This window comes from Urocampus carinirostris, chromosome 7 (genome assembly GCF_059441175.1).
Source record: "Urocampus carinirostris isolate Australia breed hairy pipefish chromosome 7, RoL_Ucar_1.0, whole genome shotgun sequence".
Classification (NCBI taxonomy): domain Eukaryota; kingdom Metazoa; phylum Chordata; class Actinopteri; order Syngnathiformes; family Syngnathidae; genus Urocampus; species Urocampus carinirostris.
In genome coordinates, this window is record NC_142355.1 from 22,947,383 (window position 1) to 23,019,471 (window position 72,089).

General features: G+C 37.7%; 1 protein-coding gene and 1 long non-coding RNA gene across 2 annotated transcripts; one reads left to right on the forward strand and one right to left on the reverse strand.

Moving 5' to 3' along the window:
* Positions 1–3,613: 3,613 nt before the first annotated feature.
* On the reverse strand, positions 3,614–21,816 carry LOC148362711 (uncharacterized). The gene is made up of 5 exons (XR_015850887.1): positions 21,690–21,816; positions 17,907–17,977; positions 9,654–10,040; positions 5,108–5,216; positions 3,614–5,037 (listed from the first exon to the last, which is right to left on the reverse strand). It is a non-coding gene; the product is annotated as an uncharacterized LOC148362711 (long non-coding RNA).
* Positions 21,817–21,949: 133 nt separating this feature from the next.
* foxb1a (forkhead box B1a) lies at positions 21,950–24,498 on the forward strand. The gene has a single exon (XM_088340207.1). It carries the CDS (start codon positions 22,095–22,097, stop codon positions 23,028–23,030), a length of 936 nt encoding a protein of 311 aa, XP_088196333.1. The 5' UTR covers positions 21,950–22,094; the 3' UTR covers positions 23,031–24,498.
* The last annotated feature ends 47,591 nt before the right edge of the window (positions 24,499–72,089 follow it).

The window sequence follows — 72,089 nt, forward strand, 5'->3', positions numbered from 1 at the left end:
CCGATAGGCAAACTGAAATGGGGTCGAGTGAGGAGGGGATGTCACTCAATTTCTTGCGTCTTAACTCTGAAAAGACCGAAATGTTAGTCATTGGTCCATCTAAATGCCGTGACTTACTCTCAAAAACTGCTGTGAACATTGACAAATGTCACATCACACAGAGTGACTCAGTTAAAAATGTAGGTGTCATATTTGACCCTGATCTATCCTTTGAAATGCATGTAAAGAAAATTACTAGAACCGCTTTCTTCCATCTTCGTAACATTGCTAAAATCCGTTCAATACTGTCTCAGTCTGATGCGGAAATTATAATTCATGCGTTTGTTACCTCCCGTCTCGATTACTGTAATGCACTACTCTCTGGTCTCCCGAAGTCTAGAATCAAGTCTCTTCAGCTGGTACAAAATGCCGCAGCGAGGCTTTTAACTAGGACAAAAAAGTACGATCACATAACACCGATTTTGGCTAACCTGCATTGGCTCCCAGTTACCCATAGATGTGATTTCAAGGTTCTCTTGGTATTGTACAAAATCATACATGGACTTGCTCCCTCTTATCTTTCAGATCTGATTTGCCCCTATGTCCCGGTCCGAAGCCTACGATCTGAGAGTGCCGGTCTTCTGGTGATCCCAAGAGCAAAGAAGTGTTCTGCTGGTTCGAGAGCGTTCTCCATCCGGGCACCGGTGCTGTGGAATGCTCTTCCCCCTGAGATCCGATCTGCAACCTCAGTGGAAATGTTTAAATCTAAGCTTAAAACTCACTTCTACTCCATAGCATATGAATAACCTACTCTTCTCGTCGGCTGAAAAATAGTCTGTGTAATATACTGTAGTGTAATAATCTGTGAAGCCCTTTGAGACTCTTCGTGATTTAGGGCTATACAAATAAAAATGACTTGACATGAACACACATGAGTGCGGCTTCACAATAAAAGGATATAAGATAAAGAAACGTATAAAAGATGAAATTAGACTGATGGTTGAAACGTGACTATGTGTGTGTGTGAGAGATTGTTTTTATAACTAGGAATATAAAAACAGGTTCATTGAGTTCCAAGAAAAGCACATATTTCAAAACAGTCAACTTTACACTTGACTTGACTTGACAAGCAAAAACAGACAGCGATTGTAGTAATCAGCAAATGCATATCGCTCATTTCAGATTGGAGAGATTGGAACTCTGCTTACCGTGTTGCTGGAGGACTTCTCACTGTTTTGTCCGAGTTGATAATCTGCCTTTGTGTAGATCGTGCGTTCCTTTTTTGACCTCGGTTATATTAGTATGTGATGGCAACTTTTCCTCTCGTGCTTTTTGCTGCTTTTTTTGCAATCAATATAATATCGCCAGGATAGCCCCCCGTAAGCGTGGGGGCTCCTGAAAGCTTCCAATTTTGTTTGGTCTAGGTTAGTGCCATTATCAGTCACCTAGCTGGCCAACCTGCTGTGCCGTGGCTCGCTGTTATTCTGGCTGGTTACTGTATGTTTTCGGTGAGCAAACCTCCCAGATCGGTCCCAGTGTCCTTCTATAGCATCCGACTAGCCTGCCGTGTCCCGGCTGGCTTAGCCCATTTAAGTTTGTCTTATTTTTGCCTGTTCACCCCATTTTGGCTGCTCAACCTTTGTTTTACCATTGCTGTACCCACCTGGGACACAACAGCTATTCATTCTCCACAAAAACGGCCAACACTATATACAGTATGTGTGTGTGTATATATGTGTGTGTGTGTATATATTATATATTGTATTGTATTGTATTATATTATATAGTTATGTATATGTACATATATGTATAAATTACATTCATCTTTTATAGATTCTGCATTTGCAGTGTTAATATTAAATGCAGTAGCTACCTGGAGCTATCCGGAGATACCCGGTTTCAGCACTGTTAGGGACAGAGACACAAAAGCCTGCGAGAAGCAGAGAGGAGGTGGACTCGCTATCTACGTGAACACGAGGTGGTGTAACCCTGGGCACAAAGATCATCCACTCCGCTGTTGCACAGCACCACGAGGCCATCCTGTTATTCTGTGAATAAACAACAAAAGGATACTGCTGGAAGTGTGAATTTCCCTACGGGGATAATTAAAGTATCTATCCATCTATCTATCCATCTATCTATCTATCTATCTATCTATCTATCTATCTATCTATCTATCTATCTATCTATCTATCTATCTATCTATCTATCTATCTATCTATCTATCTATCTATCTATCTATCTATCTATCTATCTATCTATCTATCTTTCTTTCTATCTATCTATCTATCTATCTATCTATCTATCTATCTATCTATCTATCTATCTATCTATCTATCTATCTATCTATCTATCTATCTATCTATCTATCTATCTATCTATCTATCTATCTATCTATATATATATATATATATATATATATATATATATATATATATATATATATATATATTTATTTATTTATTTATATATATATATATATATATATATATATATATATATATATATATATATATATATATATATATATATATATATATATATATATATATATCTATCTATCTATCTATCTATCTATCTATCTCTCTCTCTCTCTCTATATATATATATATATATATATATATAATATATATATAATATATATGTATAAAATATACTATAATATAATGTAATGTGCAGCACGGCGGAGCAGTGGTTAGGGCATGTGTGGTACAGTTCTGAGGTCATGAGATCGAACCCTCTGTGTGGAGTTTGCATGTTCTCCCCGAGCTTGCGTGGGTTTCCTCCGGGCGCTCCGGTTTCCTCCCACATTTCAAAAACATGCATGTCAGGTTAATCTGCCGGTCCAAATTGTCCCTAGGTTTGAATGAGCAAGCAAACTGTCTGTCCCTGTGTGCCCTGCGACTGGCTGGCAACCAGTTCAGGGTGTCCCCTGCCCACTGCCCGAAGACAGCTGGGATGGGCTCCAGCACCCCCGTGACCCTACTGAGGATAAGTGGTGCATAAAATGGATGGATGGATGGATAATATAATGTGTGTGTGAGATAGAGACTCTCATTTTATAAAAAGGTACATATAGACAATAATCCCAAACTTTTCATAACAATTTCAAAACTGAAAACTATATGATGTTCAGAATTAACCTTCCCTCTGGGTGCTATGTGTTTTTGTTTACTGGCATCATGAACACCTTTCATATTGTTATTTTGGTTATGTATTGTGATGTTCTGGTCTTTGGCTGGGTGAACCATCCTAGGAGATTTAAAGATTTCCCTGATGGATTACATGAAAGCCAGGAAGAAAATGCCCCTCATTTGGTCCCAGTTGGTTAAGTGTGTTCCGATAACAGCCAAGGTCTGAACACGAGTCTCACAAAAGACCGAGCCTTGCAACAACAAAAACGTGAAACCCCCCCAAAAAAACAAATTGCCTGATGTCTTTAATCCCCAAAGGAGTGACTTGTTTGTGGCGTTGCGGTAACGACCTAACGATAAAGAGATCTAATCCTGCCACCTATAAAAATACATGTATAAAAAACTGCAAATAAATGCCATATAGATAAATAAACATATAAATAAATCACATGATACATAAGTATGACCTAAATGCAATTCATTTGTATATTTATGCACTTCATCATTTATTCTGTAATTTGTTTTTGTATTCATGTTGTTGTGTTTTTTGTCGTGTTTTGTTACAACACAATATTGTTCAAATGAGGGGGCGCGTCAAACTGGCCGAGCTTTTCACCTATTGGTCGTTCAACAAGTGCACCAATCACTGCACCAATTACAATTAGAGTACTAAATACACGACAAAATAAATGACAAAATACAGAACAAAATACAGGACAAAATACGGGACAAAATAAAAGACAAAACACACAACAACAAAAATAAATAAATTAAGAAATTACACAACAAAATACATAACCAAATGAATGACAATTAAACGAAAAAAAAATGACTAAATATACAACAAAGGAAATGACAACATACACAGCAAAGCACACGACAAAATATAAAAAAAATGAATATTGAAATAAATAAATGACAAAAAAATACTTGACCAAATGAGTTACAATTACACAACAAAATACACGACAAAATACACGACAAAATACACAGCAGTATACACAAAAAGATTCAGACCTAAATGAATAACTGACAAAATAAATCACATAAATACACAACAAAATACACAACAAAAAAACGACAAAATAGACGACAAAATATATACCGAAATAAGGAAATGAGAATATACACGACACAATATATGTCCAAATGAATGACAATTACATGACAAAATGAATGACCAAATATACGACAAAGGAAATGACAAAGTATATAATAAAATACACGACAAAATATACACAAATAAATACAGAGTTGAATAAATGACAAAATACATAACAAAATACATGATCGAATGAACGACAAGTAAACGACACAATACACGACAAAACACGCGACACAATAAATTACAACATACGATTGCAAAACACACAGCAGAATACACGAAAAAATTCAGACCGAAATAAATAACTGACAAAAAAATGACAAAATACACAACAATATACGTAACAAATTGCACAAAAACTTAATAAAAAATATACGGTTATGACAAAATCCAAGACATGATAAATAACAAAATACACAACAGAATAAATTCAGAAGTAGATAAATGAGAAAATACATGACAAAGGAAATGACAATGTATACAATAAAATACATGACAAAATGGATACCCAAATAAATAAATGACTAAATACACAACAAAATACATGTCCAAATGAACTACAAAATACATGACTAAGAAAACGAAACCATGGTGAAATACACGACAGAATACACGAAAGAATTCTGACCGAAATAAATACATACATAACGAATTAAACTTAAAAACATTGACTTTGACTTTGATGATGAGTCTTCGCTCTGAAAATGCCGGTCTACTAGTGATCCCAAGAGCCAAGAAGAGATCCGCAGGTTCGAGAGCGTTGTCCATTCGAGCCCCAGTGCTGTGGAATGCTCTTCCCCCTGAGATTCGATCTGCAACCTGGAAAGTGGAATTGTTTAAATCTAGGCTTAAAACACACTTCTATTCTATATCCTGAAAGGGGAATTACCACATGTGCGGTCCCTTCTCAAGGTTTCTTCATTTTCCATATGTTGAGGTTTTTGAGTTTTTCCTTGCCATCATGTTGGTTTCAGATCAGGGGATGGTGTAGTAATAGTCTGAAATAATAGTCTGTGCAATAACCTGTGCAGCCCTTTGAGACTATTTGTGATTAAGGGCTATACAAATAAAAATGACTTGACTTGACAATATAGCATATGAATAACCTTTTTTTTTTATGTTGACAATATCTGTGTATTATTTGTTATTGCAACATCCATTGCAACCTGATGCGGGCCCTTCTCAATTAAATGAAATGAAATGATCTGCATTTATATAGCGCTTTTCAAGTCAATGATTTCCCAAAGCGCTTTACAATGTGCTCCACATTTCCCAATAGCGGCCTTGCAGCCATGTAAGGCGCTAACCTGCTTATTGGGGGTATTAGGGGTTCAGTGTCTTACCCAAGGACACTTCGACATGTAACACGGACAAGCCGGGATTCGAACTGGGATCCCTTGATCCTAAGACGAGCGCTCTACCTCCTGAGTTACTGCCGCCCCCAAGGTTTCTTCATTTTCCTCATGTTAAGGTTTTTGACTTTTTCCTCGCCCTCATGTAGGTTTTAGATCAGGGGATGGTGTAATAATAGTCTGTGTTTTGCAATAACCTGTGGTCTGTGCAGCCCTTCGAGACTCTTTGTGATTAAGGGCGTCACAAATGAACATGACTTGATTTGACAATGTACATGACAAATTACACAACAAAATAAATACCAAAATAAATACATGACAAAATGCATAAATAAATTAATACATTTCATTTATGTCATATACTTAAGTATTATGTGTTATATTTAGGTGTTTACTTAATTACATGGCATACATTTTTAGGTATTTCTACCTGGATCGGAATGTGGGTGGGGGGAGATGTATAGCGAGAAAAAACGAATAACAATACCACGGCATCCGTTTCAATATGGCGAGGTGAAACGCGGGAGCTCCCTCATTACTATACAAGGTTAGCAACGAACGTCTTTTACGCTGATAATTATGGAGATTCCCGGCGACGTGGTTGGAAGTGAGCGAATAATGCAATACGGAGCTGCGCTTCGATCATAATATATTACAATAATCTCAACAGGAGGGTGAACTTTCACCAGAGATAAAAAAGGGTAGGTCTATTATGCACATGAGGCAGAGAAAAGATGAGTATTAAGCTCTGTTGCAAAGCGTTACATTTCGCAGAAGATAAAAATTAGATGGAGGGCTTTGTGGCGGAAAGATGAGATCGTATTAATGGCGGGATAAAATCGAGGGGATGGGGAAATCGTTACGGCCGGTGCGATGATGTGAGGGAACATCTGACGTGACATAGGACGCATTAAAGGGATTGATATAACGAGTCACTTACAGTTTGACCTCTGTGGGTCAAAGTTGTGGGTTTAACCTCCGACCCCTATTCTTTGGAACGCCCTCGCTATTCTATTATCTACTCATAACGGGGAGTTTGAGTTACTGCTTCATGGTTTACCTGGAATCCATCAAAAAGAATCGGGGGAATCCTTTCTTTCACACTAGTAGAGTAGAGTAGAGTAGAGTAGAGTAGAGTAGAGTAGAGTAGAGTAGAGTAGAGTAGAGTAGAGTAGAGTAGAGTAGAGTAGAGTAGAGTAGAGTAGCCCTTGGAATTCCTGGAATTCATCAAAGAGAATCAATAGGATCATTTCCTTGACAATAGAATAGAATAGAATAGAATAGAATAGAATAGAATAGAATAGAATAGAATGGAATAGAATAGAACAGAATAGAATAGAATAGAATACAGTAGAATAGAGCATCCCTTGCTTTTCCATTATCTCGTCATAATGAGGAGTTTAAGGTAATGCTCCATGGTTTACCTGGAATTCATCAAAAATAATCAAGGGGATCATTTTCCTCACACAAGTAGAGTAGAGTACAGTAGAGTACAGTAGAGTACAATAGAGTACAGTAGAGTAGAGTAGAGTAGAGTAGGCTTGGAATTCCTGGAATTCATCAAAGAGAATCAAAGGGATCATTTTCTTGACAAAAGAATATAATAGAATCGAATACAGTAGAATAGAGTAGCCCTTGCTTTTCCATTATCTCGTCATAATGAGTTTGAGGTAATGCTCCATGGTTTACCTGGAATTCATCAGTAATAATCGAGGGGATTATTTTTTTAAGACTATAGTAGAATATAATTGAGTATAGTAGAAAAGAGTGTCTCTTGCTTTTATATTATCTCGTCATAAAAGAGAGTACGAGTTACTGCTCTATGGTTTACGTGCTATTCATTAAAAATAATTAAGGGGGATTATGTCCTTGAGAGTAGAGTAGAGTAGAGTAGAGTAGAGTAGAGTAAAGTAGAGTAGAGTAGAGTAGAGTAGAGTAGAGTAGAGTAGAGTAGAGTAGAGTAGCCCTCCTTTTTCTATTATTTTGTCATAATGGGGAGTTTGAGTTACTGCTTCATGGTTTTCCTGGAATTCTTTAAAAATAATCAAGGGGATAATTTCCTTGACAATAGAATAGAATAGAATAGAATAGAATAGAATAGAATAGAATAGAATAGAATAGAATAGAATAGAAAATGATATAGTAGCCCTTGCTTTATATTAGCTTGTCATAGCGGGGAGTTTGAGGTAATGCTCCATGGTTTACCTGGAATTCATCAAAGAGAATCGAAGGGATCATTTCCTTGACAATAGAATATAATAGAATAGAATAGAATAGAATAGAATAGAATAGAATAGAGTACAGTATAATTGAGTTGCCCTTGCGTTTGCATTATCTGGTCATGGTGAGGAGTTTGAGGTAATTTTCCACGGTTTACCTGGAATTTATCAAAGAGAATCAAGGGGATCATTTCCTTGACAATAAAATAGAATAGAATCGAATACACTAGAATATAGTAGCCCTTGCTTTTCTATTATCTTGTCATAACGGGAACTTTGAGGTAATGCGCTATGGTTTACCTGGAATGATCGAGGGGATCATTTTCTTAACACTATAATAGAATAGAATTGAGTATAGTAGAAAAGAGTACCTCTTGCTTTTCTATTACCTTGTCGTAACTGAGAGTTTGAGTTTATGCTCTATGTGTTACGTGTAATTCACAGAATACAACAGAATAGAATGGAGTAGAGTAGCATTCTCTTTTTTATTATTTCGTCATAAAGAGGAGTTTGAGCTACTACTGGATGGTTTACTTGGGATTCATTGAATAGAATCCAGGTAATTATTTCCTTGACACGAGAATAGAAAAAAATAGAATAGAATAGAATAGAATAGAAACCAATAGTTTTTATTGTCAATTATGATAATATTGTAAACATTGTTTGCAAAAAAAGTTAAACATGACACTTCTGGATAAACACATTATTATGACTTCAAAAGAAAAAAAAAAAAAGAATCTCATTAAGAATAGCAAACATATTTACAGGGTAGTACTTGGAGAATGGCCCTAGTTTTAAGTGCATAAAAACAGTAGTGTAATAGAAAAGTAGCCAATAACATTTATCAGCAACAAAAAAAAAGTCCCAAACAAGTTTGTAATATGGATGTTTTATTATATTTATGCATCTTGTCACTTTTTTTGGGTCATTTAATTTGTTGTGTATTTCGTTGTGTTTTTTTAACTGTTATTTTGCCGTATATTTTGTTGTGTATTATGTGCTTTTTATTTTTTTAGTTTTCAGTAATTATTGTGTACTATGACTTGGCATGTGTTTTGTTGTGTGTTTTGGTGTGCGTTTTGTCTATTTACTTATTCTGGTATTTATGTTGTCAGGTTTTTGTTGTGTATTTTTTCATGTGTTTTTTCGTTTATTTTGTCATGTATTTTGTCGTATGTGTATTCGCTTATTTTATCGTGTATTTTTGGTATGTATTTATGTATTTTGGCGTGTTTTTGGCACCACTCTGTCGTGTAAATTTGGCACAACAAAATCGTATTCAAATGAGGGCCGGATTAAACTGCCTGAGCATTTTTTCATTTAATTATCTGGGTATTTATTTTGTCACGTTTTTGTGGTGTATTTGTAATGTATTTCTTCATTTCTTTCGTCATGTATTTTGTCGTATGTGTTTTTACTTATTTTATTGCGTATTTCAAGAGTATTTTGTCGAGTTTTTGCCACCTCTCCATCGTGTCAATGTGTCGCAACAGAGTTTTATTCAAATGAGGGGCGGATCAAACTGTCTGAGCTTTTCACCTATTGGTTGATCGATGAGTGCACCAATTAACCGCAAAAACCTTTTCCACCGTTCAACCAATAGATGACAAGCTCAGGCAACTGGGCTGCCTACTCATTTGAATAACAAACTTAAGTACACAACAAAATACACTGCATTTAGGTATTGTGTGATTTATTGAAGTCTGCATTCATTCATTTTTATAGGACAAATTTATACGTTTTCAATGCATTTAGGCCTATAGTTAATTATTTATTCATATATTTTTTTCTACATTTGGCAGGATTGGTCCTCATATGGGAATCTCAGTAATTGTAGCCGATGTAAAAGCAGTTCGTCACCAACCTTGTATAGTAATGAGGACCCTCCCGCGTTTCCCCTCGCCATACTGAAACGGACGATGTGGTATTGTCATTCTGTTTTCCTCCCTTTCATCTTCCTCCATTTGCATCCTCTCACTTTCACCATCCTCTTATCTGTCAGAGGATAACTATCATGTTGTAGTTTAATAGGATGATTTGTTGTTAGGCGTGTCGAGATAAGCTGGGGGGAAAAAAGCTCAATGATGAAATGAGCGGCTGGAGCGATGCTGTCTTGTCTGTAATGAATGGAGCTTTGGGTTGAGGGGCTTGCAGGGGGTCTCTGTTTTTGGTTCCAGTCGGCAGCACAAACACGGACCTCAGGTAGTGCGCTCATCAGTCCTGCTGTTTCTCACCATATGGAGTCAATGATCTGAGAGACATTACACACACACATGCACACACAATTAGATAGCTATCCAATGATGTTCCGTTTTGATTGACATTGTACTTTGTATTGGAAATATCATTTATTTGGCTACAATCATCTAAAGCAGGTGTGGCTCCTAACATGAGTAACCCTGACTCGCAGATAAAATGTTATCTTTAAAAACGTTTTTTATTGCATTTACGCCGGGAGTGTACTACTGTGTTTTGGCTGGTGAAAAAGAAATGTCAATAGGATTTTCTTTGCACTTGTGAACTCCTACAGCCTTCTTTATCTCATTTGTGCCCAGAATATTCTGTGGTAAAAACTTGAAAGGAGCTGCGTATCTCTCCAGCACTTATTGTGACCTACCTCTAGTCTCATGGTGGATCTAAAAAAAACCACGAGGAGGAATAAAAGCCGTACCTCTTTACATCAATCACATGTAAGTTGCATTCATTGTTATAAGACCATCCTCTCTTTAATCTGCTAAGGCCCAGTGTTGCTATAAAAACTGTATGAACACGTTTTAATTTTTGATTTGGTCTTTATCTTTATCAGTCCCCAATGGTTAGTTCAATCATTTCTAAAGTCAAGTCGAGTCAAGTCATTTTTATTTGTACAGCCCTTTATCAAAAAGTGTCTCAATGGGCTGCCGGACCACAGAAACATCTTATCATGTTATTACTAAATCTTTACTATCGTATTACCAGGTTAACTCATTCACTAACCATGATTACATACCTAAATCATCCATTTCAATTTGCTATTGACATTTTCGGTGTCATCCCTCTTTTTTCTACTTAACAATACCACTGCAGGAATACTTAAATATACTGCTATGTGAATACTAAAAAAAAATACTACCGCAGAAATGCTACAATTTATTAAAAAAGAAAAACTACAGGAGTAATACAAAAATACTACAAAAATCCGACTACAGAAACACTTAGAAATACTAAAAGAAATACAACTACTCTAATGCGACAAAACTAAATATATCAAGTTTCGTGCTTAAAACAGTGAACATATTTATTTTTTATTTTTTTTATTTTGTGTGTTTCAAAACGAATTTTCATGAAGCAAATCCATTTAAAAACTAGTGGAACCTTTTTGGAAATACGTCAATATTAAATGTATTTCTGCATTCATTTAACAAAAATGAAATTGTTTCCAAAATTATGTGTTTTTTCATCATCTTGGAAAAAAGAACTCGGGTAATACGTTTTCTATTCTGATGAGAGTGTCAATATGACTGTGCAACCCAGGTTTTCAAATAAAGAGAATTGTTATTTTTTTACCTTGAACTTATTTTGCTGATAACATTGTCAAGGTTAACTAAAAAACACAGTGTTACTGTCATATAATCATCCCTAAATATATTTATCAAAAAAGCTTGATTAAAAGCAGTTTTGTTTAAGTAGATTGCATCCTGCTAAACAGCAGTATTGCCCCCTAGCAGACTGGAGAGGTACTGACCGTTTCACACATATAAATGGTGAAAAAGATACTGTATACTTGTATATCAAATAACCATTCTATAATTTACAAGTAACACTGGATATTCTCAACTTTCAATGATGAAAGCATCCCTTTAAAAAAAAAAATCAATTAAAACAATTTATGTAAATCATGCATTTAGGGCAGGTGTGGGTTTTTGAGTAGCGGGCTTCATTGTGTAAAAGAAAATTGCAAAATAATTGATTCGATTTTTTTTCATCTGCCGATAAAAATCCGATAACTCATATCCAAAAAACATCATGTACGCCTATCCAATTTGTCTCGGAATCACTTATGAATAAATATGCATACAGACATTTACATGAACATCTTAAACATCATTTTACATTCATTTGTAAATTGACAGTTTCCTAAAATTTGAAACACTCAGAATATAAGAAAAAAATATATATTTTTGCCTTATTGATCACCAAATTTGATAATGTGCATTTAAAAAACTCAAAATGAAATTTTATTTTGCACGACTTTGGAGATTGCTAAATGAAATAAATTCACCATTGAAAATTAAAGAAAAAGACACCGGTGCCAAGAGTGGCACTACTATATATATATATGTATATATATATATATATATATATATATATATATATATATATATATATATATATATATATATATATGAATATATACAGACGCTCCCCTACTTAGGACTATTCAACTTACGTAAAGCGGTAGATACGAAAAAAAAAATTCCGGAATGTCAAAAAACAGATTTTGTATTGTGAGCACCTTTTTCCAAGTACAAGACATTACTGTAGTGCTTATTTCCGCCACTACAGGCGTGTAGTGCTTTGAGAGGTCATCCAGCATCCACCCGAAAGTATAACAATCCGCTTCCTCTTCCTAGTTCGTGTTTAAACATTCTATACCGTCTATGTCTATACTATCTCCAGCGCGCTAAGAACTTTGGCATTTTTAGTGTTTAATATCTTGTGCATCCAATCAATATGGTTGGTGTAAAGTGTAAAGAAGAAGCATACCGTTTCTTTTGAAATGAAAGTGTAATAAGAAAGCTTGATGCGGTTGAGAAAATGGTCAGAACGCTTTTTTTTGGCCACTTTTTACCACGAAGGAGGACCTCTTGAAGCGCATCCCCCCAAAATAAGTAAAATTCAACTTTATTTATCTTTATAGAGCACATTATTTTACGAAATGTTTATTTTTTAAAACAAAACAATACAGATTACCTATACTAGCCTTAAACATACTTATATAAACCTTAAACATACAAGTATAGCACTGAAGCAACTTACAAACAAATTCGACAAATGTATTTATATATATATATATATATATATATATATATATATATATATATATATATATATATATATATATATATATATATATATATATATATATATATATATATATATATATATATATATATATATATATATATATATATATATATATATATATATATATATATATATAAGTATATATATATATATATATAAAAAATGAATAAAATAAATTCCGGACTATAGAGCGCACCTGATTATTTTATACTGTATATAAGCCGCATGCGCCCACATTAAAACATATAACACAAACACAATACTAACCCAAACCCGACTTTAAGTCCCGCGATTGAAACTGAATTTGAATGTCCTTCATTAAAGTACACAGTCCAAAATTTACAGCCGGCAAAATGAACGGAAAATGATTCCCGGTACTTAAGGTTTGATGCAGACCTGCAGAGACCGGGTCGCGTTAAAAGTAATACAATGAAAAAAGTGTATATTTCCAAAGGTAAGGGTGGGAAAAATATATATCCACTATTGTCCGCTGCGTCAACAAACACGTCTCACCTTTACTTCCCGTCAGCCCGCGTTTGTTACGCCCCCTTCTTTCTCATTTGCCCGTGCAAAACATATCAGAATAAGTTTCTAAAATAAATACAAATAAATACATTACAAAAATATACAGTTGCAAATACATATTATACATGGGTTACACATATTTACAAATAAAGACATTACACCGAGAGAGTTTTCAAAGCTTGAATAATAATAATATAACTTTCATCCCAAACGGTGCCTGTGACAGGGTAGGTAATGGTAGCAACACGCTAGCAACACGCTCGCAACACAGTAAACGGGTCTGTTAAAAAAACATACCGTAAATCACGGTAAACCGTCCTCATCTTTCTCCTTAGAACTGAAGCCATCAAAGTCTTCTTCCTCAGTGTCGGAAAGAAACTTTGTCATATAGACGTCGTCCTACGCTCCCGCAGCCGGACTCGCGCTGTCACTGTCGCTTGCACCTTCATCCACTCCTGATTCTGTGCCCTCCTCTCCGTCATGCAGCAGACCGGCTTTTCGGAACCCGTTGGTGATGGTGGATTTTTTTATGTGCCTTTCTTTTTGCATTTTGCATGATGAGGATATCTCATCTCATCTCATTAGATGCACCGCTTATCCTCAGTAGGGTCGCGGGGGTGCTGGAGCCCATCCCAGCAATCATCGGGCAGTGGGCAGGGGACACCCTGAACTGGTTGCCAGCCAATCGCAGGGCACATGGGGACAGACAACTCACTCGCTCATTCACACCTAGGGACAATTTGGACCGGCCAATTCACCTGTAATGCATGTTTTTGGAATGTAGGAGGAAACCGGAGTGCCCGGAGGGTATGTTAACGCTAATTTAAGTGCACAAGCCAAGAAGTTGCAGTCTTCTTCGGCGCATGTATTCCACCGGTCTAAATCTTACCTTTTGTACTCGAGCGCCGCTGGCGGCCGTTAGAAAAATTACATAAATTGGCCGCATCACTGAATAAACCGCAGGGTTGAACGTTTGGGAAAAAAGTATTATTATTTAGCCAGGATCAACAATCAACATGATATCTAGCGGAAATCATTTTGTCACGCAAAGCAATCGACGTGACTCATCGCCTTTGATCGGTGCCGGGTGTTTAGACCCAACTGCTGTGTTGGGAGTCATTAGGTGACCAAACCCCCCAATTCCAATCCTTAAATGCCGAGCGCCAAGCAGGAAGGCAATGGGTACCAATGTTGTAAGTCTTAGGTATGACTCGGCCGAGTCTTGAACCAGCGACCTCCCAGTCTCGGAGCGGGCGCCCTACCATCTAGGCTACCGAGCTGGTTCATTTAGGCTTCGAGCTGGTCAATGTAGTTTATAGTTTTTGTTCGGGCCGGTTTCAATTGCTTAGCGGACCAAAGGTGGCCCCCAGGCCGTAGTTTGCCAATCCCTGAAATAGGGCCTTTTTTAGCTATTACTATATTTTTTTTTTATGAATTTGGAAAAATGTATGTCTGTTTCTTTTTAATCAACACAAACTGCAGCAATTAACAATAAATATATGAATCATGTCACATTGGATATCGTAATGAATTGAATCGAATAGTTTTCATTGTCTTTGATAAAAACGTAGTGAATAGTGTTTGCAAAGAGATTACACATGGCATTCTTGGGTGGACATGTAATGAAATATTTAAAATACGAAAATAAGATGAAATAAAGTCAGGGCAAAAATATTAACATGGTACTGATTGGAGATGGATGTAAATTGTGAATTTATATGATTTTGTAAGACTAACCCTAATGGTAAAATACAAAAATATAATCTTATTTCAGCCGTTTCATGATTTCTGAATCCTGAAAAACGATTAAAAACATGCAGGTAATTATTTTAAAAAGGAAAACCCAACCAAACTGAAAATCATTTCCTGATTTTTGGTCCAATGGGTTGAAAGCACCCACAGAACAAATTGAATCAGACCGTTCCCGCCTCCACACAATTGAGATATCTGTTACAGACGATGTAGCGTATAATGAATGCCTAATTTATGTAATTAGACCATTAAGCATAATCCGAGCATATGCTCCGAAAGCCCTGAGGTCTTTTTCCAGGTACTCCCTCTGATGTCACCCTGCACAAAACAACTAATGGAGTGGGACGAGGAACACTCGCATAAATGCCGTTTGATCACTGAAAGGGAAAAATAAGAGAAACCCTGCACAAGAAAATAGCCAAGAAAAGCATTTTCTTGCAGACTATGCGCGCTCTTCACGTCTCCCTGCAGATGCACAGCGTTGAGGATGGCCTTTAAAAAGCGCGAGCGTCCCTTCACACGCGCACGGCTCATTTTGGGCATTGAGGATATCCAAGAGCCCTCCCGTCTGCTAATTAATTGTCATTCTGCTGAATATTCATACTTTGCCATCAGAGCGTCCTTAATTGCACCGTAAAACATCTCCAGGGGGGGCTCAAATCACTACGGACTTAATTAGAAGCGAGGACCAATTGGAAATTGTTTTTTTTCTGCTAATGTAAACCGTGACAAAACGATGTTTTTTTATTATTATTAGAAAAATGTATACAATTCAAATTTAAATAAGCGTTTTGACGTTTTTCAATTGCTCCCTTTGTGAATGAAATTCCCCTTATTAAGTGATAATAAACCATGCAAACTCTAAGACACCTATTTACTCACATGAGCAAGACAGACTGATTTTCGTGGGGGCTGTCGGACCTTGCAGCCGGTATGTGGGGGGGACAGTGTGTATTATTGTAATATTGTGGGGAAGAACGTGATTAATTTTAAGTAGAACAATATTGATTTCAGTAATAAGCAAAAATATATCAACTATCACATACAAGTACATTTTTATGGATACTTGTAGGTCGGGAGATTTGCTTTTATTTTGCATAACGTGAGCCTCAACAAAAGGGGAGCTGACCTTTATCGGACATCTTGCTGCCAGGATAAATGTCTTATTTTTCTACCCTTTTTTCTATTTGTTGTTTTCTTTCTCCCCCTTTTCCCCTTGTCTTTGCCTTTTCCTTTCCTCTTTTTTCCATTTCTCTTTTTTTGTCTTTTTTCCACTTTATTCTTGTTTTCTTTTTTTTCTTCTTTCTGTCCCTTTTCTTTTCTTTTTTTGTTTTCTTTGCCCCTCATTTTCCTTTAATCTTTTTCCTTTTTTCTTTCTACTCCTTTTTTAATTCTACCTCTTTTCTTCACATTTTCTTCATTTTTTGGTTTTATCCCCTTCTTTCTTTTTTTCTCTTCACAAAAGGCTTGCCAAAATGTTGAAAATATGTTGCAGTTTGGTCACTTTGAGTCTCCATAGTTTGTATTCCTCCTTGTGTTTTGTAGCACTCGTTTTAATTTGCACAAAACAATACAGCAACGTCTATCTATCTATCTATCTATCTATCTATCTATCTATCTATCTATCTATCTATCTATCTATCTATCTATCTATCTATCTATCTATCTATCTATCTATCTATCTATCTATCTATCTATCTATCTATCTATCTATCTATCTATCTATCTATCCTGGTCATTTTTCTCGAGAGGGGTGACTGACAGCAAGACAATTTCAAATACATACACAAAAACAAAGAAAATTAAAAAACAGCAACATCTAGTGGTAAAATATTATACATTGTCTCGTCTAAGAAAAACGTGTATGCAAAATAAGCTCTAAAATACATATATTTAGAATTTATAATAATATCAATCAATCAATCAGGAAAGACTACATATGTGACTTAAAATCGAATTATTGCAATTCAAATGATTTTTGTCTTTAACCTTTATTTTTCTGAACACAAACTATTCTGAACATAGTTTCTTGGAAAATTAAGTTATCTAAACATTTAACTTCTGTAACGTCGCACTAATAAAACGTTGTTTTTTATGACTATGGTCAAGCTGATAAAACACATTTAGCATACGGCAGAAACTCAACGTCAGTCATTTGTGATGTGCATTCACTTTCCTTTAATCTTCAGTTCAACCGCACTAACGATCTATTATTATCTGAAGCAGGGGCGTCAATCTCAGTTTGGCTCTGGGGTCGGATGAGTAAAAGACGGTCAACTCTTAGTTTTTCATTTACTCTTTGTCATTTTGCTTACATTAGTAACGTTTTATAATTACGGATGATGAGAGATTTTATTTTCTAAAATCAACACATTTATTCACAAACAATGGGGAGAAATATTTTCATGTTAAGCATTGAATGTATTAACTGGTTTATTTTAATGCAGTTTTACACTTGAACCAACTCACCACGCTATACAAACTCAACTCTGCCTCCTGGCGGCTGGAGAGAGCGTTCCTGTTTGAATTTATTTGAAAGAAAACATATTTTTTGTTATAAATGACCTAAAGTCTCGCTTCTTCTTTTTAATATATTTGAAAAAAATATATAACTTCTGTTAGAAATGACCTAGAGTCTTGCTTCTTTTTTTTATTTTATTTTGACATGCGCAAGAAATTATGGCGGCCAGGAGTAAATCATCCAATATGTTTTTATGTTTGACATGCCTGCTCTGAAGGCAGCATCCATATCAAACTCCTTCATCCAACTTACATATTAAGGTGGGGGCTCACAATTTCATCCACCGGGCTGCAAAGGCCCCCCCGGGCCGCGGGTTTGACCACCTAATGTAAAACAAGACAATTTGGGTCAAAAACTTGATTTCATTTATCTAAATAACATCAAACAATTTTTTCTGAATCATTCTTAATTCTTTCCCCCCCTTGCAATAGATTTTTTTGTCGCTTGTTCCACGTTGCAGTGTGTTTTACACGATACCCCGTGCAATAAATGGTTATACGTCATACACAATTTGAAATGCTCAGAAAACGTATAAAATAGATGGCAAACGTATATATACATTGACTGGTACGTTCTCTGTTTGGCTCTGGGTGGTAGCAGTTCTCAACTGTGCAGTGTGTGTGACAATATTGTTTGGCTATCATTCGCTGCTTTAAGGATGAATGGCATCGATCCCCTTCTAACAACATTTGTTTCCTATTGTGTGTGTTTTGGGGGGCTGCTGGGGGGTCTCAGCCAAGGAGGGCAGACGTGTGAAAGTGGCTGTTTGATTCCCTTTTTCATCCCCGTGACCTCGCCTTTTGTGTCTCGTCACCCTGGGAATGTCACGCCTCACTACTCTACTTTAAGATGTTGCGGAGAGAACCCTTTGTTTTGCCCCCTTTTTTAAGAAAAAAAACGTGCACAAAATCGTTCTTAGGTGCACCACGGCTAAAGGATACTTCAGACCGAGGCATGGTTCACAAGTGCGTTGCAATTTGGCTTATCCTAACCTTTGTTGGGGATTTTTTTTTTAAATACAGATGACCAAACACGGTGCAGACTTGATGTACTGCTGCTTGAACTCGGGAGTCGGGGTGCATCTATTCAAGAGTCATGGTGGTATTTTCAGAGTGGGCACGGACAAAGACCCTATTCCATAATATAGAGAGGGGAAAAACATTTGTTGTTACTTTACATAAGTAAATATGTTTTCAGGAGGTGCTCAATGACATGAAGTCCTAAAAAATTGTGAAATTTTGTTCATTTCAAATATTGTATACAAAACAAGTACATGTAGTAGTATTCTATTCATTATTCTTCAAACATTATCTGATAATCCTGGTCATTTTTGGGACTATTTCCCCGGTATTTTCATTTTCTTTTAGCTTTTGGTAGATCATTTTGTAAGCATTTTCCCCAAAAAGTTTTTGGGGATATAAATGTTTTTAGTTAATTTCTTTTTTTGTGTGTCTTGTAGAGAGGTAATGTTGAGTGTAAATGAATACATGAATTTATAAAATATATATATATATATATATGAAAAATAATAAAGAAAATGTCAAACAAAAAAAAATCTCAATATTATTTCTATTTTTTTTTAATTTATTTTTACACTTACAGAAAGCATATTTCCAAATATTTTAAAAATGTCATAAAAGGACAAATTAAAACAACATTAACAAAATAAACGTACTTTTACAATGTTTACAAATTGTCATGTGTGGAAAAAAGACATCTCTTGGTGAATTTTAATTTACTTTTTTAAAATAATGTTTACATTCCAAATATTAAATAGATACCTCACAAAAGATTTCAGGCTAAAAAAAGTATTTTTTTCATCTTTAAAAGACGTTTAACCTTCGATACATGCAAAACATGTCCTGTGAAAAAAATCAATTCTTAGGTTCTTTTTTTTTTTTTTGCTTTGGCTTCAATATTACAAACACTCAATAAATGGACCATAAATAAATAAAACAATTAAAATGTCACGTGAAAAATAATAATAATAATAGGCTATTACTCACTTTTTTGATACAGACTATGTTGTAAACACTCTGTAAATGCAAATTTTAAAAAAGACACACATCAGCGACACTTTTTGCAGAATAGAATGTGCGTTCATTTTACATGATATGATAGCCCCCAGCACACACAAATTAATAACAATAAAATGTCCCTCCCCTTTTTTTCCTGATACCATTTTTTGTTAATGCAAATGAAAGGGTGTCAAAAGTTGTTTATCCATGGCGACGTGTTGTCATTATCCGCAACTTCCTTTTGGACAAAACCTTTTGAGCTTAACATTAATAGGAACTGACAGGTGTTAAAAGCCACTCTGCATGGGGAAAGAGATCCCCCTTCCTTCTGCAAATCAGACCCCACCCCAGCCCCACCAAAACACACACAAAAATATCTCAAGTTTGCGCGACTCTGCAAAATATATATTTCTCTCATTCTCCAAGTCGAGAGTTTTGCTTTTCTCCCCTCTCTCAAATGTCCCCTGCAACGCGTTTCTTTTCAGTAATCCGTCAGACTTGGTGATGGGGCGCATTGTGGATTTATTGGGGTGGTGGGGGGGAGGCGAGGTTTTGGAATTAGCATAAATTATGAGCAAATCTGCTAGAACGCGTGTGTGGTCTTCCCTATTGCGAACCCTCCAAGCGGAAAGGTGGCCCTGCATGGCCCGAAAAAGAAAAAGAGGGGGAAAAAAAGCCTGAATAGCAGTCGTTGAAAATAGGCTTCCCATTTGGTTTTCACATTCATATAATTGACTTATGGATATTTTATACAGTTTTGCAGCGCAGCGACTTGAAGGGTTTATTTGCATTCCTGAAGTGCTGCTTTCCATAAACACAATAGGGGCTGATTGCCTCATGAAGTTGCAGTTTGAACAGCATTGTTAGCATCGTGCTAAACTGTTTGCATTGTGGAAAATATTTTTTTTAAATAAAAGGGAAATGAATTTGAATGTTTGATTTATTTGTTTATCGAAGGATTGTTCGAGTGAACAATTAAAATAAAACAATATTTTTTCAAACAAAACTATTTTGTTCAATTGGCAGATGATATAGCTAATTTTAAATATTGTTTAAATTGCTATTTATATTAAAAACATTAAACAAGCAATACAACATTGCTTTAAATAATAGTGTATGTATTTTCGCTTATCATTTAAATGTGCATTTTTAGTACTCATAGGTTGAGAAGTGTGTTTTCATTTAACACGAGCCTAAGGGCGCTGACATAATTACCCATAATGATGCATAATAACGGGTACCCCAAAAAACTCAAAAAGGCTGGACAAAAATAATGAAAATCAAAATAGTGCGTTTTGCTCACTTCAAGTCTTCGTAGTTTCTATTCATCCTTGTGTTTTTAAGCACTCGTTTTAGTTGAACTACAGAATACAGTGATATCTGGTAGTCGAATAATACACACTGCCCCTTTAGATAAACCTAACAGCAATAAGATATACATTAATCATATAACATTGTATATTGAAATGAGTTCTTGATAAAAATAACTAATGTTAATTGAACACGTATGTGTTCACTGAGGAATTGTGAGATGTTTACTATTCAAGTGTTAAATTAACACTGTTTTTTAGTGTACCCATGTTGGTTACTTTGGGTCTTTCCTGTTTGTGTTGTTCATTGTGCTTTTCTTTTGCACCACACTACAGTGACATCTAGTGGTCAAGTAATACACATTGCCACTTTAATTAGAGGACGTCCCCCTTGATGGTTAAGAAATCAATTCATTGAAATAAAAAATATTGATTTTATTCATTTGCAAAATAGATTTTTCAGGACGAATGCTTGTTCAAATCGTTGCTACATTGCATTTTAATTTTCAAACATTTTCCATTTTGTGGAATGTTTACGTTGTGAACATGTCGACGAAAGTAAAAAAGGACAAAAAAGAAATGCAAAAATGAAAATTTTGCGGTACAGTATAAGCAACAAAACGCACCTTCTCTTTTGTAATAAATCCAAAATATAACACTGCATTTTTTTAAATCTCCGTGCAAGTATATGAAACCGAAGGGCATACCTCCACACAGTGCAGTTCAATTCCGCCCCGGCGAGCCTTTTCACCCCTTTTTCTGTCTTCAAATGGAAATGATTTCCATTGGCCCAAGGTGTCCATGTAAATAGGTGTAAATGAAACCAGATTATGCCTTTTTCCTCCCTCCGCCCCCTTTTCCTCACCTCCTCCTCCTCCCATGGCAATTGTCATGTGATAGCAAAGAGGTGGCACGTTAATGGAAGCGCCTCGGCGGGGGTCTTTTCTGCTCATGTCACCGCATAAAACTATCAGATGCTTCAGGAGGGCCGTGAAGGCATCATCCGCTTAGATGAAGTCTGCGTGAAGAAACTCGCTGCACGGAATTAAGGGTGACTACTTCTTACTTTGCTTTTTGTGCATGCGTGGAGGGGGTGGAGGGGGATTTCGAGGATGCCTCGTCCGGGGAGAAACACGTATAGCGACCAAAAACCTCCATATTCCTACATCTCCTTGACCGCAATGGCCATCCAAAGCTGCCCGGAGAAGATGCTCCCCTTGAGCGAAATCTACAAGTTCATCATGGACCGCTTCCCTTACTACCGAGAAAACACGCAACGCTGGCAAAACTCTCTGCGACACAATTTGTCCTTCAATGACTGCTTTATCAAAATCCCCCGACGCCCTGATCAACCTGGAAAAGGCAGTTTTTGGGCGCTGCACCCTAGTTGTGGAGACATGTTCGAGAACGGAAGCTTCCTGCGCCGGCGCAAGCGCTTCAAGGTCCTGGGTGCATCTTCCGATCACTTGGCCCCCAGCAAACCTTCAGACGCCGCCCACTACCTGCAACAACAGGCCAAATTGAGGCTGAGCGCCCTGCACGCAGCCACCGGTACCCACCTTCCTCAAATGTCCACTTATAATCTAGGGGTGTCCCAAACATCCACTTTCAAACACCCCTTCGCCATCGAGAACATCATTGCAAGAGAGTACAAAGTCCCCGGGAGCTTGGCCTTCTCCACCATGCAGTCCATGTCTGCGGGCTACCCGCTGCACAACCAGCTCACCACGGCCTGGCCACACGTCTACAACGGCGGGGTGATGGATGCAATGGGGACGGGGGACTACGGTGCGTATGGGGTACCCATAAAGTCGCTGTGTCACGGGGCGCAGACTCTACCCGCTATCCCGGTGCCCATCAAGGCAACGCCCACATCCATGGCGGGGTTCTCGGCACTGCCGCATCATCTTCCCGCTTTCTTGCAACCCAACTCGCCCCAATCTCTAAGCCCGACCTCCCCGCAAACTGCAGCAAGCCAAAGCAGTCCTGCCACCCCCAGCGAGACGCTCACCGGCCCTGCGACGCTCCAGTCGGTGGCCGTGCACTGACAAAAACAACCAAACTGAGAGTACTCCAAAGTTTATAAACTGTGCGTCGGACTCTCTCCAAGGCGAGTTGCATATTGTAAATGTTAAATGTGTTACTTAAACATGTCATTGCTCTTTGAGATAAAAAAAGTTAAATTATTTGAAAACTTCACATCGACTTTAACGCGTTAAAAGCAGTTTTTTTTCCCGAGGCTCAACGCGCGGAGGTTTCAGTTTTATAAAAGTTTTGCACACTTTTCCGTGTGCTCGTTGTAACGTCAATGATGCTTTTCGTAGAAATTGAATGGCGGGCGAGGGTATTTACCAAATATGTTCGATTCCCTGTTAGAAAAAAAAGATCAACTCGCATTTAAAACCTCACACCGTTATACCTTTTAACCAATTGCTCTCCTTGTAAATTATTGCGATTCCCCGTATTGAGCGATAATAAACCTTACAAACACATCACCTATTTAGTCAACGCAAGACTCCGTAGGATAAAGATGATTTGTGTGAACAAGTTTATTTACCAGGTAAACAGTTCATCCTACGTCAATTCTTTCCCCGCTTGCTGTAAATTAAGTGCGGCTTATTATACGTAGTTGTATTTCCTCCCGTACAAAAAATAACATTATACGGGGTACACAATTTGAAATAATTTTAAAAAACGTATAAAATACGAGGGAAATAAGTTGACAGGTATGTCATACTCACCTACTCTGCCGCTTTACACGTTAGACTGTCGCTTTTTCCCACTTAAAACGCCTCCAAATATTTAGGGGAAAAATACACCGATTTTTCACATTTTAACAACAACAACCAAATCTTGTTCGCCTGCTTTATTTGAAGGCAGACGAATCAAGATTTTGTTTTGTGCGTGAATGAACCGCTCCGACCATAAATTTTAGTATGTTTTCCACTTCCGGTTTCAAACAAGCACATGTTGTGTTTTTTTAAATACTCCGGGGACGGATTGTTTTTTTTTTTGCCCGTAAAAATAAAGCGCACAATAAAATTTACCTCTTTTCAATGCCAAAAGGTTGGCATGTATGAGGAATTTCTCTAAAATGATGTGCAAGGTTATACCAAATAGGTTAGATTCTCTGTTAAAAAATACTCGGATTTCAAACGTGTGCTCAAAATTCCGAGATGTGAATATTATAAATAAACGAAATGTTGTAAAATGCACTTTTTTTAGTTCTCTACATTTTAGATATCTATTTTCCAGGAAATATGTGTTCTGTGAAACATTTAATTTAAAAAAAGAAGCTGTGGTGACCACGTGGATCAGTTGCTGTAAATTTGTACGTTTTCTTTTAAAAGTGAAGCATGCATTTCTAACAAAACAAGTATTAACGTCCATGTTATTGTTTTTATTTCGTTCTTTTCGAGCATGCAGGCTTTGGAAAAGTGTGCAAACACTCTGCAATGAATTGGGAGGAAAAACAAAGTCATCCAAATATTTTCTCATTAAAAGTGATGAAAACGATCCCATTGTTTCTTGGCTGTTTCATCATTTTCGTTCATTTGAACTGCATCCTTTTCAAGGGCGATCAAAAATAGCATCGAAGGCTGTGTGTTTTCCGATCTTCTCATTTTCCTTCCAAACAGCGAGAGGAGAAAGACGTGATCTGTGCTGCGCATTAGGATTCTGGGTGCGGCGGTGGCGCATCCAAAGCGCGCACAAATGCGCTCATTCATCAATTTGCACGCAGAAGGAGGGGGAAAACAAATATCAACGACAAACATTTTAACAACGTGATATGCAAAACGGTTAACGCATCGGATAATAAAATAATAGTTGTCAGTCCAGAGCGCGCACCCGACTATTTCCTTCTGTGCTCACCTAAGAATTAAAAAAATAATAAAACAGCGCTTTTACGCAATTAAATCGATTATTTCCGTGTGATCGAAAAATGATAAAAATAAAACGGGTAGGGTTTGTAGTCAGGCATTAAACAACTACATTCCGTCACTTTCTACATTCCGTCACTTTATGCAATGGACTAGATCAAATAAAGGCGATCGGTCCACTTCATTCTGCTTCATTCAGTGGGATTGAAAGTGCAAAGAATGGGCAACTTCAACTGGGCCACCAATGTAGATTTAGCCTTTTTCAGCAAGACAAAAAGCTTGATTTTTTTTCACATACACATTGCTGACTGGGGAACTAGGAAACGAGCTGCGAGACCCTTTTGGAATTTAAATCCATGCCCTCCCCCACGGACTGTTTGTACAACAGTGTCACTTTTTCTCCCCCTCCTCACTTTTGTGTTGTGTGGTCGACATTAAGTCCTGATTGATTGCTGATGTTGGAACTGGGACAATACATTACAAGCTTTTATTTTGGAGTGAATGAAAATAAAACGGCACCAAATAAACTACAATACAATTGAAAAGCGAGATAAAGACTTAACGTTAATGTACAAGAAATGCAAATACGTTTTTTAAACTATTTAATTTAGACTTTACAGTTGTAATGCTGAATTATCAGATTTATATAAGCTGTGTGTTCTCTGCATAGGACATTTTAAAATTGTTTCAGGTCTTTATACATGCAAAAACACACTCACATATAGTTAAATAATATAGTACGCAAAAGTTAATTTATATATACACAATTCCAGTCAAAAAGTTAATCTTCTGTACCGATTGATCTAGGGTCCAGAATGTAAGCGATATAAAGTATTCATCCGTTTAATTTCACATTACAACTGGAAACAAATAGAAATTAAAAAGCTTGCATAGCTAATTTTAATCTCGATATTGGAATTAGCCACTCCTAAAAACAAATATGTGTCTAGTCCAAATTAATAAGTGGCAATACAAGACCATTTCTTTTTGTTGTGTGATTAAATTCCTCTAAAAATGAACAAATGCAAATAAATATACTAATAAATAAATTAATGTAAAATAATGAATGCATACATTTAAATACATGAATCTAAATATATGAAACAGAATTCAATGTCAATAAATAAATACACGAAAATGAAAAAGCACACACTAGAAAAATAATTTCATGCAAATTCATAGATGGATACATAAATACTTACAAATGAATTCAAATTAACCTCACCCCCAAAAATAACATAAAAAAGTGCGTCAATTGTTATGTCAATAAATTTCTCTAAATAAATGAAATATATAAATGAATAACCAAATTAATGTAAAGAAATAAATAAAAAATGTAAATAAATTAATGAAAATGAACAAGATAAATGCAGGTAAATAGATATAATTGAATACATTAAAAAAAATGAATACATTAGTGTAAATAAATTAATGTAAATACATGAATAAACACATCAATAAATACAATTAAATACAAAAAAAAATGATCAGACCCACTAGAAAAGTGCCTGCTTGAAATTAATAAATAGCAAGGCCTGACGAATTCACTTAGTTGTGTCATGAAATTACTCTAAACATAATGAACAAATGCAAAAAAATCAATGTAAAGACATAAATGCAAACAAATGCATACAAATTAATTGAAAAAATATTAAAAAAACATGTAAAAATATAAATAAATGAAAATGAAATAAAACATAAATATGAATAAACACATGTTAACAGATAAATACATATATATATATATATATATATATATATATATATATATATATATATATATATATATATATATATATATATATATATATATATATATATATATATATATATATATATATACACACGTTAATGTGAATTAATAAATACATAAAAGTAAATAAATATATGTAAATACAAACAAATCAATTTAAAAAATCGTAATAAATGAATGTAAATAAATAAAACAATTGCAAAAAAATCCGAAATTTAAATCCATTTTGTAAATATGAATGTAAATGGATTAATCAATATAAAAAATGAAAATAAATACATACATGCATGTAAACAAACTGATAAATAAATGCAAACAAATACATTGATAAATCTTCCATCCACGCCTGCTGCAATGAATAAATAAAGCAAATATCCACTCCTCCTGCAACTTTTAATTTGATAATTTCCCAGCAGTGTGTTCAACGTTGTCCTTGTTGCTCCACTGTGTTCCACTCAGACATCGACCAAGGTCATCACCAACACTGGATGAAATATGGACGGCACGCAAAAAAAAAAGAAAGAAAAAAAGCGTTGTAGTTTAATTAAAATAATTCATTAAAGTGGAGGCCCAAGGTAATTAGCATGTATAATTTATGATTTGCTTAATGCATGCGGGCGTTAGCCTCTGCAATAAACTCAACTTAACCCCAAGTACAGGAAACCGTTACAGACGGGGCTGTTGTTATTTACTAGGTGTTTATTGTTTGGCTATTTGTCAAGAGGATGTGAGTGTTTGGTAAAAACCTGCCCGTTGTCTACAGCTTATTTGTTTATGGGTTTATCTTGTGGATTTATGCTTAAGCCACAAGGAAAAGTGACAGATTTGTTATGAAGGGGATTACCTTTCCTCGCCTCCTCCCAGCGCCTCACCCGTTTACCTGCTGGTCACAAGAGTTGAAAAACAGTTCAGATTCTGACAGATTGAGGACATGCACAAACAGCTAGGTAGTGAAAAAGCAAAGAGGGTAAAAATAAGCACTGATGGGCCAAAATGGCTTCTGAAAATGTGTCAAGTTTGGGCAGGAAGGACTAAGACGTTTTTAAACATGCCTCCTGGCTGTTTTAATTCTTTGTTTTTGTTTAAAACAACAAAGTTAGCCAAATATTTTCCTTTGGTGCTGCACTGAATTGTAAACAGTTTTAGTGCTATATGCACTGGATGTGTGTACGTCTGTGTGTATGATGCATTCTGCAGAATTTGAACTGTTATGTTTGATCTTATTGTTTTCGCTGCACTTTGGCTCGCATCAGTTGCCCTAGACTAGTGTTTTTAACCGGTCCCCCGGGCACACTAGGGTGCCGTGAGACATTGGGAAAAGCCCAATGTATCTTTGCAAGAAAAGTATGTTTTATTTCTTCCAGTAATCTGTCAAGTAACTGTAACTTTCATCCATAGGAAAGGTAGTCCGCGGTGTATCCTGGGATAAATATATCAGCGTTTTATTTCCTAACCAATGTGTCAATCATCATTGGAATAGGTCACTATTGGCTAAAGTTACTCGGGGGGTAAAGGAGACGGATCCTTTTTAGCATTTACAGGCTTGCATAGGCTAAGCGAGGCAAAACAAAGCCTGCAATTGGCCGAAAAAGATGTGAATCACACGTTTGGTTGCTCTACGGCCTGGAGAAAACATTTTTTACTACTGTAGTCTGTATTTGTAAACATGAATTATGGGGCTAAACAGACAGCTAGCAACAAGCACATCCATCGATGCTTCTCGGCGGATTTTTTTCTTTTATTTGTCGGCATTATTGCATGTTTTGGAGTGTGTAAATATTTGACATGGTTGGACTACTACACTCACGGACGTAAGAAGACCATGCTTGCGTATTATTATTGAACGTGATGGCTGCAAGACGACTTTGGTGAGCTACCCCGGCTTTATATTTTCCAAGTATCTTGTTTCAGACTGATCTTGATGTTTCTGTGATGAGTCTATTTTTAATTTCAATTCAATTCAAAGTGTTTATTGTTATATGCACAGTAAAGAACCACGTTTCCCTGCACAACAAAATTTGTAATTTGCTGTCCACACAGTTGTCAATGAAAAAGAAAATAGAAATTAAGAAATAGAAGGCATTTTTTGGATCCCAAGAGTTTAACCTTCCTTATGATATGTGGAATGACACATTTGAGTGATGAGTGACATCGTACAGAAACTGTGCCCGTATGTGTCTGAGACACGTATTTGCTTCTTTGTGAGCCATTGGAATATTAAGGGGTTAATAGGTTTGACTGAACTATCTGACTGTTTTGTTGACGTTCCCACTGTAGCGCCTTATAGTCCGGTGCACCTCATGTATGGAAAATATAGGACAAAAAAACTATTTTTGGGGGGTGCACCTTACAACCCGGTGCGCCTTATACTGTAATCGTCAAATACGGTACTAATATTTTGCTTTTGTGCAAAAAAAGATAAATAAATGTAATTTCTTTTTCGATGAAGCTGTTTAATTTTGCACTGTAAAATGTAATCAAATAAATTAAACTAAGTAAAAATCTACCTCATAGATTCGCACATCTATTTTTTTTCTCATTTTACACAAAAAAATAAAGAAAAACATTTTGCTCATTTTAAGGGTTATCAAACAAGATGAATAAAAATATATCAAAATATGGGAAAATTCCACAATTACAGCGTCATTATCAACGTAAAGGAATAATTTGTTTTTCAACCTGATCCACCATGATCACAAAATATAAGAAAAACTTTATACTGACACTCAAGTCAACATGTTAAATAAAGCCTTGAAAAAAAATATGAGTCTGGGAATTTGGACTTATTAGTTCAAAAATAATACAACACGGTTAAAAAAAAGGCTGATTCACGAGTCGGATGAACTTGATGCCATTTTCTGTTTTTTTTAAAACCATATGAAACCATTTTTTTTCTCTGAAAAAGAAACAATACATATAAGAATTGTTTTCTGCTCTTGTAAATCAACAGATTTATAAAAGAAAGTGTCCACACACACACAAGTGTTAATTCACAAAGTTTCAGTGCTATTTATTTTAAAAATATATTTCTATTATGCTAACAATATACAAGCACAAATAACATCATACAAACATGGGTGGACCATCATGATCTCTCAAATGAAAAAGGGAAGACGAAACGCCACTCAAAATTACGGCTGCAAATAACGATTTATTTCATAATTGATGAATCGCTCGATAACTTTTCCGATTAACTGATAAATCGGATTTCTAATTTCCCTCCTATTTATTCAAATATTAAAGTTTTGGAAAGATAGACGATAAATCAAAAAAACAAATATTTCATGATATTAAACAATAAAAAAATTATAAGGGTTTGTCAATTGATAGTAATAAGAAAAAAATGCATAGAAATGTATGCTATACTCCTAATATGTAAGGTACTTTTTTCCTACCACCTTATCCACCGAACATATTAAATTTGGACTTTATATATTAAAAAAAGCAATACATTTCAATTTGTGTGAATTTTCATACACAAAAAATACATTTTAAAAATGATGTCAACATATTTGTTTTTGGGTGTTAAATTTTGGAACATGATAAAGATTGCGAATATGAAAATGATATATGCTCAAAAATTTGCCTCTTGGGTAGAGTTAAAGGTGTTTATTTATTTTATACTTATTTTCTGTTTTTTTTTCTCTGTATTTTATTTTCATTTCATTTCATTTCTGTCTATTCCGTTAAAATTGTCAAAGACTACAAAGCTGAATGTCAATTTTGTTTGGAAATGATGCAATGTTCAAAATGTAGTATATAAAAAAAGTAACATAGCTTCTTTATAAAAACTGTCTTGGCATCACCTGCTGGAACAAAGCGGTAATACAATTCCCAGCGTCTCAATGAAATGGTGTACACTCTAATTTACATCGATTTAACGTTCTTTGTGGCTTATAAATCACGTGATACAACAAATTGATGATCTAATTAGTTGCCAACGCTTTTGATCGTCGATCTTAATTGATTTTGTCGATTCGTTGTTGCAGCCCTACTCAAAATTACAACCTCCATAAAATATCCCGCATAATTATTTTCCAAAATCCCAAAAAGTGACAGTTTAACAAGTGTTCAATTAACTCCCATGGGGTGAAACACACATAAACACTTTCCAGTGTTAATCTAGCACCGGCAAATTCGGCGTGTGTGCAAATCAATCATGGAAATTGGGTCAAAATTACTCAACTTTGTTCCTCTGCTGACTTCAGTAGCATTAATTTTGACCAAAGAGTATCCATTACACAGTGGAGGGTAAAGGGCAAGTGTGTTAGTTGGGAGGAAGCTTCCGTGGTCTGGCTCAGGCAAACACCCGTGTGCGCATGAAATTCAAGTGTCAACATTGGGTTCACGCTGCTGGCTGGTGACTGTGAAACAAATTATGTCAGCGGGTGGCAAAACTCCACTGCAGCAGCGGACGTCGGAAGAGATTCTGACTTGACGGATATTCTCAGTATTACCAAAAGTTAGGGGTTGTTCAATGTGTTTTGATATCCTTTGCAATGACTTCCAATTTACCAGTCTAATATCGTTTTTGATACCGTAGACCAAAATAAAGATAGATCCCGTAAAAACATGACATTCTCCTAAAACTTGGAGGTTATCTGAGTTTATGTTCGACTCATAATTTATCCAAACAACCTAAGTACCGTAGACCCCCGGGATATTACACTGATAGGTTCTGAAGTGGGGATTGCAAAGTGAAATTTACTTACCTACGTTTGTGGACTATACAGACACTCCCCTTCTTACAAATGAGATTGTTCGTAAGTTGAATTTATTCGTAAGTTGCTTCAGAGCAATATTTTGTATGTTGAAGGTTTATATAAGTATGTTTAAGGCTTTTATAAGTAACCTGTATTGTTTTGTACTGAAAAGTAAACATTTAATTAAATAATATGCTCGATAAAGATAAATAAAGTGAAGTTTAACTCACTTGTGGAAGGTGGGCTTCAAGAGTTAGGCGACTTCTTCCTCCAAGCTAGAAAGTGGCTGAAAAAAAGCGATCCAACCATTTTCTTAACCGCATCAAGCTTTCTTTTTCCACTTTCCTTTGAAATGAAACATCTCACCTTTTCTTTACACTTTACACCAACCATATGGAATGGATGCACGACATAGTAAACAATAAAAATGTCAATGTTCTTAGTGCGCTGGAGATACAGTACAGTATGTTTTTACACTAACTGGGAAGGGGAAGCCGGATTTTTTTCCCCGGGATGGATGCTGTGTGAGCTGTCTCAGCGCCACATGCCAGTAGCGGCAGAAAGAAGAACTACAGTAATGTCCTATACTCGGAATAAGGCGCACACAATACAAAATCTAACTTACAGCCATCAGTCCAGACATTTTTTGACATCACCAAAAAATTTTGGTATCTACCGTTTTTTGTAAGTCGAATGGTCGTAAGTAGGGTCTGTACTGTTCATACAGGGGCGGCACGGCAGCTGAGTGGTTAGCGCGTCCACGGCACAATTCTGAGGTCATGGGTTTAAAATCCAGCTACCATCCTTCCTTTGCGGAGTTTGCATATTCTTCTGGTATTTGCATAGGTTTCCTCCGGGCACTCCGTTTCCTCTCACATTCCAAAAACATGCATGTCAGGTTAATTGGCCGGTCCAAATTTTCCCTAGGCGAGACTGAGCAAGTGATTTGTCTGCCTCTGCATGCCTTGCAACTGGCTAGCAACCAGTTCAGTGTGTCCCCTGCCCACTGCCCACAGAGGCCTGGGATGGTCTCCAGCATCCCAGCGACCCTACTGAGGTTAAGCGGTAAGATAACGAATGAATACTTTACATGCATATGATTAAATGAGGAGACATGGAGAGAAAAATAACATTATTTTTTTATTTACCTTTGGTGTGATGTGATTTGAACTGGTACACTGGAGTAGTGGCTGGATGTAAAGAGGGGTGGAAGAAAGATGGCAATAGCAGATTAAAGATAGAACAATAAATTTAAATTGTGAGGATTGCCAGACCCTTAAACCGCCTGTTTTTTTATAACAGTCTCGATAGTCGATTGGTCATGATCATTAAACCTGGTGAGGGTAGCCGTTCACGTGTCTCCTTCGTATTTTTTGAAAATCGCAAGCTTCGTTTCAATAGTGAACGTGTATTTGTTGATTCATTCAGCATCTCTGAAAGCCATAGCAAACAAATATGGCACAAAACAACGACAATATTGTATCGCCCAGATTCTTTAAAAAAACCTACAAGATTCTGAACTAAAACAGAAATACAGTTATATTGCGAGAGATAGTTTTCATGATGTCATCACGCAAACCAATGGTAAGTAGCGTTTATATAATGTTGACTAATTACAGACAGTTATCTAAGAGACCTAACTTGTCATTTGCACCAACGCCCTCAAGTTTGATTTTATAACAATTTTAAGTTGATTTTGTATCGTGGGAAAATGCTGTAAAGAGGGAACCCAAAAAACATATTATTGCAAACAGCAAAATGAGACTATCGTAAAGCGGGGACGCCATATCCCAGGGGTCTACTGTCTACTGTGGATAGATATACTCATTTTCCTGTCCATAATAGCACTTTGAGTTTAAGCACATGTTTTTGTCACGCCTCGTGTTATCGGCTCGTCTGTGCGCCAGTCCGGTCGAGACAAGGTGAAACACGGCATCCATCAAATTTGAGGCTCCAGCCTTGACAGGCTGCAGCTATTACATGTGACGTGACTCTCGCAAATCCTCTTCAGTTTTATTACTTTGCCCTCCCATCGATATCCACGGATGTGTTTGCAGGATATACCGTAAATTCCGAACAACAGAGCTGACCTGATTAAAAGCCGCATGCTCAAAACGAAACTCAGTTTTGTATTCGTACAAGTTGCAATGGAGTGTAAGCCACAGGCGTTAACAGCCTTAAAAATGAACTAATTCATGTCAATTTCTTGTATTCTAAGCCTGGCGCACAGCCAGCACCAGCTACCTCAGGAATTTGACGCCGACACCTTTGGCTGCCGAACGCAAACGTCGCCGTGCCCCACACACCTCACTGTGTTGTTTTCAGTTCTTCCCTGAGTTGTTGACGTCACATGTTTTCTGATCTTGTGACCATTCAAGTTGGTGTTTACAAAGACAAGCAGATATTTACTGGTGTGTTAAAAGAAAACAAGAATAAGGGCTGGGTTGCGTAAAATTTGAGCCCGACCTACATTTGTAGACGACAGCACCGGGGCAACCATACTGTATAGAATAGCGCCAGATTGATTCTGTTTTTTGTTGTTTTATTTGGCGGTTGATGGTGACAATGGACTAAAATGCATTCATTTGTCATCGTTTCTCGAGGGTTAAAGGAAACTTCAATGATGTAATATTGTCGCTGATGATATGGAAAGAGAAGTGTAGCGTTTTTGAAAGATCATTTTCACTGCTGTTCAAAATTGATGTATGAATTGAGGACTTGTGGATGAAAAAGTTAAAAGCTGCACAGATTTTGGAACTTTTCGCTCACTCCTGGCTTGTGTCATCATTGCAGCCTCAGTCAGCATGTTCATGATGCGCGTGCAAGTTGCACTCGGATAAACTCTTATCCTAAATCTTTCGTGAGGTTTTGGTTGGCGTTTGGACTTTACATGACGCAGGCCTTTTCTTACTTTAACCATTTTCATTTTAAACTAACTGATAAAAACCAAAACAAAACCTTTGGGGACCAGCATGTCGTCACTCTCAAGCACTCCCTACACCCCATTCCTCCTACCTAATGGGTTCCACCCTACACAGCTTTTTACAAATAAAATGAAAGCAGATAGGCACTGTGAAAAAATAAAGCATAAAGGCCCTTTAAACTCAGTTGGGCATACTTAACACAGAGAAAATATTAAACCTTCAACTTTTTTTACAGACACCTCAAACAACGCACCCCTCCTTTGAAATGTTGTAAGCGTTCAATAAAGTACTCCAATTTTGCTGCTGCCATGTATTATTTGAATACAACTGGCAAAAAAATCGAAGTCATTTATCTTGAAGGGTATCATAAATGTATTTGAAGCGCATGCCTCATGAAAAACAGCAGCTTCCCATTTTATTCTGTGCTGCACTTGAACAGTCGACAATACCAAAAAGAATAAGCTGTACCGTATATAAAGCTGCAGTGTTCAAAATGTAACAAAAAAGGTGCGGCTTGTAGCCCCAAATGTACGGTAATTGGAGGTTTGACGTAATTCTTGTTGATGCAGAACCCGATCGTGGGACACAAACAAGTGGCATTAATGAGGGTACTTAACAGATCTTCAACAACCGTGTTTTTCCTTCTCAAGCTCTTTAACCTCGATGTGTTACAACTGTTACATCTGCTGTGGATTTTACCAGCCCACTGTTTGTTTCCCCCCTTTTCAAACACGTGACAAGAAGCTAATTCTACACCGCTCTTATCTTGGCTATAAACTAACGCTCCCCGCCGGACTTCAAAGGTATGCACGGTAGCCGAGGTGAGAAGGCGCCCCTTGTCCTTTCGGGGGTCAGCGACTCGCAGAGATGAGTAGGGGCTGATTAGCGGCCATCGCCCCGCGGGGCAGCAGCTGGAAAGAGGAGGTGCGAGTTTCCACAGCTCCCTCGGGGTAACTTTGGATGTCGGGGCGTCCTCCGAGGCCGCAGTTCTGGATAGGAAGTTGGCGGTAATTGCCGTTTTGTTGGTGCTACAGAAGAAGCGTCTGCAGAGTCTGTTTCCTCTACTTTGTGTGTGCTTTTATTACTCTTAGTTTTGCGCAAAATGCAACTTATCTTTTTAGGCTAAAGGTGCTGAATAGAATTTGAAACTTTGCTACTCTCTGTCGCCATCTCCTGGCTTAAAGTCATGAATGCAGCCTCAGTTAGCACAATAATCAAGGACATGCATTTCTCAGACGCGCTCGAATAAACTCTTCTTGATTCACCATTTTTAAGGTTTGGGTTGCTGTTAGGACTGTACAACTGCGCCCTACGTACCTTCTGGACGACCGTTCGTAAGATGAATTTGTTCTTAAGTTGCTTCAGTGCTATATTTTGTACGTTTAAGGTTGATATAAGTATATTTAAGGCTTGTATACGTAACCTGTATTGTTTTGCACTAAAACATAAACATTCCATAAAAAAATATGCTCTATAAAAATAGATAAAGTTAAGTTTATCTTACTTTTGGAATACGAGCTTCAAAAAGTCCTCCTCTTGGTAGAGAGTGGACGAAAAAAAAGCGTTCCGACCATTTTCTCAACCGCATCAAGCTTTCTTATTCCACTTTCATTTCAAAAGAAACGGCTCGCGTCTTCTTCACACTTTACACCAGGGGTCAGGAAACTATGGCTCGCGAGCCATATATGGCTCTTTCTATGAGTACCTGTGGCTCAGAGACAAATTTGATTGCATGCTAATTTTCTCCATCTCGTCCAAAACGTAAGCCACTAATCCTGTTCAGGTACACATAAAGCCAAACCAAAGCTGATTTCATAGCAGTGCTTGGCAGAATATATAGGGCACGTTTGTCACTACAATTTACAGTCAAGGTGTCACACGAAAAAAAAAAAAACTCGTTCTGGCTGTACATCGCTAAAGAATCCGTTATATAAAACCTCACTATATTATCTGTCTTCAGTGTTCAGATACCTTATGATGAATCCACAGAACACACTGTAAATACGCCAAAACACCGGAAGAGAACTTAAAGTTTTTTGATTGGGTGAGTGGGAGGGATGGGTGGAGCTATGCAAAAAGTGCAAGCACTCCCTCCCATCTCTCGCCCTACGCCGTCTGCACCATAGATAAGCACATCAGGCTCCTTTTTGCAGAATGTTGTGACGTTTTTACAAAATAACTGCTTACATCTGGTTTTGAAACCAATATGTATGAAAAAAAAAGGGTCAAAGTGAGTTTAACCGATCTTGAGTAATTGCAAGAAAGAGACAAGTTTAAAGTGGTCTGTTTGTTGAATTTGGGACAGGGGCTCTGGCATTATTCTCTTTTCATAATTTTTATCAAATCATCAAAAATAAATGTGCTGAAGACTAAGTTTTTGTCTGGGGCGCGTGTTTAGCATTATAGTAAATTTGTCTCATAATATATGGTGTGGCTCTTTCCCAAAATAAAATTAATATATTTTGCTTTTATGGCTCTTTGAGTCAAAAAGGTTCCCGACCCCTGCTTTACACCAACCATATTGAATGGATGCAAAAGATATTAAACAATGAAAATGTCAAAGTTCTTGGCACGCTGGAGATTCGGTACCGTATGTTTACACATAAACTAGGAAGTAGAAGCCGGGTTTCTTCTTCGGGGTGGATTCTGGGTGACCTCTCAGCGGCGGAAAGAAGCACTACAGGAATGTCCTCTACTCGGAAAAAGGTGCACACAATACAAAATCTAACTTAGAGCAATCGCCGGATATTTTTCGACATCTCGAAAAAAATGCTCGTATCTACCGCTGTTCATCAGTCAAATGGTCGTAAGTAGGGGACCGTCTGTACCAGTATTTGAAGCGTTTACCATTTATATGTTACACTAAAAACAAAATGCGACGACGAGCAGTTACTGCGATCACTCTCCAACCGCCCATCCTTTTACCCAATGTGTTTCGAGTCCTAGAACAGCGTTGCTAAAAGTAAGACAAAGCAGATAGACGTGGTGGCAAAAATAATAAAGGGTCTTTGCCTGTTGGGCATTAATAACACATAATTAATAGAGAAAATGTTATACTTTCAACTAAAAGACACACTCCACCGTTTAATGAAAGATGATTTTATCAATCGCAACATATCATGTATTTTCGCCATAGTTACCGAAAAGAAAAAGAAAATGTTGTGGAGCCTTCTTCAGTGAGTTTCTTTACTAGGAATCCATGGTTCTTTGGTGAAGAAAATACAGATCAATTAAATCTAATGGGTTTACATATTGACTACGCCAACCCTCTTAATCGGACTATTAGCTGTCTGAATAAGAACTTATTGTCGTGGTGAGATAGATTATTTCTGATATTTGTTATTTTCATTCTTTAAATCGGTCCGCAACTGATTTCCTCAATCTTGGCTGTAAACTAATGCTTCCTCATAGCTTCATTTTGGAAAAAAAACAGTGTTTTGTAAAAAAAAAAAAAAAACAACTACACTTTGCCATCTTAATAACCATGCATCAGTGAAACAGGCAACAGTGTGCATTAGCCACAAATATAAAAACGGTGATAGTAATTAAGACCTCTTGATGCTGTTTCGTTACATGGGATAATTGAGCCTTATCGTTTTTTTTTTATTATCAACAAGAAGTCTCAGTCACTTTCATAGTGAATCCTTCGTGGAGATGCAAAATCCTTTGTGAAATGAACAGTTTTTCACATGATTAACAAACCTGGTTTGAAAAGGATGGAGCAATACCACACATCTTTACCCTCTACCAGCTAAAAAGCCTCACGCAATTATAAGAACGATGAGGAGTGGAATACTCTATAACGGTGCCATCTACAAGTCGGGATTTTTTTGAAAACTAGGCAAATGTTGCCTTTGTTTTGCAAAAAACAACTAATGCATTTTCTGATAGCATCTTGTCCGAGTTCCTCTTTCCCCTTCACACAACACACTTGGAAGCCTTCTCTCTGAGGTGTTTGTTATTGCATAACAAGGCGACATTGTTCTGTTAATTCAACTTCATCTGCCTTTGATCCCATCTCATGTTGTCATGGCCGGTGCGAAAATCCCCATTAAGTGCGTGATCCGAGCGCTGCGTCCATTGTGATTGTGATTATCTCTTGCGTTGAAATCCCGCTTTGTTCCTTTTGTCTCTTTGTTAACCAGCACAATGCGGGGTTAATTAGCGGCCACCGGTAAACTCTTGCGTTCCTGGATCCTTCATCACAACTCGAGTGTGCTCTTCAAGGAGAAACCGATGCTGCCGGTGCTAACGAGAACCCGACACAAGAGCCTAAGGCTCATAGAAAGCCACCGGAATACAAACGACCCGGCTACTACATTTCTTTCAGACTACGTGATGCTAGAAGAGTCTCAACTGTAATTGTTTCAGGGTTTCGTTAATGACGCTCATTGTGGGAATCTTACCGAAAACCATGAGAGGCCGTTTGAGAAGTAAATCATTCTTGCTCTCACATATAACATCATACTCGCACATATGTTCAACTATACTCTCATATTGACACATTAATATAGGGAGCGACCAATATGGGATTTTCTAGGCCGACACGATTAGCGCATTTTCCGCACTATAAGGTGCACCTAAAAGCCTTTATTTTTTTCAAAAGCTGACCATGCGCATTATAATACTTTATAATACTACTATATAATATAATAATACAGTGCGCCTTTTATATTGATCAATATAGAGTCGCAAGGTCTTGTGACTAAGGCAAGCGGCCTCTGATTAGATTTTACCCCGTAGGAGGAGTAGTCCGCGGTGTATGCTGGGATATATATATATATATATATATATATATATTTATATATATATATATATATATATATATATATGTATATACAGTGCATCCGGAAAGTATTCACAGCGCTTCACTTTTTCCACATTTTGTTATGTTACAGCCTCATTCCAAATTGTATTAATTTAATCTCTTGTCTCAAAATTCTACACAAAATACTCCATTATGACAATGTGAAAAAGTTTTTTTTTTTTTACTTTTTTTGAATTTATTAAAAATAGAAAACTAAGAAATCACATTTACATAAGTATTCACAGCCTTTGCCATGAAGCTAAAAATTGAGCTCAGGTGCATATTTTTTCCACTGATCATCCTTGAGATCTTTCTATAGCTTAATTGGAGTCCACCTGCAGTAAATTCAGTTGATTGGACATGATTTGGAAAGGCACACACCTGTCTATATAAGGTCCCACAGTTGAGTGTGCATGTGAGAGCACAAACACCAAGCATGAAGTCTAAAGAACTGTCTGTCGACCTGCGAGACAGGACTGTCTTGAGGCACAAATCTGGGGAAGGATACAGAAACATTTCTGCTGCTTTGAAGGTCCCAATGAGTACAGTGGCCTCCATTATTCGTAAATGGAAGACATTTGGAACCACCAGGACTCTTCCTAGAGCCGGCCTGCCAAGACCAAGACCCCGATGGTCACTCTGTCAGAGCTCCAGCGTTCCTCTGTGGAGAGAGGAGAGCCTTCTAGAAGGACAACCATCTCTGCAGCAATCCACCAATAAGGCCTGTATGGTAGAGTGGCCAGACGAAAGCCACTTCTTAGTCAAAGGAACATAGAAGCCCGTCTGGAATTTGACAAAAAGCACCTGAATGACTCTCAGACCATGAGAAACAAAATTCTCTGGTCTGATGAGACAAAGATTGAACTCTTTGGTGTGAATGCCAGGTGCCTTGTTTGGAGGAAACCGGGCACCGCTCATCACCAGGCCAATACCATCCCTACAGTGAAGCATGGTGGTGGCAGCATCATGCTGTGGGGATGTTTTTCAGCAGCAGGGACTGGCAGACTAGTCAGGATAGAAGGAAAAATGAACGCAGCAATATATGGAGATATCCTGGATGAAAACGTGCTCCAGAGCGCTCTTGACCTCAGGCTGGGGCGAAGGTTCATTTTTCAGCAGGACAACGACCCAAAGCACACAAGCAAGATCTCAAAAGATTAGCTTCAGAACCACTCCGTGAATGTCCTAGAGTGGCCCAGCCAGAGTCCTTGAATCCGATCGAACATCTCTGGAGAGATCTGAAAATGGCTGTGCACAAACGTCTCCCATCCAACCTGATTGAGCTTGAGACTTATTGCAAAGAAGAATGGGCAAAACTGCCTAAAGGTAGGTGTGCTAAACTTGTAGGATCATATTCAAAAAGACTTGAGGCTGTATTTGCTGCCAAAGATGGATCGACAAAGTATTAAGCAAAGGCTGTGAATACTTATGTAAATGTGATTTCTTAGTTTTCTTTTTTTAATAAATTCAAAAAAAGTAAAAAAAAAACTTTTTCACATTGTCATAATGGAGTATTTTGTGTAGAATTTTGAGATAAGAGATTAAATTAATACAATTTGGAATGAGGCTGTAACATAACAAAATGTGGAAAAAGTAAAGCGCTGTGAATACTTTCCGGATGCACTGTATATATACCGTAAATTCCGGACTATAGAGCGCACCTGATTATAAGCCGCACCCACCACTTTTTAGGTGATTTGCCACTTTTGTACATACACAAACTGCACCCGTGTATAAGCCGCGTGCGCCCGCATCAATACTCATGATACAATCGCAAGTCTAACCCAGACCAGACTACAAGTTCCACGATTGTGACTACATAGAGGGTACACAAATCTAGAACCACAGTCGGCATCATTAATGGATAATGATACCCGTAATCAAGGTATGATGCAGACTTGTAAAGTCCGGGTCCCGTTGAAAGTAATCCAAGGAAACAAAATATGTATTTCCAAAGTTAAGGGTGGGAAAAATATATATCCACTATTGTCTGCTGCGACAACATACAGATCTACCGGTAACTCAGCTTTACCCCAATTCCCATCAGCCCGCGTTTGCTCCTCCCCTTCTTTTGATTCGTCCGTAGAACACAAAAATACTGCTACATTAATATTAAGACAGAATTAGTACGAAATACAACTACAGAATAAATCTCTAAAATAAATACATTACAAAAATATACAGTTTCAAATACATATTATGCATGGTTACACATATTTACGAAGAAAGACGGTACACCGAGAGAGTTTTCAAAGCTTTAATAATAATAATATAACTTTCACCCCAAACCGTGCCTTTGAAAGATACCAACACGCTAGTTAGGATCACGCTCCCAATGTATCAAACGTGCCTGTTAAAAAAAAGCATCCCATGATTGTGAAATTCACGGTACATCGTCCTCAACTTCCTCCTCGTAACTATCACCATCAAGGGTGTCTTCCTCATTATCGGAACGTATCTTAACTTTACAGACAATGTATGCTTAAACTCAGAGGTTGAAGTCTTTCTTGGTGCACATATTCCACTGGTCTTAATCTTACCTTTTATCCTCCAGCGCCGCTGGTGGCCGTTAGAAAAATTCCATGAATTGGCCGCTTCACTGAATGAGCCGCAGGGCTGAACATTTGGGAAAAAAGTAGCGGCTTATAGTCCGGAATTTACGGTATATATATATATATATATATATATATATATATATATATATATATATATATATATATATATATATATATATATATATATATATATATATATATATATATATATATATATATATATATATATATATATATATATGCATATCTGACTTAAAAACGATCGGGGGGAAAAAGGCCGATACCGATATCTGTCAAATTCCCTAATATCCATGATAATCAGTCGACCTCTAATTGATAGCCATGCACAAACACAACTATGCCCTCTCATATACACTACTATACTCTCTCACACATGCCACTATAATGTCATACACACATTACTATGCTCCTATACTGTACTCTCATACATACACTACGACGATTTCACACATACCATTATACTCTCATACACACTAATACTCAATGGCTTTTCACACATAGTGTAATGATCACTTCACCTCTGGGTTGTTTTTTACTTTGCGTACTTTTGGTAACCATGTCGATGTACACTAATCTGTGTGCATATGTTATACAGTTCGACATCGAACTGGAGTTGGTTCCACTGTAGTAGTATGTGAGAGAGTATAGTCATATATATGAGAGTATAGTAGTATATGTGTGACAGGCTACATAAAAGAGTATTATGTGAGTATAGGAGAACATGTGAAAGAGTATGGTTGTGTGTAGGAGATTAAAGTAGTTTGTATTACAGAGTATAATAGTGTTTGTGCATGCGTATGGCTGTCTGCATGAAAGTATAGTTGTCTATGTGTGAGAGTATGATGTTATATGTGGTAGCAAATATGATCTACTTCTCAAGCAGCCTATCATTAAAATAAAGGTTCTCATTCATCGTGACAAAGCTCAAGAACAGTAAAGCACTTAGTGGTCATGATAGTATTGTCAAATTTTGTGTTTTGTGGTGTGAGTGATTTATTTGCAGCGTTAATGGGTGATGGCGCTAATTGTAACATGGCTAGCATCGCCAACATGGGTGATTATGTTAAGATTTTGTATTTTGCCCCAACCTTCATCCCTTGATTAATGTCTAAGAGGGTGTTATAATGACTTTGTGTTCTTGGTTTTTTTTTCGAGTAAAAACGTTTTTTCCTAAGCAAATCTTATTGTATGTCAATCTGTCCTACAATTTGATAAAACATTAATCAGAGATATCCAAAGACGTTTTTACATGCCTTATTAAATATGAGGAAAAAATGAACCAACTGCACTGGATTCAGTTTAAAATTCAAATATAGTCTTGGTGTACTTTACTGTAAAAATATCATGGGTGTGTATTTGGATTTTGAAAGTAGACAAGTTTTCATTTTGTCCCTCACATCATTACAAGACTTAGGCAAGTACCAATACCAGAGAACAGTATTGATGCCAATATCTGCATTTTTAAAGTATCGATACTCGTGTGGGAATATAGAGCAACAGACACTGGTATTGTTGACTATCCCGAGTGCAGTTACCTTATAGGGACAGCGTGTATTATTTAGCGCCTTCTAGTGGTGAAAAAAAACTTCAGATGTTAAAAAAGAATATTATGACTTTAATGATAAGCAGAAATACACAAACTATCATATTTTTCTAAATACTCATTGTTTGAGAATCTTGCATTTATTTTACATACATGAGCCTCACCTAGAGGGAGGTGACATCATTGTCTGCCATCTTACTACTACTGGTACCCCAAAACCTCGCAAAAGGCTGGAGAAAGTAAACAAACTAACTAGACGAAAAACAGTTTATTTTTGTCACTTTGAGTCTCTGTAGTTTGTATTCTTCCTTGTGCTTTTTAGCATTGATTTTCAGTTGCACTACACAATACAGTGACATCTAGTGGTCAATTAACAAACCCTGTCCATTTGATATCAGGCTGTCATAGTATTACCTTGATTGATACTTAAACATCCAAAATTTGAAGTATTTGAAAAGTGCCTTTAAGTTCCTGCAGTTTTAGAGAATATCATGGGAATAGGTTTTTATTTTAAACAGTTGGTTTCTTTGTTTAAGGAATGTATCAGAAGTATTGAGTGTACCAAAAGAGGCATGAGTCTGAAAAAAATCGTGATCATAACAATAGTTACCCACTTGAGACACAGTGACTGTTTACATTAACCGTTTAGCCGAATGGAAATTGTAATTTCAATAGAAGTCTGTATCTTTTTAGGTGGCACAAAATGTGCAAGCCCAGCACATATTTATCTGCAATATCTTCCTTGGACCACTTGAGTTGGTCCCATTCCCTGGTGGTCTAATTTATGTTAAGTCACAAACCTCCCCTATGGCTGTTTTGAGACGTTCAGAATGGAGAGTGTGTGGTGCAGGTTTACGCCGGTGCCACAATCCCCCGGTGTAATTGTTCTCTATAGGAAAGCACATCTCAGTGAAACCATCTGCAAGTCCATGGGGCAGTTTCCGAAGAATGAGCGGACTTCTTAGGGGGTTCCCTCAGCAATCCAGTTTCTCTTGTGAAGCAAGTAATTAATTCAAATCTCAGGAAGTCAATAGCTGCTTGGATCAGAGGCGGGTAGTATGCAGCTGCTGATACCTCCGTACATGCTGCTTGTCCTCTCAGGAAGTCACCGGACAAAAAAACAAAACCAAAAATAAATGCTACAATGGGTGCATGTACCCTCACAGGCTTTAGACTACACACACTTGAAAACAGTTGCTTAAAAAGAATAACCCAATTTGGGTCAAGAGTGGACTGATCCACAACTTGGGTTGTTTTGAACAAACAGCAAAAATGATTGGGATGTTTATTAAATGGTGATGTTTTAGCAAGAACAACCTGTAAACCCGGAAATATTGGATCACAAAAACAATCCCATGATACGGTCTTTTTTGGTCCAAACCACCCAAATTGTGGTCATTTGTTTATCAACATGTTGTATTGTAAATAACAAATCTAGGTCATGATTTGAAATAAAACCAAACTAAAAAAATATCCATATAAACCGATGTATACGATCCTGCTCAAAATAATAGCAGTGTAGTGTGACTAATAAGAATACGTCAGGTTTTAGTATATTTTTAGTGTATTCTTGATTGTTACATGCAGTAGATTCTCAGAAAAAAAAAACTGCGTTCATAATAGGCACACTCTGGAGGCTGTGCATTTGGGCAAATAGTTCAAAGGGGTGTGTTGATAAAATATCAGTGTATAATGTTGACTGTACAAGCTCAAAACTTTATTCCCCCAAAAGGGTAGGATTTAGCAATCCTATACTTTATACTGCTTCACGTCTGTGTGGCATAGAGTAAACGAGTCAACCAACTTGTGGCACCTTTCAGTTGTTATTTCACTCCATGGTTGCTTAACCACATTTCACAATTCATTTACATTTCTTAGTTTGGTCATGTTGTTGGTTAACAAAACCCTGAAAAATATGTTGATTTAGTAAGAACCCACTCCCTTAACCTGGATAGTTGATTTAAATGAACCACCCCAAAATTGGGTTATTTTGTTTTAAACACTTAAATAACATTTTCACCCAAGGAGCCATAATTATATATATATATATATATATATATATATATATATATATATATATATATATATATATATATATATATATATATATATATATATATATATATATATATATATATATATATATATATATATATATATATATATATATATATATATATATAATCTCATCTCATCTCATTAGCTGTACCGCTTATCCTTATTAGGGTCGCGGGGGGGCTGGAGCCATCCCAACCATCTCTGGAATATATATATATATATATATATATATATATATATATATATATATATGTATATATATATGTATATATATATATATATATATATATATATATATATATATATATATATATATATATATATATATATATATAAATAATAATAATTATTATTATTATTATTTTATTACTGTAAATTCGGGACTATAAGCCGCTACTTTTTTCCCAAACTTTCAACCCTGTGGCTTATTCAGAGAACCTTCCAATCTATGTAATCTTTCTAACGGCCGCCAGCGGCGCTCGAGTACAAAAGGTAAGATTTAGACCGGTGGAATATATGCGCCGAGGAAGACTGCAACTTCTGCAACTTCAGCGCGAGTGAGGCTGCGGGACGTCTATAAGTTTCTTTCCGACACTGAGGAAGACGACTTTGATGGCTTCAGTTCTAAGGATGGAGATGAAGACGGTTTATCGTGATTTTTACAAGCACGGTATGTTTTTTTACCAGACCCCTTTACTGTGTTGCGAGCGTGTTGCTAGCGTGTTGCTACCATGAACTGCCCTGTCACGTTTGGGATGAAAGTTATATTATTATTATTAAAGCTTTGAAAACGCCTTTCTTTGTAAATATATGTAACCCATGTATAATATGTATTTGCAACTGTATATTTTTGTAATGTATTTATTTGTATTTATTTTAGACACTTATTCTGATATGTTTTGCACGGGCGAATGAAAAGGAGGGGCGGAACAAATGCGGGGTGACGGGAAGTGGGGACCGGTAAAGGAGAGGAACAGACAGACCTGTTTGTGGACGCGGCGAACAATAGTGGATGTATATTTTTCCCACCCTTATCTTTGGAAATATACACTTTTTTCCTTGGATTACTTTTAACAGGACCCGGACTCTGCAGGTCTGCATCAAACCTTAAGTGCCGGTATCATTTTCCGTTCATTTTGCCGGCTGTGATTTTTGGACTGTTTACTTTAATGAAGGTTATTTAGTTTCAATCGCGGGACTTAAAGTCGGGTTTGGGTTAATTTTGTGTTGGTGTTACATTTTTTAATGTGGGCGCATGCGGCTTATATACAGGTGCGGCTTGTGTAAGCACAAAATCGGTTTTCCTCTTAAAATGTGGTGGGTGCGGCTTATAATCAGGTGCGCTCTATAGTCCGGAATTTACGGTAAATCTATGAAATCCATGAAATAATAATAATGCCAGACCCTGTGTCACATACAGTATAAACAAAAGGTGGCACTACAAAGTATTAACGAAATGGGGCTGAATAATTTTACACACCCACTTTTTCATTTTTTATTGTTAAACAAGTTTTAAATATCTTATAAAGTGTGTTCCACTTCATGATTGTGTCCCACTTATTGTTGATGCTTCACTAGAAATAACAGTTTTATATCTCTATGTTTGAAGTCTGAAATGTGGCAAAAGGGCACAAAGTTCAAGGGGGCCAAATAGTTTCGCAAGCCACTGTACATTCCATATAAAGGATTCCTTAACGACATACCGCCAAAACAGGGTCTGTTGGTGTCGCATTGGCTTTGTACAAATCAGAAGTGGAAAAACACATATGAAAATTGCACGAGTCAAATTTTATTTTTGAGCCATATGCACTCATGAAAGAGCCATTTATGGCTCGCGAGCCATAGGTTCCCGACCCCTGGTCTAGAGCTTCCTAAAATTGCAAAGCAGCCACAACAAACAGTGATTTTGTTTAAACCAACCCCAAATAATATTGTCTTGTTAATAGTAGAACAAATTGTGCATAAAATAACCCCCCGAACTGGCAAATGTATTTAAAAACAACTACAAATACAAAACCACTCTGTAGAAATTGGTTTCTTTTTTTAAAACTCGCCCAATTCATGATTATTAATTTCCAAGATAACGATATTATAGTATACTGCAAATGCAAGTCCCCCAAAATTGTTGTATTTTTCTAAACTCCCCAAAAATCACGATTGTTTATCTCTAGCATTTTCATACTACCATACTACAAAAACAAAAAATCACCCCCCAAAACTGTGCCTCTTTGTTGAAAACAACCTCAAAATTTAACATCCACAAAAATCGTTCTGTTCATAGTAGCCACTCAAAATATTTTACCGAACAGCCCCTCAAAAATGAGCTCAATTTATTTAAAGCAACTCTAAAATTACGTCTTTTAATACATAACATCACAGAAGTTGGGATCAAATCATTCAGTCGATTTTGATCCTATCTATGTTTATTTAATAAAAGAGTGGAGAGTTCAAACTGGTATTTTTGCGCACCCCAATGGGACGGTATGCTAGTTGATGATAATATGAACCGGAAACTCGCTTGGAAGTTAAACTTCTTTGCAAAAGATAAAATGGGCCGTCAGTAAACTTGTCAGAGACCAGAAATGGGACGGGATCCACTTGCGTTCGTTTACTCAGCTTTATTTAGAAGAAGGAAAGGGCTTGCACCCACGATCCGTTGATCGTCGGTCACGGCTAGCAGATCGCTTTTGGGGAGTTTAGAAAAGTGGCACTTCCGTGTCGAGCTAAGGCAGTGTCGAGAGCGGGGAAAAAAAGAGGTCGATGGCCGAGACAGAGGAGCAAAGACGTAAAACTGGTTCAGAAAAGAGCTCGGCACCGGGAATCAGGAAAACAGGGCAGGATTGAGTCAGGAGTCAAACAGGGCTTGCCTAGCGTGTAGCTGACGTTTGCAGACGAACTGACAATTGTTGTCAGGAAAGCTGGGGTTAAAAAGGGGTCAGCAACCAATCAGCGTCCGAGGCTGTTGGCACCAACGGAGCAGACTCAGGTGCCCCGCATCAGTAATCATGACACTTTTTGGTTTCTGGGAAACCGAAAACGACAGTCATCAATACCTCAGCAAATTAGTTATTGGTTCAAGATACACATGTTTTAAAAAGTTCCTATTTTCAAATTTGATGTAACCAACTAGATGTTTTTTTGATGAGGCTACGAAAACGCAGTCTCTCTTTTGTACTTTTTCGGGGTTATTAAATTCATCGAGATGATGAAACACAACGTAAGAGCCAAAAGAAGAACTTTAAGAATCATCTCGATGTGACTCACCCGCAGAGTAAAAAGCACACGTAGCGAATTAACGATAATTTCTACCGTGCTAACTTATATCGCCTTTGGCTTTGGCTATTTATGCCCGGAGGCAAGTGAAATTCGCGCCTAAACTCAACTGCTCTCCAAAGCTCATTGTTAACCGGCCCACAGAGGAAACCACTGCTGTGTTTCAAGCCTGTGTCTGACAACAAATGTAAATAAGGATGTAAATAACAAACAAGCTAGCTTCAGCCCACGTTTAATGACTCCGTTTGTCAAAGGGAGCGCGCAATGGTCGGCTAATTTCCTTTCATGGATGCCATTACATTGCACCTTAGAAGACAATTGAAAAGAAAGAGTCTGCTTTTCTTCTTTTAAGACTGTGTGTATTACTGAGCACCTGCTAGTGGTTGAAAAACGCCATGGATAAAAAAATAACATTAATTTAAATAAGAAGCATTTGTACATTTGTACTATCATATAGTGTGAATTTCCCGACGAGGAGTGTGAATTTCCCTACCGGGGATGAATAAAGTATCTATCTATCTATCTATCTATCTATCTATCTATCTATCTATCTATCTATCTATCTATCTATCTATCTATCTATCTATCTATCTATCTATCTATCCATCTATCTATCTATCTATCTATCTATCTATCTATCTATCTATCTATCTATCTATCTATCTATCTATCTATCTATCTATCTATCTATCTATCTATCTATCTATCTATCTATCTATCTGTCTGTCTGTCTGTCTATCTATCTATCTATCTATCTATCTATCTATCTATCTATCTATCTATCTATCTATCTATCTATCTATCTATCTATCTATCTATCTATCTATCTATCTATCTATCTATCTATCTATCTATCTATCTATCTATCTATCTATCTATCTATCTATATTTATTTTCATTTTTTTAAGTACTTGTAGGTCGAGAAATTTGCCTTTGTTTTACATGACAGGTGCTTCAATTCAAACAAGGGTCAGCAAAAGGCAGCTCTGGAGCAGAATGAGGCCCTTTGACGGAATATACCGTGAATTCCGGACTATAGAGCGCACCTGATTATAAGCCGCACCCACCACATTTCAGAAGGAAAACCGATTTTGTACATACACAAGCCGCACCTGTATATTAGCTGCATGCGCCCACATTGACAAAATGCAACGCAAACACAAAATTAACCCATACCCGAAATAGTCCAAAAATCACAGCCGACAAAATAAACGGAAAATGATACCGGTACTTAAGGTTTGATGCAGAACTGCAGAGTCCGGGTGTCCGTTGAAAGTAATCCAAGGAAAAAAAGTGAATATCTCCAAAGGTAAGGGTGGGACAAATATATATCCACTATTGTCGGCCGTGTCCACAAACACGTCTCACCTTTACTCCACTTCCCGTCAGCCCGCGTTTTCCCTGCCCCTTCTTTCTCATTTGCCCAGGGAAAACATATCAGCATAAGTTTCAAAAATAAATACATTACAAAAATATACAGTTGCAAATACATATTATACATGGTTACACATATTTACAAAGAAAGATGGTACACTGAGAGAGTTTTCAAAGCTTTAATAATAACATTATAACTTTCATCCCAAACCGTGCCTGTGAAGGGTAGCAAAACGCTACTAGCAACACGCTCGCGACACAGTAAACGGGTCAGTAAAAAAAATCATACCGTACATTTAGAAACTATGGTAAACCGTCCTTATCTTCTTCCTTATAACTGACATCATCAAAGTCTTCTTCCTTCAGTATGGGAAAGAGACTTTGTCATACAGACCTCGTCCCACGCTCCCTTATTCAAAAACACGCTAGCAACACGCTCGCAAAGTAAAGTTTACGTGCAGTAGCTCTGTTTCCTTCTTTATCGGACTGCTCGATTGAGTTTAGCTTGAGAGTTGCGTCATGTGCCTTTCTTAATGCAATTTGCATGATGAGGATACGTCTACGCTAATTTAATTTGTGCAGAAGCTAAGAAGTTGCAGTCTTCCTCGGCGCATATATTCCACCGGTCTAAATCTTACCATTTGTACTCGAGCCCAGCGGCCGTTAGAAAAATTACATAAATTGGCCGCATCACTGAATAAGCTGCAGGGTTGAAAGTTTGGGGAAAAAGTAGCGTCTTATAGTCCGGAATTCACGGTATATACAGTATGTATGAGAGGTAATATGGGGCCTGAAAAATCCAGCCCGACTCGACCCCATTCGCAGGTTTTAAAGCCCGGCCCAACTCAATTTGACAAATTAATTTGATTCGAGCAACAAAGCCCGATGAAAATACAAATTTTGTTTGGGACCAATCGGGAATGGCGATTTTGGACAGTTAGGCCCCGCCCATAACAAATTCCGCGCGCCCGTGCTCATATTCACGCACGCACACGCTAGGGAATAGGAATGGTGACTTTTGCCCAATCGGGCCGGATTTGGGCTGCGGGCCTGGGATCTCACCCTTTGTACATATATACACAGTGCGTGTTGGCTTCCTTGGATAAAACTTTTACTTTTTTGTGGTTTTAAACATATATATGGAGAGGGATGGGGACCGCCAGGCTGTACTTGCCCAAGACACACCATGGGAAGTGCGGCCCCTATGTCTCAGGTATCCAACCCCAACCCCATATATATATATATATATATATATATATATATATATATATATATATATATATATATATATATATATATATATATATATATATATATATATATATATATATATATATATATATATATATATATATATATATATATATATATATATATGTATATATATATATATATATATATGTGTGTATATATATATATATATATATATATATATATATATATATATATATATATATATATATATATATATATATATATATATATATATATATATATATATATATATAATTGATATTGTTAATTGAAGTACTCAAGCACTTCGTTTATCATTCGGAATTTTTTCATAACTTATGCAAACGCTTGAAAACGTATCCAGGAAAAGGAAATATATATCAGAATCAAATCAAATGCGTATTCTGATGCATTTCATTGGCTAAGAGACACAGAAAAATCCTAATCACCTTTCTTCTTACCAGTCTTAAAGGTAGAAACAAGCTACAGCGCTTCTGCCGTTAGTGGTAAAAACATAGTATTGCACTTCTGGCCTGAATTCATTCAAAAGGGATTTTTAAGACCCGAGCCGGATGTATTAATGAAAAGAGCCCAAACTGGCTCACTCACCATAGGTTCCTGACCCCCGTGTTATACCATGACACACTTTTAGCCATTTTTAAAGTATATTTTTGACTGAGGCACTTAAAATTATATTGTGTCAGCGGTAGCAGTTTTGATCCAATTGATTAGAATTCCAAAATCTCGTGTTTGCGAGCTTAATGCCTGTTAAACAACTTTATTGACATTTCCACTGTGACCGAATGGAAGCCGTGTCAACAAGTTTTTCTCCCACTTGACCCCTGACAGTGAGAGAGTGGCGCTCCTCTTTGCGAAGAGTGTGTTTTGTTGCAGGATGATGGAGGGTCCTCTAGCATATCGCACAGTTATGAGGCTAGAAGGGGCTTGCCCTCGCGGTCACAAATCAGCAGGGAAAGCAGGCTCGGGGCTTCAAAGAAGGGTGGGGAGGACGGTGCGGAGGGGTCCAACACCGCCCCACGCATGATTTACAGCCCCCGCGGAGACAAAGTTAGGCACGGCCACTGTCTTTGCACCTGGGCCTTTATCAAGCCACCGGGATGAGCTCTTTGCTGAGGACATTCAAATGTAGAAGGAGCAGATTAGGCCGACTCAATCTTCTTTGGCCTAGTGAAAGAAAAGAGAGTGGCTGACTTCAAAAAGCCTCCTTTTGCCCGCTCTTCTCAAACCAGTGAAAGGCTTCGACGCTCAACACAGCCTTGTGTATTCAGAGTGCTAATTCACAACTTATTCCTCTAATACACTCGCGAAGCACTTTTAATTGTGTTGGTTCGCATTCCAAAGGCCTGTTTGTAGCTTTTAATTGGGTTCCTCTTTGAAATCATTGAAATGTATGACATGTGGGGCCAACTTAAACAGTTCCCGTGCTTTGCTCGCAGGCGGAATTTGCATTCCGGGCCTGGCTGCTTGCTCAAATAGAGGCTATGACACTAATAACGGCGTGCTTGCCAATTGTTGTTGATTCAAAGATAAACGTAAAGGTCATTGGATGATTATTTGTGTGTTTTGCACTTTGTGTCTGTTTTTAGTTTTAGAGAATACAGATGCTTCCCTATTTACGACAATTCGTCTTACAAAAAACGGTAGATATGAAATTTTTTTTGGGATGTCGAAAAATATCTGGACATTGCCGTAGGTTAGATTTTGTATTGTCAGCACCTCTTTCTGAGTAGAGGACTTTACTGTCGTGCTTCTTTCCTCCGCTACCGGTGTGTGGTGGCGCTGTGGGAGGTCACCCAGCATCCACCCCGAAGAAGAAATCCAGCTTGTACTTCGCATTTCGTGTGTAAACACACTGCACTTTATCTCTAGCACGCTAAGAACTTTAACGTTTTTATTGTTTAATATCTCGTGCATCCATTCAATATGGTTGGTGTAAAGTGTAAGGAAGAGGCGGGCCGGTTCATTTGAAATGAAAGTGGAATAAGAAAGTTTGATGCGGTTGAGAAGATGGTTGAATCGCTTTTTTTCGCCCACTTTCTACCAGAGGGGGAAATCGCCTAACACTTAAAGCCCATCTTCCACAAGTAAGTTAAACTTCACTTTATTTACCTTTATAGACCATATTATTTTATTAAATGTTTATTTTTTTAGTACAAAACAATACAGGTTACTTATACAAGCCTTAAACATACTTATATAAACTTTAAACATACAAATTATAGCACTGAAGCAACTTACGAACAAATTCAACTTATGAATCTATCACGTAGGTCAGCACAAGTAGGTCAGCGTCTGTAAGCAGAAAATGATATTATGACTGAAAATAATGCTATTTAGAAGTAAGATCTTCGGGGCGGGTTACGGCTTTTCTCTCGACTTTTTTTTTCTCTTAGTGGAGGATTTGCACAGCATGCACTGACACTTACTTTGTCATTTATTTAGACAACTGCTTTTTACTCCTTCTTGAGTAAAATTATTCTGGAGTAACAGTACTTTTACTTGAATAACACACTTCCGCGCTGCTCTTCAAAGATGTTATCTTCCGGTATAGAAGAGCAATAACTAATTTTCGTCATGGAAAAGAAAAAGTAGGTTTTTAGAAAAATAGAACGCCAATTTTATCATACAGGAAGAAGATCTACCATAGAACACAATAAATTTAGTTTTTGGTATCTAAAAAAAAGTTATTTTTCGCCATAATACAAGTCAATGCTAGATTTATTGATGAAGATGACTTTATTTTAGCTCAGAAGAAAATGACTATTTTGGCACAGAAGCAGCTGGTTTCTTACGTCGAAGAAGGCTAAATGCTTTCCCCTTCATAGAACAAGACAAATCTTTTTGATAAATACACTATTTCCTTGTTCAGAAGCAAAAACCTTTTGGCCTATAAGAACTGCTACTCGCATAAAGTAAAAGAATGCTAGTTTTTAGCATTGAATACAAAGCTACATCTCAGCATAGAACAATACAAAGCTGGTTTTCAGGAAAAAAATAGCCGTTAACTTCATGCTGAAAGGGAAACGGCCCTCATTTCCAGCATAGAAGAAAAAGCTAGTTGCGATGTGAAAGACATTAAAAACCATAGGTTTCGAGCTCAGACGAAAACAGGTCTATTATTTGTCTTATAAGATTAAGCTAGCTCTAGACAGTGAAGACGACTAAATGCTGTTCTTGGCATAAACATGACAATTTTGTTTTTTAGCCAAGAAGACACTAGTGTCAGGCGAGGAAGAAAGATACTTATGGCTTAGAAGAAGAAGCAAGTTTGCAGTTTAAAAGAACACAAAGCTAGTTTCTGGCATACAATCAGACAAAGGTTAGTCATCAAAAACAAAGAAGTAGCTTGTTTTTCTGGAGTATAGGACACAAATTTTGAGCTCAGACAAAAACGACTGATTTTTCGCATAGAAGAAGAAACTAGCTTGCGTTATAAAAGAACACAAAGCTACTTCTGGAATAAGATAAGACAAGAGTGGTTATCAAAATCGACCAAAAAGCTAATTTTTCCAGCTTAGAAGACACACATCTTGAGCTCAGAAGCAGAGGTCTTTTATTTTTGGAATAGAAGAAGATTCTAGTTTCTGTGATTAAAGGAGACGAAAAGTATTTCCGACATATAACAAGGCAAAACTGCTCTACGGCAAAGAAAATGCAGTTTCTAGCTCAGAAGAAAACAACTGTTTTTTTTTATTCTTGAAAAAATATGCTAGTTATTGACTTTGAAGATGGAATAGATGCGTTTCGTGGTATAAAACAAGACAAAGAAGACGATAGTTTGAGGTAGGAAAGAAAAAAGGTTTTTGGCATAAAAAATCAGTTTCCAATATGAAAAAATATGATACTACTTTCTCACATGAGAAACAACTTTTTTATATAAAACAATGTTATATTTCTCAGAGCTGGTGTTCGCTGGACGCGGGAAGCAAGCCACTCACAGAATCGGATCGTGTTCTGAATGTGGAAGTGGATCTTCCGGAGCGGGAGATGGTGGTGTCGAAGACGGAAAAAATAGGTTGATAGCCGGGACGTGGTCGGGATCATAAACGGGTCGAAAGCCAGGACGGGAGAGCCAACGTGGTTGGGGTCAAAAGACAGGTCGTAGACGGGGACAAACGGGGAAATAAGGAACAGACGGGTGGAAAAATGGGGAGCATAAAGCGGGACCGACTGGAGTCAGGGTCAAAGTGCTTGCCTTGTAGAAAAAGAGGTTTGCTGATGGACTGACAACAGGCGAGTGAAAGAGCTGAGCTTAAATAGGACAGGGCGCCTAACGAGAGTGCACAAGTGATACTAATCAGTCATCATGACAGCTTCCTGCATAGAAGAAAATATATAAATATATGAATATTTGTTTTTGTTGTAGTCAAAAGAGTTAGTCTATGGAAAAAAGGAAGACGATGTTTGATTTCTGTAAAAATACACTTGTTTCTGGCATACACCGACGAAGGTTACACTATATTTCGGTAAAGAATAGATGTGCACGCATTTTCTGCAGCAAAAACTTAAATGCAGAACAATATGTATATTGTAAGTGCTACAGAGTAGACATGGTGTAAAAAGTGTGATTTATGCTCTCCGGAAAAACAGGGTAATTAGAATGCTGAAGATTTTATAAACCTATGCGAATTTAAGCAGGGGACAAAAATGGGGCGGCTTCGTTTTCCGTCAATGCGTATGTTCACACTGTGGAGTCTCAGTTACTTTTTCAGATCAACTTCTTTCTCCCTGAATGAATTCCTTCTCGGGCCTTTTCTGTGGAGCTCTTCTGAATCATCCTTTAATCCGGGAGAAAAGAAACCCGGGACCGGCTGTCATTTAGCACTGCCGCTGCCAGGACGGCCGAGTTTAAATAAAGTCAGTGTAGCATGAATCTTATTCTGTGTGGATGTATAGCCCTGAGATGCTGAATGTTGCGTCTGGAGAGCCTGTCCTCCTCCAAAACCTCCGTGCCAATGCTAGGCGACTGCACGGTTACACGCAGTAAAAAAGAAAAAAGACCACCCACTTAGGGTTGAGAGGGGATTTGAAGCTCCCCCTTGCCTGCCCGTTTCTCTCCTTGTCTTTCTGTTTGCAATGTAACTATTTGGCACTTTGAATGTGAAGCTTCAATTGTTGAATTTTGGAAGCTGCCGTCCGTTGTGTGTCAAAATATTTCAAGTGAAGTGCAATAATCTAATAGCGTTTGTTCTAAATACTTTTTTGTCTTAATGTGTATGTATGTTCAGCAGTTACCTCTTTGGCCCTCTCTCTGGTTAGCAGCTTATATCAAGAGCATTCACCTCTTAGTCATCATCAAAACTTATCACAATATTAAACTTACATGTTTTATTATAAAAGGCAAAAAAAATCCACGTATTCTAAAGTTAACGATACAGCTTCTAATATGTGTTTAATACTTTTAATACTATTTTTTGTGTAGTATGGTTTCAATTGACACTAAATTAAAATGTATGATAAGCTATTATTGTAAGTCAACTACTATGGTAAATTGTAATTTGTTTGAAAAATTGCTAGGCTGTCATCAATCTCTGTAAAAATGGAAAAGATAATTAATTTACATCATGCCCCTCATTTTGTATTTCTTAAAGGGACAGTGTGTATTATTTAGCACTTCCTAATGTTAAAGAAAAAACGTAATTCATTAGACAATACAACACTGATTTAGATAATAGGCAAATTACATAAATCATTATATTATATATATATATATATATATATATATATATATATATATATATATATATATATATATATATATATATATATATATATATATATATATATATATATATATATATATATAATCTCATCTCATTAGCTACACCGCTTATCCTCAGTAGGGTCGCGGGGTGCAGGAGCCCATCCCAGCAATCATCGGGCAGTGGGCAGGGGACACCCTGAACTGGTTGCCAGCCAATCGCAGGGCACAGGGGGACAGACAACTCACTTGCTTTTTCACACCTAGAGACAATTTGAACCAGCCAATTAACCTGACATGCATGTTTTTAGAATGTGGGAGGAAACCGGAGTGCCCGGAGGAAACCCACGCAAGCACGGGGAGAACATACAAACTCCGCACAGGAAGTCTGGAGCTGGATTTGAACCCACGCAGGAGGTTCCCAAGACATGAACTGTGCCGCACATGCGCTAACCACTGTGCTGCCCTATATATATAATATATTATGTATTTAAAAAATACTCGTAGGTTACAGTCTCAAAGAGCTGACATTACTGTCCGCCATCTTGCTGCTACGGGAACCTAAAGACCTCAAAACTGCTATGCAAAAAGAAAAAAGGGATAACAGCGCATTGGATCACTTTGATTCTCTGTAGTTTGCCTTCTTCCTCGTGCTTTTAAACACTATTTCTGGTTGAACTAAACTATGCAGCAGTGGTTGGGAACTATTCTTTCTCACACACCATTAAAACTGCATTTACTAAATGGCTTTTTACACATAGTGTAAGGATTACTTCACCTCTGTGTTATTCTTTATTTTGCGTACTTTTGGTAACCATGTCAATGTACACTAATCTTTGTGTATATGTCATACAGTTCGACATCGAGTTGGTTCCACTATAGTAGTCCGTGTGAGAGGGTACATATATAGAGAGAGCACCACCATATATTTTAGGACAAATTTCAGAAAAAACACCAAAACCGCTCTCCAGACAAAATTTTCGGTGCATTTTAATTCACTCTGTGACGTTATATAATTTGATAAAGTATTGGAAGTAAGAATAATGCAACTGCCCGTGTCTCATATCAAGAAATTTACCACTTTAAACCTGTCTGCTTCCCTCAATTATTTAAGATCGGTGAGGCTCATTTTGACCTTTCTTTTCACTTTATATAAACAGGTTTCAAAACAAGGTGAACACAGAGTTCTTTTGTGAAAATGCCACAAAATACCGCAAACAAGGATACGGATGCATTTACTTCTGGTGCAGACGGCGCTGGGGATAGAGAAGTGAGTATGTGGCCTGTATACACAGCTCCACCCAGCCCTAAAGCTCAATCAATCAAATTGCTCTGTGTGCTTGGCTGGCGTTTCTGGCTGTTTACAGTTTTCCTCTGGGTTTTCATCATAAATTGTTTAATGAGCTTCCATGTAAAGGATTTTTTAGTTACGTACAGCCAAAACAGGGTCTGTTGGTGTGACAATTTGACTGTAAATTGTAGTGGGGAGCATGCTCTTTAGTATTCTAACCTGGTCAGTACCTTTTACCAGCGCCACATCATCCATGCATGCACTAAAACTCACTCTGTGATTTTCAGAATTTCAGTGCTATCGATGAAAATTGCTTTAGAAAAATGTTATACCTAAGGAGTATGTACTCACGAAAAGAACCATATATGGCATTCAAGCCATAGGTTCCCAACCCCTGCCTTACAGCAACACCTAGTGGTTAAATAACTTTAATGGTGAAATCAATAAGTCTCAGGAACTTATTTTTGGTGTAATATCCATCCATCCTTTATCCATACCGCTTATCCTCAACAGGATCGCGGGGGTGCTGCAGCCCGTCCCAGCTATCTTCGGGCAGTGGGCCGGAATTGAACTCTGGACCTCTGGACCTCTGCACCGTGGGGCTGGGCGCCAACCACGGAAAATAAGAAACCTTAAGAAGGGGCCTCACAATTGGTAATCCCCCTTCCAGGATGACCAGGCTGCACTAGATGTTGCATTGGGTAACAATACAAAACAATGAGAAAAATAATATATAAGAATTGTCCAAAAATTCCATGACAGCAACGACGTAGGTTCCTATCCCTGCCGGCTGGTCGATGCAGACGTTGACATGCTCCAGGTCCAAGCCCTGGTCTTCTGACTCATCTCACTATGTCCTTCTTCCTCATTTCACCCCAACCAGGCAGCTGGAAAAGGAAATTAAAAGAAAAGTATAAGGTGGGTATCAATCATAAGCTATTAAATTGAAGTGGGTTTTAAGTCTTGATTTAAAGACTTCCTCTGAGGTTGCAGTTCTTATCTCCGGACACAACTCCAAAAACTGTCTATTCTATTCTTTTCTATTCTATTCTATTCTATTCTATTCTATTCTATTCTGTAAAAATCATGATTATAATCTACACACGTGGTATGCACGGGCGTATCGTTTGTGCAAAGTTATATTTCCCACTACAGACACTCTTCTTCTTACGACCATTCGACTTACATAAAACGGTAGATACGAACATTTTTTTGGGGATGTCAATAGATATCCGGACATTTCTGTAAGTTAGATTTTGTATTGTGTGCACCTTTCTCCAAGTACAGGATATTACTACAGTGCTTCTGTCCGCCGCTACTGGCGTTAGCCGCTGTGAGAGGTCACCCCGCATCCACACAGAAGAAAAAAAATTAGCTTCCTCTTCCTAGTCCGTGTGTAATTTTTATACTGTATTTCCAGCGCGCTAAGAACTTTGACATTTTTATTGTTTAATATCTCGTACGTCCATTTAATATAGTAGGTGTAAAGTGTAAAGAAGAGGTGAGCCATTTCTTTTGAAACAAAAGTGGAAAAAGAAAGCTTGATGTGGTTGAGAAGATGGTCGGAATGCTTTTTTTCAGCCACTTTTTACCACGTAGGAGGACCTCTTGAAGCGCAAAAGTACGTTAAACTCAACTTTGTTCATCTCTATAGAGCATACTATTTTATGAAATGTTTATTTTTCAGTATTAAAACAATACAGGTTACTTAAATAAGCCGTAAACATACTTATACAAACAAAATATAGCTCTGAAGCAACTTATGAACAAATTGAACTTATGAACGATCGTCCGGAACCTCGTTCGTAAGTGGGGCAGTGTCTTTACTGGCCTGGCATGTAAACTGTTAGTTTTTTTTTCTTTGCCACAGTCCCCCTCCCCCCATTTTTTAATCATTGGTTAGCAATACTTTTCCTTGCTTTTGTAACTGAAAAAGCACCTACAGGATAAAAACACAACAATGTTGTTTTGCGTCACGCGAATGCACAGAGATTTCAAGAAAACCCTTGCATGCGTTTATCCATAGAGCTTTGTAGTTTTTGAATTGCTATAGGCTTGCACGACAAACCCTTCTCTTTCAACATTTAATGCACCACAAGTTAGACAAACAGGTTACAATGTTTGGTATTCACAATTATTTTTTTCCGCGCAGGTTGTTAAAAAGCAATGCCGCGAGGTTAAACATGGAAAACAGCAAGCAGTTGATATAAAGTCGAATGTTTTCTCACACTAATTAGCTGGCAGCCTCCAGATTGAAATGATATTTGGATTTCGGAGTTTCACATCTGGGACTTCAGGAATGCTACGTCTGAATCCACCCAACCCTCAATAACTATAAAACATTGACACAAATAAAAAAAAACCTCATAAAATTTGCATTATAATTTAGGAATTTAGGCACGTTTTATCCGCCTAGAATCAATTTTTATTTGTGCACAAAATCAACCCTCCCTCCTTTACTCTGGAATATTTCAATTCTTCTGTTGTACCAATTATCCATGCGTTTCAGTTCCATTTAAAATGTCTTTTCTATCGGCATCGAAGCTACAGACGTTCCCCTACTTAAGAACATTCAACTTACGGTAGATACAAAAACATTTTTCGGGATGTCGAAAAATACTCGGACATTGCTGTAAATTGTATTTTGTATTGTCTGCACCTTTTTCTGTGTACAGTACAGTACCGTAGTGCTTATTTTCCGCCGCTACCGGCTTGTGAGACCTCACCCAGCATACACACCGAAGAAGAAATCTGCTTCCACTTCCTAGTTCGCATGTAAACATTCTATACTGTATCTCCGGTGCGCTAAGAACTTTGACATTTTTTTTGTTGTACAAGAGGCGAGCCGTTTCTTTTGGAATGAAAGTGGAATAAGAAACCTTGATACGGTTGAGAAAATCGTTGAACCGCTTTTTTTGGCCACTTTTTACCACGGAGGAGGAAGACGCCTAACTCTTGAAGCTTATCTTTCAAAAGTAAGTTAAATTTAACTTGATTTATTTTTATAGAGCATATTCATTTATGAAATGTTTATTTTCTAGTACAAAACAATACAGGTTACTTATACAAGCCTTAAACATGCTTCTACAAACCTTAAACATACAAAATATAGCACTGAAGCTACTTACAAACAGATACAACTTACAAACGATCGTCCAGATCTCATTTGTAAGTAGGGCAGTGTTTATAATGCTGAAAGTCGAGGATGTCCTTTTCTATTTCCCGGATTTATATAATTTTTCAATTTAGGGCTGAAAATGAACATTTGACGAAAGCAGTAGTCTTGGGGATACTGTTTATTACCCCACCTTTTCGTTGTGATACTTAAGTTACAGCCCCCTGACCAATCATACTTTTTGAAACTGCTGACGTTTGCTTACGCCTGTTAGAAGGCCATAGTGTCGCAAACTCAAAATCTGATTGGCTCAATCTAAAAACAGCGGTATTGACACTTATGATATGCCCTAGGGCCTGCAGAAGTTAATGTGAAGGCCTTCAGGTAGATTTCTGAATTAATGGCTGAAATGTGATTGGTTCAATGCTTAAATAGGAAAGCAAACCTCTGGAAGTGTGCTTCGATTCAAGTTGTGACCTATTTGTGCAAAACAACACTGAAGCTAAAGCTTCGTATTTCTCTAAGATTATTGTTGAACATAAGAATAATCCAAAATTTTTATTTGACACAGTGGCGAAACTTACCAGACAACAACTTAACCCAAATGGTTGCACTCATTCTGCTAATGACATTATGGAATTTTTTAATAAAAAGATTCAACTAATCAGGAATGAAATTTTAAAAGAACGCTCTGTTTCCTCCTCCTATATCAAAGATGTGGAGGTGCTAGGTATGGACTGTGTCAGCGGTTGTTTAGAAACATTCTCCAGTTTCAATGAATTGTCCCTTGATAATCTAACACAGATGGTCAGTAGGGCCAAACAAACTACGTGCCTGCTTGATCCGTTTCCAGCTTCACTGGTGAAGGATCTGTTTGAGATCTTAGGACCATCAGTTTTAAATATTATTAATATATCGCTATCCTCGGGTATTGTTCCTGTAGCCTTCAAGTCTGCCGTCATTAAACCCACGCTTAAGCGACCTAACCTTGACCCAGAAAGCCTAGGTAATTATAAGCCAGTGTCAAATCTGCCATTTCTTGCGAAATTACTTGAAAAGGTCGTTGCACAGCAGCTAAATGACTTCATGTCAGAAAATAACCTTTTTGAAACTGTCCAGTCAGCATTTAGAGCAAATCATTCTACTGAGACAGCCCTTGCAAAAGTAACCAATGATCTCATTTTAACAATAGATTCTGGTGCCTCATCAATGTTACTGCTGCTGGATCTCAGCGCTGCTTTTGATACGGTCGACCACAACATATTATTGATTCGTCTAGAACGCATTGGTATCTCAGGAACTGTACTCTCGTGGTTTAGGTCCTACCTGTCAGACAGGATGCAATGTGTTAACTATGGCAATATGACCTCTAAACAATCTAATGTCCCTTGTGGTGTTCCTCAAGGCTCTGTACTTGGCCCCCTTCTTTTTAGTATTTATATGATCCCGCTTGGTGACATTATCCGCAAGTATAATATTAGTTTCCATTGCTATGCAGATGACACTCAACTGTATGTGCCACTGGAAAAAACTGGACATTTAAGTTTTAGAAATCTGGAGGATTGCCTTACTGAGATTCAAAGATGGATGTCAAATAATTTTTTACGCCTTAACCCAGAAAAAACTGAAATGTTGATTATTGGTCCAGCTCACTGTCGTCATTTGTTTTCAAACATTACCCTGAACCTAGACAAACGTAATATCACCCATAGTGACTCGGTCAAAAATCTAGGTGTTATATTTGATCCTAATCTGTCGTTTCAGTTACATGTGAAAAATATTACTAGAATAGCTTTCTACCACCTCCGTAATATTGCGAAGATTCGTTCAATGCTGTCCCAATCAGATGCAGAGATTTTAATTCATGCGTTTATTACTTCTCGGCTTGATTACTGTAATGTATTGCTTTCTGGTCTCCCGATGTCTAGCATTAAAAGTTTGCAGCTGGTTCAGAATGCGGCAGCTAGACTTTTGACTAAGACTAAAAAGTTTGAGCATATTACACCTGTATTGGCCAACTTGCACTGGCTCCCAGTCCACTTAAGATGTGACTTTAAGGTTCTCTTATTAACATATAAATGTTTGCATGGGCTTGCACCCTCTTATCTCTCTGATTTGATTTCCCCCTATGTTCCTGCACGGAGTCTGCGCTCGGAAAATGCCGGTCTACTTGTGATTCCGAGAGCCAAGAAGTCTGCGGGCTCGAGAGCGTTCTCCATCCGGGCCCCGGTGTTGTGGAATGCCCTGCCTCTGGAGATAAGATCTGCAACCTCAACGGAAGTTTTTAAATTGAGGCTTAAGACACACTTCTATTCCAAAGCATATGATTGATGCCCACCTCGTATTCTGTTTTGTCCTGTCTTTTTCTGAGGCCTGCCTGGCTGATACGAAGGAGAAGGATGATTTGGGATGGGTCAGCGGACCGGGGTCTAACCTGCAGCATGTCAACCCCTGCATTTACCAGCTGGCGTCGTCGTTGATGTCATGCTCTTTCCGGACATTTTCAACATCTTACCTAGTGTTTACTATTCTGTGTACAGTAATGCTAATTGTAATTCACCCTGTTCAATCCTGGAAGGGGGATTACCACATGTGAGGTCCTTTCTCAAGGTTTCTCTTTTCTCCTCACACTGAGGTTTTTGAGTTTTTCCTTGCCCGCATGCTGGTTTGCTAGTTTAAGATCAGGTAATTGTGTAATTTTGTAACTGTAATCCTGTGCAGTCCTTTGAGACATTTTTGTGATTAATAATAATAATAATAATAATAATTTCCTTGTATTGTCATTCTGTGTAACAATGTACACAGAACGAAATGTCGATTGCATCTGACCCGATGCAGCCGCAGCCAAGAGAGGGCGCCGCCGACCACTTTTTAAGTCTTAGGAATGACTCGGCCGGGGCGCGAACCCGAACCTCCCAGTCTCAAAGCGGGCGGGGCTATATAAATAAATTTGACTTGACTTGACTTGAAGGAAACTACACTGAGTGCCATATCATGGAGTCGGGAGGACCGGACATTAGAATAAAAATAAAAGATCATATAATGGCATGAAGAAGAAAGATATCACGGCTTATTTTCACATGAAACCTCAAACATTGGCAGATATTTTGAAAAACGCAGTATGTACGTTTCAATAATATTCTGTAGTGGGTTCACATAATTCACCCCCGGAACACTGTTGTTGAGTAGAGAGTTCCAGTGGGACAGGTAAGGAAGTTGCACTGTCCCTTCCACCGGTTAGAGAGATAGCAACGTGCTATTGTTGGTATGCCCTGTTTTGAAGAGCTGTGTCAATAACGCTACAATTCTCATTTTATCCGTGTGAATATAAACGTGTGAATTCATGTTCAATCGAAACTAGATGAGTTATTCATGTATTTTTTACTAAACATCACTTTGAGGTCAGGGGGTCTGAGAATACCAGACATCGGCTACCAGACATTTTCCTAGTGTATTTGAATCCGGATTAACCAAGTTCTACTGTACTTTCCCAGAATTGGTCTTATCCTGTAACCTTGAAGATTGAGCTAGTTTCTTGCACAAGGACTTCTTTTTGCCTTTTAATAGGAATTCTGCGTGTCTGTTTGTGCTGCATGTTCTATTGTTGCAAATATTCCCCACTATAAGAGATGGCCAGCTCCTGACCGATCAATCTGCAGTGCCTTCCGTTTTACTTTTATTCTCTTTTAACTTTACTTCGGAACTTTCTAACAAATGTCCACAACTGCATTGCTTCTTTCCAGCTCTTTAAAGGAACACACGTCGAGACATCAGAATGTCCTTTCGCCATAACACGATTCAGATATTTTTAGGCCGGAAGAGAAGGTCTTGTAGGCACCGACGGCACACCACTGGGGTTTAGACGTGGAAAACAGCAAGCAATTGACAGAAACGAGTTTTCTCCCTAACTAGCACGTAGCCTTCGGATAGAAATGATATTTGAGGTTACAGGGTTTTGGTGAATATTCTCTACGCGTACACGTCTTCTCATCGATTATGCCGCTTTTCTCCTTTTTCTTTCAGGCCTTGTATATTTGGATTTCTCGCTTCACCGCCCCACCCCGACATGTTCATTTTCAACCGCCCGTCTCCATTTACAAGCTGTTTTTATCCACTGTTTTTTTCTTCCACAAAGCCCAACAAAACGGAGGCAGGGGGGCCCAAAACACTGGCAGGAACATTGTCCATGAACTTCTCCTCATCTCCATAGGTCGGCATTGTAGACAAACAATCTTTGCATCTGCAGAGGACGGGGGTCACGGCGTTAACAGACGGAGGAATGCTACGGGGAGAAAATATTGTCCGCCAATGACACAGAAGTAATTTGGGTCTCGCTGAGCGATTCTGTCGGCCTCCTTTGTTACCTCAAAGTGTTTGACCCGGGGGTCCCCCGTTTCAGCGTCGCTCCTTAATGGCAGCCCGGGCGGAGTGACAGGCCCAGAAAGTAAAACATTTTACTACTAATCGCGGGGCTCCAGAGGCTTAGGCATAAATATTTAAGCTCCTCTCCCTTGTCCCAAATACTGGGGGGTCTCCATGGTGCATTTATCTATAATGCTGGAAAAAGAGCAAATATATCCGTTGTATGCCACCATAAAGGCTTGTTCCCACTTTCTTGAGAGTTGTTAAATAGAATTAGCGAACGTGTTAAAGGGACAGTGTGTAATATTTGACCACGACATGTATTGTGTAGTGCAGGGATGTCAGACTCAGTTTGGCTCTGCAGCCAGACCCAGATCTTCTGTTCTCAGGTGGGCCCGATCAATGAAAGAATATCCACTCAAATATTTAGCTTAGTTCTTTTCGTATTATGCTTTGACATTCAGTGTACTTTAGTAGCCCACCCTACATATTAGAATCATGGATGTAAAGGGTCCTTTAATAGCATAACACATTTGTTCAAAAACAATGGGAACAATGACTTTAACGTTGAGCATTGACTGTGTTAACTGATTTATTTAAACAATTGAGGGAATGCAGTTTTACACCTAAACCATCTCACCACACTATACAAACTCAAATGGGTGCTAAGAAAAAATTGCCTTAATTGTCGTACTTGTTGGAATGATTAAAATGAAATACAAAATAAAAGTTTAATCAATGCATGGGCATTAAGATTAGACTACACCAGATGAAACTACTAGGTTTAGCCTACTAAAGGTGAGAGTATATCCTTTAACGGCGAGAAGGAGCTTTGGATCGATTTAAAAAAAATCATAACTTTTTATAGAAATTACTTAGAGACTAGCCTCTTTTTTTTTTACATATTCAAAAATTAAAGGTGGGCCTGATCAAATCATCCAATATGTTTTGCATGCCTCGTGTAGTGCAACAAAAAATGAATGACGAAAAGCACAAGGGGAATTACAGAGTATAAAGACTCAAAGTGACCAAACCGTATCATTTTTCTTTAAATTCTTTTCCCCAGGCTTTCAAATAAAAAAGTAATGAAAGAAGGGAAAAAGGAAATGAATCAAAGAAAAATCAAGAAAAAAAACAATTTTAATGAAAAAGGGAGACAAGGAAAAGTAGAGAAAAATACAAAAAAAATGAAGGAAAGGATAAAGAAAACAAAATGGAAAAATAAAAAAATCAGAAAAGGGAAAGGAAAAAGAAAAAAAGAAAAGGGAAAATGTAGAAAAAGAGAGAAAAGAAAGGAAAAGAAAGGTAAAAGGAGAAAAGAGAGAAAGAAGAACGGTTATTCATATTAATATTTTGGTAGTATTACTGTAGATGTATTTTCCAGTATTTTTGTAGACTTACTGTACTTATATTTTTGGAGTATTTTTGTAGTATTATTTTGTAGTATTTCTGTTGCAGTATTTTGTAGTCCTACTGTAGAAGTATTTTTTCTAATATTTCTTTAGTAGTATTTTAATAGTATTTTTTCAGTATTACTATATCTGGATTTTGAAGTATTTCTGTTGTATTTTTGCAGTTTTGTATTATAACCCCCCATTGTATTTTTGTAACATGTTTTAGTATTACTGTATATGCAGTTTTGTAGCTTTTGTAGTATTACTGCAGATGGATTCTTCTAGTATTTGCATGGTAGTCTTTTAGCAGTATTTCCGTATTAGTATTTTTGTAATATTCCCGTAGTAGTATATTTCCAGCTACCGGACTTACTGTGCAGAGTTTGTATGTTCTCCCCGTGCTTGCGTGGGTTTCCTCCGGGCACTCCGGTTTCCTCCCACATTCCAAAAACATGCATGTTAGGTTAATTAGATGGTCCAAATTGTCCCTAGGTGTGAATGAGCGAGTGAGTTGTCTGTCCCTATGTGGCCTGCGATTGGCTGGCAACTAGTTCCGGGTGTCCCCTGCCCACTGCCTGATGATTGCTGGGATGGGCTCCAGCACCCCCACGACCCTACTGAGGTTAAGCGGTGCAGCTGAAGAGATGAGATGAGGTATATTTGTAGTGTTTCTGTATTACTATTTTTGTCATGTTTCTTTGGTATTTTGTAGTAAATTGTAGAGGTATTTTAAAGTTAGTATTTCTGTAGTATTTTGTAGTAAATTGTAGTATTTTTAAGTATTCTCATTTGTTTTACTGTACACATATGGTTGTAGGATTTCTCTAGTTGTATATTTTCATATTTCATAAGTATTGCTTTTTGCTATTTTGTAATAGTACAGGAGTAGTATTTTTCTGTGGTATCTTGTTTTTTTTTTAAATGAAAGCAAAATAACATATCAGATCTCTGTTTTTAAACACAAAATGTGATATTTTCTTTTGTCATTTTGTACATTTTCTGTTGTCCTGTTTTGTGGTTGACACACCAAAAGAAATTGGGACAAAGCTAAAGAAGCTAAAGTAGTACTATATGTAATACTTTTATGTCTGCATAGTGCAGTGTTTAGTATGTTTGCCTATCACTTGGCAGTCCCTGGTTCAAGGGTGGGTTGAAACATATGTTGCCCCTAGTGGTTAAGGGATCCAACCAACCATATATCTTGGTTATACTCGGACTATTTTTATTTGGCGGGCCGGATTAAAAACCCAGACATGCGACTTGTGGGCCATAGTTTGCCAAACCCCTATTTAACTCTTTTTCACCGCCAAAGCTTGTTAAGGAAGCCTGGAGTGACTCAAACTTACAAACCAGCCAATACGGTGGAGATTTGGCCCGTTCCTCCAAGTAAACTTCATTAAAAGGTCTATACGGCTTTCGAAGGTGGTCCGACGTGCCCTGAATGATGTCCTGAGCAAACAAAGCGCAACACAAGCCGTCAAATCTTCCCTGTCAAACTTTGGCGTAATCTGAGTTGATCCTCTTCAAAATATTTCAATGGAAACATTTGCACATCAATTGGCGCCATGGCAACGCTCGCGTGGATTCTTCTCGGGGGCGCCTCTTTAGAAACGCGCGTCTCTTTCTGTTGTGTTGACAAACAACAAAACAAACAATATTAAATGGAGGAGCTGAGCTTTTTCACGCCATTGATGAATGGGGAGAACCCGAACGGCTGGCTCGAATTGAACACTCCGTTCGGAGACGCGGGTAATTATGTGATTGGTGCTCGGGGAAAGCGTCGTTATACACGGGCGATAAAACCTTCGGAATGAAGACGACTGGTAGCGAATCGGATGCGGGACCCTTCATAAATATTCACTCAGTCGCCTCATCAGTACTTTATTACTGCATATTATGGCTACTGTCATCAAAGCGGCGCTGCCAAGAGCGGCTGCCTTTTCCAGCAGCTGCCCAATTGTTTTATTGTCTGCTCCTATCTTCGGTGTTTTTTCTTCCCGTTTTGACAACTACACTATGGATTACTTCTATCCTATGGACATGGGTTTTAACGCACAAGAAATGCGTGTATTTCAACTCCTTGCCCTGAGGAATTCTCGTGCCGGCGTGATGAAGGGGCCCATGGTGGAAGAAAAGCCGAAGCTAGCGAAGCGGCTAGCGCCGTTATAAGTCTTCGGTACCATCCGTAATCATGGTAAATGCGAACTCACGACCAAATAAGATCATCGAGCGCTGGTGGAAAACATCGAAGCGCACAGGGAGCGCAGTTGCTGTGTTTTGCGGAAACGTGGCTCACGTTTAGCATTCCGGACGCTAACGTGTAGCCACCCGGAGCCACCCGGAGAAATCCGGCTTCAACGTCGCTAAACAGAGACATGAAAGCCGGGGGGAATCGGAGAGGAGGCGGACTTGCTAACACGAGGTGGTGTATCCCTGGATTTTCACAAAGAAAAGATTTCCATCTGCCGCAGGAATGTCGAACTTTTGGACTGGCGTGACGTCATCCACTCCGCTACAAGCACCCTCGGGCATCATGTTAATCTGTTAATAAACAACGGGGTAGACTGCTGGAAGTGTGAATTTCCCTTCGGGGATGAATAAAGTATATATCTATCTATCTATCTATCTATCTACTGTTGCGAGGCCCTGGGAGGAGTGCCTACCCCCCTAGTGGCACATCAATAAATTACAAGGCGGGCTAACATGTTACTGGTATTAATCAGGTCAAGTCACCTTTTCTTTGTACAGCCCTTAATTAAAACATGTCTCAAAGGACTACACCATCCCCTGATCTGAAAGCGACATGCGGGCAAGGAAAATCTCAAAACTTCAACCAGGAGGAAACTCTCAACCGTGTTAAACTAGGCCACTCAAATATTAGAAGACTTGACTTGATTTGCAAGGTTGCTGTGACCTTTCTCGCTTGGTGTCTTACTATCTAAAAGCACATTAAAGAGGCGGAGTCGCAAAACAGGAGGTTTGACATTAGATACTTTTTGTGGATATATACAACAAACACAAAACATTTGGACTTTTGCACCCATATATCAAATCCTCAATGTATACAACCGAATTGAACAGCGGTGGAAGTTATGCATCAAAAACGCTACACTTCCCACATCGTTTTTATCTGCGTCAGTGTCAGATCGCTGGAGTTTCCTTTAATCCCTGAAGAACAATGACAAACAAATGTAGTTTAGTCCATTATAGCAGCAACCTCCCATGACAAAAAACAATGCAGCCCCCATTTTCATTTTCCTTATGCGCAATAGTAAGTGTATTTTTGCCTTTGTAATCGCCATCTTGGATGGTAAGTGTTCCGAAAAAACGTGATCAAAGCAAATTGGGCGTGAACTGTAAACGTCACTTTCCTGTCTTATGATAAATATCAAGACAGAAAAAAATTGTCCTTGTTATGACTTAATATTGATAAACAAACGATGATACTTTTTCAAACGTTGTGAAACAAGGATAGCAATGCTGAAAGGTATTTTAATTTAGAAGCATTGCAAAAATGTTTTTTTTTTATTTTAAACGTATGTTTTTATACCGTATGTTTTATTGGATTTTCTGCTAATTTTGCTCATTTATACAATATTTTCTTTTATTCTTGTAGAATAAAAAAAAAATCAAAATGTGATAGTAAAATACTTTTTTCTGAGTTTAACAGTTTTTTCTTATATTACTATATATAAAAAAAGATACAGTTAAGTTAAAAAACAAAATCCAGAAGACAAGCATTTCAAGTTTTGGTTTCTCATTTTGATATCTATTTTTTTCTTGTAAATTGAGAAAAAAAATGGTGAAAATGAACATTTCTATATTATAGTATAATTACATTTAAAATGTTCCATTCAATCTATGCATTTTTTTTAGATATTTAAATTTAGTTTTTAATTATTGAAATAAAATGTTCTTTAAAATAAATAGCAAAATATTTCAATTCATATTTAAAATGAAATATTAAATGCGCTATATAAAATTTATTTTAAAATCTAGTACTGTCATTTAAGAAAATTAAGAAAAAATATTTTGTTAAATTTCCATGTTAAGTATTATCATTTTACTAGATTTTTAGGTTTTAATTCATGCATTCAATGAATGGTGGTTGGGTGGATCCCTTAACCACTAAGGTTGTTGGGGCACCATTTCTTGTCTTGTCTTTGGCAAGTACAGCCTGGTGGCGCCAATCCCTCTCCGGGCCAACAAATGTTTCCAACCGGTCTTGAACTGGGGACCTCTCACATGATTTTTTTTTCTAACTTGATTTCCTAGCAAAATAAGATCATTTAGGAACGTCCCTAAAATTATTGGGTTTGTTGGTTGTCTGGTTGGTTGTCTGGTTGGTTGGTTGGTTGGTTGATTGGTTGGCTGGTTGGTGGGTTGGTTAGTTGGTTGGTTGGTTTGTTGGTTGGTTGGCTGGTCGGTTGGTCGGTCAGTCGGTCGGTTGGCTGGTCGGTCGGTCGGTGGGGGGATGCGTGTGTGGGTTGGTCGCTCAGTCGCTCGGTCGGTTGGTTGGTTGGTTGGTCGGTCAGTCAGTCGGTTGGTGGGTTGGTGAGTTGGTTGGTCGGTTGGTTAGAACCCCTTAATGGGTAGAATATTAAAATTCATAGTTGAATGGTGAATATTATGTGCTAAATGTCATGATTGCCAAACTCAAGACACCTGGGGCAATCGTTTGGCGCTAAGGAGCGCACTCTCTGATTGGCTGGCACACCCCTCTTAAGCAGTCAGCACCCAGAGGGGAGTGTCAGACCGTCCTTGTGTCTCTCTGTGTGTTTCGCCAGATTACCAGTACCAAAGACTTCTCCTGCTTGATTCCTGCCTGCCTCCTGTTTCGACCTGTTTCTGTCCCACGTTTACGATCTACTCTCCTGCCCTGGCCACCGACCTGCCCGCTAAGCTGTATCGATTCTGCCTACCTGGCACGGAACTGCCATTCCGTCCAACGCTGCTAGCGACCGACAACCATCGGCTTCCAAAGTAAGCTATGTCAGCTCAATCCAATAAAGATTCCTTTAAAACGAACGCAATTGGGTCCGGTATTCCATTCTGGTTCGTGACAGTAAATTAGATATATTTTCTACATTTAGGTATT

What these genes read in the sequence shown, in the direction of transcription:
- foxb1a (XM_088340207.1), top strand. Translation starts at nt 22,095, where the DNA reads ATGCCTCGTCCGGGGAGAAACACGTATAGCGACCAAAAACCTCCATAT.